The sequence below is a fragment of the Rhipicephalus microplus genome, chromosome 4 (assembly GCF_043290135.1).
Source record: "Rhipicephalus microplus isolate Deutch F79 chromosome 4, USDA_Rmic, whole genome shotgun sequence".
NCBI lineage: Eukaryota > Metazoa > Arthropoda > Arachnida > Ixodida > Ixodidae > Rhipicephalus > Rhipicephalus microplus.
In genome coordinates, this window is record NC_134703.1 from 68,761,907 (window position 1) to 68,833,995 (window position 72,089).

Here is a 72,089-nt window from a genome sequence, read left to right on the forward strand (position 1 = left end):
TTTTTATCAGAGATACCTCAAAGGATGATACCACCTTTGCTCTGATAATCTTACACTAAGCACATTTAGCCACGAATGCTATTAGCCTGATAACACTGAAGTCTCTACACAAGGTCTCTGTGTTCTTTGATACTTTATTCTGTGCACACTCTGACCACTTGCGCACTCACTTTCTCTCCGGTCTGTAAGTTACTGCAATGTTCTACTTTTTACAACACTTCAAGATTGGCGGCCACCACACTACCGTGTAGAGCCGCTAACAGTTTTACGCCTAAGTAATTCAATTATTAGGAGAAATAAATACCGTGACTTTGTGTACCACTCTTATTTCTGCTACCGGCCGGCATTTGCTGCATCGTGCAGCTGCGTACCTTCGTTAGGGAGGTTAAAAATTCCGCAAGCCTAATGTGCCGCAGAGAGCACAAGACCGGGTTGATTGGTTGATCATGTAACTTCGCCTTGTAGTGGGTGTTGCCAGGATTATGATGTTGATGATGAGGATGACGACACAGTTGCTGACAGTCTGACGCAGCGTGTGGCTTGATTGTGCGTCAGCCTCTACTACTAAAAAAGTAAGCACGTGTTGTCAATGCAGTTATGCAGAGAAAAAAAGCGTACGCAAGCCTACACTTAAACGTTTGATTGGTTTGCGTATGGGCTAGTTGGTGATATTGCATGTCGAATGGTTGCAGCTAAATTTTGTGTGCATGTTTTAATTTAGTGTAACCACTCGATATGAAATTAAACCTTCTTCGCCAACTTATTGCAGCACGCCCCAGGTCGGGCTGACCACTCGACCTGGAACACTGGATTAACGTACTTTTCCGCCATTCAGTGTTGCAATTGATCCAGGAACCAAATTTGCATGCGAATTTTTGATATCCTAAGTACTAGGCCGTAGGATAGCCTTCCAAAAGCAAAAAAGAATTATACACTGTCTTCGTAGATAGTTTTAAACTCTTACTCAAGCTGCTATCTTTTTTTGGTAAGGATAAACCTCTGGAAATTCCAGCAATAATTAGTAAATTGTCGTTTTGGTGCTTTCGCTCTTTTTTTCCCATACCCTTCGCAGGTCGCGGGTTCGATTCCCGGCTGCGGCGGCTGCATTTCCGATGGAGGCGGAAAAGTTGTAGGCCCGTGTACTCAGATTTGGGTGCACGTTAAAGAACCCCAGGTGGTCAAAATTTCCGGAGCCCTCCACTACGGCGTCTCTCATAATCAAATGGTGGTTTTGGGACGTTAAACCCCACAAATCAATGAATTTTTTCCCATACCCTTAGTGTAGAGTAGCAAACCGAAGGTTTGAACGCTGCCTAAACTTTACGCCCTTTTCTCATTCTTATAGATCTCTCTTGCTATAGCGTGACCACTTTATGTACAACAGCCCAATCTTTCTTTTTTTTTTTTTTTGCATAAACGCGCGAGCATCGACCACCGAGACTGTAAGCGCCGGTTCCGGGTGCCCTGGTGTCCGGTTCCGAGAACAGCCTAGAAGAAGATAGCTGCACAGAACTGTTCATCGCAAGCGTGAATGTATTCTCGTTCATTTTGCCACTGAGGCCCATCAAACTCCGCTTATCGACTGAATGGTCGACGCTCACGTGTTCAGGTTACATAAAAAAAGAGCGGCTGTACCCGCACGTTTACCACTGAAGCGAAAAGGTGCCCATCATTACAGCGCACCCTGACAAATCCGCTAAATTCGTCATATACTCCTTCACTGCCTACAGTTTCTGTTATTGATTGGTGCACCTCGTTTCTTGGCTATGCCGCAGAAATGTCTGCAGTTTAACATCTACTGGCAGGTGGCAAAGCTCCCTACATATCCTCCATTAACAGTTGTGCAGTTTCAGTGTTTTTACATCTTCACGAGGCTAAATGTTTTGTTGCCGTTCCAGTCCTGTGACTCATGTTCCGCGCTGCTAACCTCGACAAATAGAGTGATTATTGCCCCCACCACAATGCAGGCTCTGGGCAAGAACTTGCCTAAACGCATCTGATGTCGTCGTCTATGCGGATATTCATAGCAAAGGGCAAGTTCCATTTCTCACCCCTGTCGGAAACTGCTTTTCCTCGCCTGCTAACTTTGGTTGATTTACAGTACTTTTTTTTCGTTGCTGCTACTCATTGTTCAATTTTTTTCATTCGCCGCTTTTTCGCTATGGCCGGTGGCGTATTTGTTTCTTCAGCAGCCGAGGATATATTACAAGCCACATTCCCTATGGATGAACGTATATTTTAGTATCATTTTACAACTTCGACTCAATATGCACTTTGTCAAGCTAACATATCGGTGTAGAATGTACGCTTTTCTGCCTTTAATTTTTTGTTCTTTTCTAGAAAAATCTGGCAGGCTGTTTGTACATAGCTTGGAAAATCGATGAACCCAGCCTACAAAGTTGAGTACACAAGACGAAAAGTATAAACGACCGCACAAGTTGAGAACTAGCAAACTGTCTCAGCGTGTGTGGTCGTAAATGCTTCTCTTCTTAAGTACGTTGCCTTTGAAGGCTGTGTTTGTCAATTTTACTAGTTTCTAATTCATTGTAGCTTACGCAAACCCTAGATAATGTATGTCTTCGGGCTGATTCAATGTAGTTTACATACAATAAACTTGCCTTTATTGAATCTGTTGCTACCTGTACGCACGCCATAAAGTGACAGTGTTCCTGGGAAGCTATTCAATCAAGCTCGTATAGCGTTCCTTTTTAGCAACGTTCAAACTGATGGAGCTTGTTTTTAATTGATCAGAGTGGTGAGCCGAAGTAAACGTTTCGAAGCGGGATTCCTTTCTAATTGTCCTTTTAATTCTTTCTATGCGAGCCACGTTATTTACAAGGGATAACATAGAGATCAAATGGGTAGACGTTCGAGTATGCTGCAGACGACTGAGAAGTCCTGAATTATATTTCCTCGACACAGCGGGTACTTACGCAATGCCTCACAATTTTTATTGTAAATATCATTGGATCACCTCACGTAGTTGTTTTCTCCTGGACATGGCTGATATGAGCCTAATGCAGGAGAGTGGTCTAGTAGGGCAAGAATTTTTCAATTTTTTGCGTGGTAACAGTATTTGCATGCTGCTGCATTGTTTGCATTGGCGCCTTCGTTTCTTGGTCTTTTTTGATCGTGATAAATACGATAATTTTCTTTCGACATGGCTCCTACTCAGATGGGGACATTGGCCAAGAATTGTCCGCAGGAAAATTTAAATAAAAAGTAGAATAACGGGAACGATCAAACAGAGAATAAATTAGTTTTGTTTCTCTCTCTCACTATCACAGCACCAAAGGAAAAAAATCATGACATTGCTTATTACTTTGAAATTGTAAAAATATTACGAGCATACTTGCCCTAATATATAGTAATAGAAGATGGAGACGGCTACTCTGAGTAGAACAGTTCTCTGTATTTTTTTTATACTAATGTAACCTGTTTCTTGTTTGTATTTTCTTTCCGACGAAAATTGTGGTATGTGCAAGTCATTTCAAAGAAGGAAGGAAGGAAGGAAAATAATTTTATTCTGGTCGTGTAGAACGCGACTGAGTCAAGCAACTGGCTCAATCCCACGTAGGGACCAGCAAGCAGAGCCTGCTGGCCTCCTCGCGGTCCCGCTGAACAGCCATGAGCTGATCAGTGAGAGATGGGCTGCGTAGAAGCATCTCCCACTCCTCCAGTGTGAAGCCTCAGTCCGTGTTTTGGCACATGCTGAGGATATGCTGTAATGGGGCTGTTCCACCACATGACGAGTACAGGGCGTTCGGAAAAACGTTAGGGTATATGTCATGGGGAAACGCAGGACTTAGATAAGATTTGGTCTGGAGTAGCCGAAGGGTGACTGCTTGGGGTCTGTTGAGTTTAGGGTGTGGAGGAGGGTAGACCCTTCGCGCAAGACAGAAGAATTTAGTCACTTCGTTATGCAAGTACGGTGCGTCATTTCAAGTTCGTAAACTGAAAAATAGATAAGCGACTAATTCAGGTGATGTGCTCACTCTGTGCCGTATGAAGGTGCATCATTTCTGATGAAATGAGACTTATTCTTCTGTGTGCATATGCATCTGTGTAACTACAGATAACCCGACGGAAGTCGTAAGTTCATGCGCCTGAGTTCGACTTCTCGAAAAACTCTAGCTTTTATTTAAAATTTTTTTTCGGGAGCATTTGGAGCCGGGGTTGTTCGCAAATATCGTTTGCAGTCAACGCGTAACGTGTCAAAAAGGAACGTGAAATGTGTACTGGCGTACCCCCCTACATGGCGGAAGAACCGCATTAAGAAATATTCTTTTTGTTAGTTTTTTTTCTTTTGCTGCGCTGATATCTTTTCAATCGTGCTCGCGCGCATTCCTTTGCACGTTGCCATTTTGGAACAATAATCGCTGTAATGGCGAGTCGGAATGTTGGAACTGGTGGGCAAGCTATGCGCAACGAGAATTTTGAGAGAAGCGAGTATCAGCGAAAGAATGTTGGTAGCATGGTCTATCCGGACGAACGAGCCGCTGAGTGCAGAATATCCGCAGTGACTTCGCGTAATATTAACAGCGTTTCTTGCCTCGGCGGATATCGCGCAGTGTTTCCTGTAAAGCATGCCATGAGGTTGTGGTGTTGTGTCACTAACAGGAATTTTGTGTGTTTTGAAGGAATGCGAGACTAAAGAGGCGGTTGTAAAATACGTCGCCTTATGTGCTTGTCTACATTTGCCCGGGAGCGTAGCAAAACATTCACATACTGTAAAACAAAACAGTCTGCGAAGGCTCATAACAACAATAGCGGAAAGCTAAAGTGCATGCTTTACAATCGTAACAGTTAGGCATCAAGTTTAATCACAATTTTTAAGACATGTGCTGTCAAACGTGCACGTGTCTTTAAATTTCCCAAACTCAAAAAATGTTAACGCAGACATAATGGGAATGAAAGTAATAAATAGACTAAAGGTTTGTTATACTTTGTGACACAAAACCTTATGAAATCGAGAGTCACTGAAGTCAAGGAAAGAATTGGGGAACTATTAAATTCTCTGTTTTTTTAGCTGCACTCTAGTAATATACCGTAACCGAAAATAAGCTAATGTACATTAATGGTTTTTTACATTTGCATCATAATTAGTAATGTTATACAGCTAAAAAACAACTAGAAATAACGCCACCTTACACATATTTTGGCTGTATTATATATTGCTTTGTTAGGTTATGTACACAGACAGGTTAGCTTCTGTGTAAGCTCCAGTCTTATGCCTATATAAAGGTGTGTGCTAATTAAACTACATACCCACCACCTCACTGAATTATCACTGAATTATTATCAGTCCATGTGCTATAACTTTTTGTGGCGAATATGCCTATTTACGAAATTTAAAGAAATACCAAAAAGCAGAAAAGTTTAAAAAGATATGGCGCATTTCATGGACTAAAGCAAATCTACGACTAAAATAGTCTGTTGTAGTCATAGGTCGCTAAGCTCGCTAACGAGTCGGCCCACCCGACTCCCTCAGACTCAGATCAAGCCGTGAGTCTGAGTGAGTCCGATCGAGGGATGTTTTGGTGAGTTTGAGTCTGAGTCCGAGTCTGAGTGTGAGTCTGAGTCTGAGTCCGAGTGTCGGAGTTCGAGGGAGTCTCGTTGAGGAAAGTTTTCGTTAGTGTGAGACCGAGTGAGTCCCATGGGAAAAATGTATTTCTAGAGTGAGCCTGAGTGAGCTACACATTTTTTGCCAGCCTGTGGTATACTGATCACTCAATCTCAGCATCACTATCAGCCTCATGTCCGTTCATGCTTTTACTGATGCCTACTCGTACATAAATCTACGCACTATTCATACGCTACATCAACGTTTATTGATATGAGGCTCGAGCTACATGTAGGAGGAAGGGAGATGCCGTGACCTCCCTTCGCTAACTCTTTCTCATGAAGTTGGTGAATACAGTGTTTGGAACACGTGCTTTATAGTGAACCACATGCATGTGCATAAATTAGCTCTAAGTGCAATACAACTTCTTGCATATTCGGTCTATATACGTAACAGGGTGATTTAACTTTCGGTGCAAAGTTGTATGACGTGTTCTCTTACCCGTACAGAAGCGTGAGATCTCGTCACATTGTTTACTAAGCGCAGGTTTTCAATATGTCTGCGCAGAAAGCGAAAAAGTAACGATGGAATCCTCTGCTTGACTTTGAGCTGAAATGCAATTTCTTGAATATCATGTTTTCAATCTGCGGAACTTTGTTTCAGTTAATGGATTGTTTTTCTCACAACGCGTGAATAATGTTCAAGTACAGGCGCATAATATTCAAATGCGCAGTCATAACATTGCCTACACCATTGCGCAGTGTGTATCGCTTCGTGCCGCTGTGTGCCAATAAATAAACATTATGCGTTTTTTTGGCGCTCCGTCCATTAGTAACAGAAAGCACAAGAGCGGACGACGACTTAGCCAACCATGATTGATTGATTGATTGATATGTGGGGTTTAACGTCCCAAAACCAACTTAGCCAACCAGTACGACCACTGTAAAAGGGGCAACATTTTTGTGGTCCCCCGCAGGCAATGAACAACGCTTTATCTAAATTGAATCAACGTTTATCTTTCATTTCATCCGAGCCACTGCCTCTCGAAACTGGGCATTTTACGCACGAACACAGCAAGTGCGCAACTATAATATACGACTTCGAGTGAACAGCAGGGGCGCCACAGGCTCTGTAATCTTTATGTTGCGTTTTAGAGTGTTTAGAGAAATTTATTCTCACAGACAGTGAACATCAATTACAATCCAACAGAACATTGCGACAGAACACAACATCCACAGACACACCAAAAGTTGTTACAAAAAGATATGTGTACATATGTAAACGGAATACAACATACACAACTTACCTAACTAAACAGGAATTGTTACAAAAATGTCTACATATGCACAATACATGGTAAACGAAGAACACACAAATGAAATGTAGACATCAATATGTCAGATATTTACATAGTATTTACAAGGTATTTGTATGGGTACTAAACAAAGATTAACCTACCATTACCAGGAAGGCCTGAAAACAAGCCTTACACGTCTCTCACAGATGAACACAAAACGGCAGGACCAGTGTCGAAGGAATTCCTCCTCACCCAGAAAGAAGAGTTCCTCCGACAACACAGATATCATTTCTTTGTACAGTCACTCCAAAATCGGGAAGAGAACACGGCGGCGACGACCTGCTGCAACAGCTTCAAACGGTTACGCCAAAGAGAGTAGGCACCAGCAACAATGAGAAGGCAGGCAAAGCGGCCTCGAGAACAACGTCCAGAAGAAACAAAGCGGTTTACTCCGAGGCCCACGAAATTCTGCATGCACAGCCCTCCAGAAAACACGAGCAACGACACATTGCCTTAACACATGCTGATTTGTTTCCCGTAGGGAGCAGTTCGGACATGTTGATGACTGGACCATTCTCCACCTTTCTAGGCGGTCAAGGGTAAAAAGAGTGCCCCACCCAAGCCGCCACATGAAGTCCCAGAGGTGGCCAGGTAGAAATGATGCCGTCAGCGTGCTCCAAGACACAAAACTAGAGTGAGTGCGGCGTGCTGGAGGAACTAACAAGAGCAACAACGCGGCTGTTGTGTCAACGATAGAATTGTCTAACACATCTAAATCCGGGCAAGTCGACTGGATATAACGAAAAAACGCGACAGCTGTTGCATAATACGAAGGAAGCACTAATGACTGTGGGCCCTGATTAAGGCGCACATTAGGCAATAAATACCGAAGGTGAGTGCCTAGAAAATAATATGCCAGAGTTCGCGCGGGGAATTCCTCTCCTTGTACGAGGCGCAACAGGAAGCGCAGGGCCAATAGCCGGCAGCGTATTGATACCGAAGGAAAAGCAAAACCTCCCTGGGAACGCTGCTGTCCTAACGCCGCCCGAGAAACCACCTCAGTGCCGCCAGACCAAAAGAAGGAACACAAGGCAGACTGAAATGACCTCACGATGCGTAAAGGCGGCTGTTCCACGTGAGAAAGGTACCAAATGCGACCGCAGAACACAGTCTGCGCAAGATACCTCCGCTCAAGAATCGGGAAGTCGAATTCCCGGGCGCTCTCAACTTCTTGTTTTACTTCATCGAGGGCGTTTGACCAAACGGAGTTACAAATGCCGTAGTGGTTGTATAGAATTCCTAAAATGCGAAGAGACGCAGCCGGCTGAAAAGAGATTTGGACCTAAGTGTGGAGTTGGGATAGCCTATGAACAAATACCGGGATTTAGAGAGGTTTAGCGCGGCACCTGAAATGTCCCCATACTGGGAGAATAAACGCAGGCTATGAGAAAGACCATCTTCATCTGAAAGGTACAGGGTTATGTCGTCAGCAAAAGTTGTGACTTTTACGGTACTGCTGCCGGGAAGCGCAAGACCCCGGACATGCGAATCTGCTTCTAGAGCGCACAAAAATGGCTCAAGGCTGAGGACAAATAGAACAGGAGACAAGGGGCATCCTTGACGAACCCCACGTGTAATAGAAAAGGCAGCACTCTCCCAACCATCTAGAACTAGTGTGCTTTTTATACCAGAGTAGGTATGTCTAATTAATTCAACCAAAGTACCGGGAAAACCAAGGGCTGTGAGCACTTTAAAGATATTCGTGTGCTTTAGTCGGTCAAATGCTTTCTCTTGGTCTAAAGACACAAGGAGACCACGCGCAGATCGCCACAGAGAATAGGCTATGATATCCCGGGTGGTAAAGGACAAACTGTGTATTTCCCGTCCAGGCATAGATGAAGCCTGGTGATGACCCACCAGGGTGTTCAACAGAGCCTTCAAACGTTGAACGATCACCATCGCGAATATCTTATAGTCAACGTTAAGAAGCGTGATAGGTCTCCAATCTTCAGGATTAACAGAGGAAGCATCACCTTTTGGAATCAGCACAATGCGTCCATCTCGAAAACTTGATGGAAAGACACCATCCTTGAAACATCGCCGGATAACCGCGGTTAATGCAGTACCAAGCTCATTCCAAAATGATAAGTAAAATTCAACTGGAAAACCGTCTGGCCCAGGGGCTGTTCCCCGTTTCATAGATTGTAGTGCTGCCTTTACCTCTTCAACTGATGGAGGGACGTGCAGAGAATCAGCAGCTTGTCGAGGAACGCGAGGCAAACCTCTAAGCATAGGCGGTATTATATCACAGTTTGTCCGCATGGCCGAACATGACAACTCTTCAAAATGCGCCAGAAAGAGAGATCGATCACGCTTAGGAAGCGGCTGTGTAGGTGGTGTCTGCATGGTCGTAAAAACAGGTGATTGTGACTGCCCAAAACACGATTGCCTCGCATAGCGTAACACCTCGGAGTGGGCACAAGGGTTGGGCCCACAACGCCATGCAGCCGCCGCCAGAGACGAGGTGGCAATCAAACGCTGGAAGCGTTCACGTAATTCATGTTGCCAAGCTCACATCAAGGGAGACGGCGTTTCAGCGCGAAATGCGATGCGTAACTTCGCTGCAGTATCGGCCAGCTCCTCAGAAACGCGACGACGACGGGAACGCCCTTCAACTGAGCCGTGCAGGCGCCACTGCGTTTTAAGCGCATCCCAGTCAAATGAATCAGACGCAGCGAGTGACACGCGTAATGCACAGGACAAATTTGAGCGAGAGCGCGCGTCCTGGAGGACGCGAACATCAAGACGCCATGGTTTCTCCGAAAAAGAAAATGGAATTTTTAGTTCTAATAGAATCGGACGATGGTCAGAGATGTACACAGGCGAAGGTGGGATGGGCGGAACACGTAAGTCGGAGACAAACGTCTCTAAAGCATGTGGAATATAAGCCCGGTCGAGTCTGCTGGAGGAGTGTCCGCGGCGCCATGTCCAAACAAAAGTATTCCTGTGTATGGCATTATGCGCATCCAGCAATGAAAAATGCTGGACAAGGCGTCGCAGCTCACATGAATTCCTAGCAGACCAACCCCAGCCAGGACCTTGTACATCGCATCGCGTATTTAGCACACAGTTAAAGTCTCCAGTTAGAATTACATGATGACCGTCTTGGAAAAAAAGATCTAAATTTCGAAAAAAATCATGAGACTGTCCGGTTTGTGCAGGTGCATACACACATAGTATCCTCATTCGAAAAGAAAAGTAGGTACAATCTAGAGCAATAATTCTACCGACGCCGTCATAAACAACGTGGTGACTCGATGGCCCGCGACCTTGAGGTAGTTGGGCACCGGTGACGAAGCCTTCATTTCCATGCGGACGTATCGCGTCCCAGTGGTCACGGTTGGGCGCGATCCCATGAGTCCTCTGGTAATGTGCAGCACCTTCCCGTAGGGAGAGAGTGCTTGTGCAAGGACTTCGCTGGGTACGCAGCAAGGCAGGAACAGGACGGTCACTTGGGTCACTTGGGGTCCCAGGGGTACGATGGCGATGCGCTCTCCTCGGATGATAAGGTGCGACGCGTCTACGATTTGGGCCAGTGCGGCCTCACTGTTGACGGTAACTTGGTAGTTCTGGCCTCCAAAGTGCTGAACCTACTTCGATTCCTACTTCGATTCCTACTTCGAACCTACTTCGATTCCTACTATTGAAGACGTCGCGTCAACGACGTCTTCGGGACTAGTCCCCTCGGGGACGACTACGTCGAAGGCTGGCGCCTTCTTCGGGGGCTGGCTTGCCATGACGGGCGTCCGCCAGCCCAGCGACGCCCTGAGACGCTAACGACGACAACGCTACCAGGCAGCCTGGCAGCGTCTAAAGCTTTTTAGGGGCGAAGCTCCTTTTGGCGTGGCTTGTGCGTACGCATACGCATGTAACGCCAGGGCGTTAGTGGAATTGTGACTAAGATAAGCATGGTCAGCCGTAGCATACGGGGCATTTACGCATGAACACAGCCAGTGCGCAACTATAATATACGACTTCGAGTGGACAGCAGGGGCGCCGCAGGCTCTGTAATCTTTATGTTGTGTTTTAGAGTAACCCTATTGTTGCTTTGCTCACTTTCCGTGCGATGATTTGTCGGTCACATGGTACCCGCAACTTGTAGATTTTCTCGACTCTGGCCTTGTGACTCTAGTTGCAGTACATTGAGAAGAAAGCCGCTCGTGTAATTTCTGCGTCCTCACTCTTTATCCTCAAAGCAATCTGTAGATCTTTGCAGTGTAAATTTTCTTTTTTTTAAGAACTCCTCTTTGCTCCTGCTAAATACAGCTAGTTTTACGTTTCAAGCACCAACGCACTTAGCCTGAAATTGTCTCAAATACACAGTGATCCTAATCATGTAAACAAATAAAATAATAATAAATTACGTCTTCAATGTGCGAAAACCACAAAAATGAGACGCACGAAGCAGAACTAATGCACTCACTTAAGAGACAGATAAATTGCGTGTTTATTATTATATCAAATATATGTGTTCTGTCATGTTCACTTCACTTCACTTCACTTTATTACCTTAAAGACCCCGGTTTTGGGGTATTACATAAGGGGTGGGTTAACAAATGGAGGTTACAGAGAGTGATCTGGCAAACAATATGTATTTATGTCTTGCGCAAACGTTGATGAACACGTGATGGCTGCAATTTCACGGGGAAGGCTATTCCAGTCCACTGCTGTGCGAAGAAAAAATGAGGCAGCAAAAGTAGTAGTGCGAGCGGGTGCGCGTGCGATTGAATAAGGATGGGTTGTGTGGTGAGATATGCGCGTTGGTGGGATGATGTAAGGTGCTCGGTTGAGGAAACTGTGAAACAACTTGTGAATCAAACAAAGGCTGGAGATGCGGTGACGCTTAGAAAGATTAGCAACATCAATGTCACATTTTAGGGATGATATGTGATTTGGTTATACGAAGAACCTTTTTTCTCTAGCGATCACATAAAAAGGGAGTGTGCCCCTATTATTTGCCGGGATTTCAGAACGCGTAAAACTCGATCCGTAAAAAATAAACAATTTCTGTACATAAACACGCAATCAGCAAGAACAATCATTAGTGAACTCCATGACAGTAGGCGTGATAGTGGTGGATAATTGATGAAAAAGTGTACGTTGAGAGAAATTTTAGGAATTTTAGGTGACTGAAGACATCTGAATCCGCGAAGTGACTGCAATAGGTCTAACGCGTAAACCCACTTTGTCATTTGACTGTGCTATTTTGAATATCTCTCTTTATCCTCTTTCCGACCACTACACCTGTCTTTATTGTTTAGCAAACCGGTTACCTGTAGCCTGTTTACATCTTTGCCACCTGTTTTTATTATCTCTTTATCTCTCTCACTCTCTTTACCCGCAATATTGTAATACATTATTTTGCAGTTGCAATAGGTTGAAAAATTTACACACTGAAGCCATCGTTTACTATCCTACATATATCAAACGTAACACTAACAGGTGTTTCAATCGAGACCAAGAAAAATTATTTTCAAAGACATCGCCTATATACCAGCAATACACCGAGCACCGTTCGTATGAAAGAGAGCATGGCATAAACTTATATTTCTGGGTGGGGTTCTGCTGCACTGTGAAGACACGTTTTAGTTTCAAAGCGTTGAATCTCTTCCGACGCACTCCAATGGCCTCCTACGGGAATATCCGCTACGTTATTGTTGATGCGTCCACAAGAGATACGACCCGCGTGTGAACTCATGCGGTCTTTCAGCCAATTTGGTTAAAAAACAAGAGAAAACGGCAAAACTTACAATAGAATTGAACGAAAGACTGCGCTGATCTGGCTATGCAGCAAGTCCTTGAAGTAACGTCACTGAGATAAAAATGATACTAGGAAACAGTGAGAAGGAAAAATCGGAAGAATTTGGACGCGTTGGAATCGGACAGACGATGACCCTTTCAACTCGTGTATAGGCCAGTTTCCTATAACCACCCCGCTAAGCATTTGTTTGTTTGTTTGTGTGTGTGTGTGTGTGTGTATGTGTGTGTGTGTGTGCGTGTGCGTGCGTGCGTGCGTGCGCGCGCGCTTGTTCAGGTAATGCTCTGAATACCTCAACAGCGTCATCATCAAACTTATACACTTCCAACCAAACAATGCAGTGGTATATGAAGAGCTTGTATATTTTCAGAGCATACATCTGCACTGATGAACAGAAAAATCACGTGAAATAGTCGCCATTAGGTCATCAAAGGTGGTGTGCTGGACCCTCGCTCAGGAAAAGCATTTAGAAATCAGAATAAAAAATAACAATTTAAAAGAAGTATGAGTGGCCAGGACAAGGCAGCTGAGGTTGACGTTGAGATGCGTCCGCTCTTGAAAATGTGTGGGCCGAAACTGTTATTCCTTCACAAGGCAAAATTCGTTTACCGCATTTCAGAAAAGAGAGCATCTGCAGCTGAACATATATTGCTCGTAACGATCATCAAAGAGGGGAGATGAGATTGTCGTTCCGCATCTTGACGCGTTATGTTCAAGACCTCTATTAATAACAGTCGCACTATCAATCTGCCCAGGGTTGTATGTTCAAATCCATGCATTTCACAAGAGAGCAAGGTAGGCCTAAGATAGCTCTTCAAGATAAGCAAGTCATTAACACCAAATTGGCTTTGTCGAGAACATTGTCATATACGCAGTGCACAACGTGAATCATGTTCGTAACTACTGCTATATATTGTGTGAAATGGGGCTGAAAACACCGTCAGCGAGTAAATACTGCAACGAACGTTGAGGCGCGCAGATAGCTATATATTTATTGAAATTAAGTTATTATTGGCTGATAGCATAGGTTAAACAATCGGGAACTTACAAATCATGCAGACACATTAGGCTAGGTTCCGCGGCCACCAGCTGACCTATATTTTCGTGCATGTTTGTGTGTTCACAACTCTTTTTTGATTTTGTACACTTCTTTCCCGATTCGGCTGATGCCGTCATACCCACTTCTTATTTCCAACCGTCACTGTCATATTGATCATATTTACATAACCTTTAGTGGTGAAAACGTTAAAGCGCATATAAATTACCAGACTGTTTACATGAGTAAACAGTCTGGGACCAAAGCTGACTTGCCTACGCCAGAACTATATCATTTGCCGTGTACTTATGCATTTGAGCTCGAACACAATTGGCATCGTATGCTATCGCAACCAGCTTACAGCTCTCGTCACTAAATGAAGTTCTCGCCTTGCGCAAACATGTTTGTTCCTTTTAGAAAAATTTGGACATGCACAAGGAATACCTGTTGTTTAGCTATCAGTCACATACCTCATGTGAGATCGATTCACTTCTTTTCTCACTGCTTCCAGGCATCTACTTTAGACCAAGGTGCCGGAACGCACAAAACGTTTTTAAGCAAGAATTTGTAAATACATAGTTCAAGGCTTTCTTAATCTTTGAAGTAATATTAACTTAGTTGCACTAGCGAAGAATAGAAATTGTGAATTTGGCCTTTCAAAATACGTGACTGACTGCAATCCAGTACAACCACACCAACTGCACCGAAAATCACCCAAATCGCCATGTCACGTCTCAATACAACGTACTGAACGCCTCACCTGCAAGGTATGTATAAATTCGCGACTGACGCCTTTGAGTGCAGCTACAGCCCCGATGAATCGTTTAGGTTTTTCGATTTATCTTTCAAAACCACATTTAGTTAAACACATCAACGCATCTTATGCGTGCTAATTGAAATCACGTGTAGATGACTCCTATGAAGGAGTCTGTTTTTGAATACCATCTACCTAGCAGGAATGTGTCATTTCATTAGGAACCAATGTCCCAGTCTTTTATTTTGCTCTTGTCAAGCAATCATTGTCATTACGTCCACGTAAACAGAACACATCTGCTCGTTACTGGCGGGGATTAGGTGAGTTATCTTTTCCCGGCTGCCAGAATTATCTCACAAAGACCTGTGTTACTATTTTGTCCGGCTTCTTCGGAATGTTTGCCTCTGTCAGTACTCATGGTCTTCTATTTTCTCTTACACTTGCTTGGATGGCGTCAATCCTAATGTAAGGGATTAGCTTTCTTTTCCGCCTCCAAATCCCTGTTGGAACGTACCGCCTGATACTGACTTCGCTCACACCAGACCCGTCATCCATTTTGGCTCAAGCTTTAGCTCCATAACAGATGCGTAGGACCGACAATTTGTCAATGATGAGCGATGATTGGTCCCTGCCTGGCAATGCTGTTTTCCTAGCCACCGCTTCACCGATAAATAAACAAATCGCCATCGCTCGCTTTTATCTCAGCACGCAGGAGCACGTCCGAAGACAGAGACATAGTACGAGACATAGCCACCAGGGCGATCATTCGGCGTTATGTTGGGTTACATAACAACGTCAAAACTACCCAACGAATTGAGCTGCAGTTTTGCGAAAGTGATGACATCAATGAGCGTGATGTCATTGCTTTCATGCGGACTTGTGAATACTTTCCAGCATACTGTCAAAAGTGTTGGTATGCAAACGTTACAAATAGACGTTCCGTCTGTTAATGGTACACGTCATTATCTCAAATTCATCCCTAATAATAGTAAAGGCTAGGGCTTTACGTCCCAAACCACTATATGATTATCAAAAACGCCGTAGTGAAAGGCTCCGGAAATTTCGACCATCTCATGTCCTTTGCCGTGCGTAGAGTTTGCACAGTAGACGTGCTTCTGCCATTGCACCTGCATTGAAATTCGGCCACCGCGGTCATATTTGAGCCCGCGACCTTGAGGACAACAGCCGAGAACACTAGGCACTACTTCACCATGGAGCATCATCATAGATCACCACCATGAATTACCACCTTGGACCATGAAGATGAAATGATTCTTCACCTTGGAGTAATTAAAGTGCTTTTTTTTGGTGTGGCATACATTTTGATACCAAGAATGCTTTTCAGCAACTCGTTTGCTTCGCTCTCATTCAGTGGTAAAACAGGACTGGATATCTTGTCGGACTAATTGATCACTAATTCTGTGTGCTCGTTGGCCAGACCTGTACGCTTGTTCATTTGTGTTCAATGAAGGGCCTGCTGGGTCATTTTGTTAAATCTTTTTCTTTTACTATTGTGCTCGCTTTTCATGGTTACGCAATACGATGACGAAAACACTCATCTTATCAGCCTTGACTTTTGTATAACAACTCTTACTTATAAGTAAAAGTTGCACTGCAACTGCTGCAATCACAAGATATATACCCGACAACGCATTATTAACAAATCATCAGATGACACCCAGGAGAAAGTCATTTATGGTCACCTAAATTTTATTGATTTAACGAAAATGCACCTGGTGTGTAACATCAAGCGTATTGACGCCTCTAACTCAATATTGCAACTTTTAACTGTTCATACATTAAAGATAAGGCAGCAAGTTTGGTGGGCAGATGAGAATAAGAAGTCTGAGGCGATAATGCGGTCGTGTGGAAAGCGTGGGCTCAATTGGGTAGATTGGAGAAACACGGGAGAGCACACTATCCTGCAGCAGTGGGCGTGGTCAGATTCCTGTCGTGGAAAATTATGCGCAAAAACAAAGGTGTGTATAACATTTCTGTTGTTTCGTGCTAAACGGTGGCCTCACCTGCATACATAGTTGAACTCACTACGAATTGACTCACTGAGACTCACTCAGACTCAGATTGCACCGTCAGTCTACGTCCGAGTGAGCCCGAGCGAGTGATATTTCGCTGAGTATGCGTTCGAAGAAGTCCTGTTCAAGAAAATATTCGTGAGTGTGAGTACCAGCGAGTTTGGCTCCTCAAACTTCTGACGAGTGATAGTCCGAGAGAGTCCAAAGAGCAAAATATATTTTTTGAGTGAGTCTGAGTGGGTTCCAAAATATTTCGCCAACCTCTGCTTGTGAATGCACGGAACTGTGCGATATTAAGTCTCTAGATCCTCTGTATATGTTCAGAAGCCACCAACAAGGTTCTCTGAAAGCCTAAACGAAGTGAATGAGTAATTTAGGTTGGGACCGTGAACCCTAATATTTTCTGAGGTAAACGATTCTTGGTTTTGCACTTGTTTACGCGACAATGTGAGCTCATCGGAGTCTGTTCTTTGCCCATCGACCGGACTTGGGCAGGAATAGTCTCGAATGAAAGTGCATTGGCACCCACTCAACCTTCGAAGTGGCGGCCGATGAGAGCTATTCATCTTCGCTGCCCACTCAGAGCTAGAAGCCTGGCGATGAGAGCGGTGCTGATTGCAGTGTAAGGGAACGTCCTTCAATCATGGGTAGGCAGTGCTTCGTATATGCAGGCAGACAAAAAGTAATGAGTAAGTGCATTATTTTTTGTTAAGGAACTGCTGCAATCTCCACAAAGGTCCCGTTCGTGCTTTTTCTGCGTACGTTTTCGCTTTACCGAAGTACTGCGAATCACTTAAAGGTGTGGTGCCACCAAATGTGTGGCTTGCACGTTTTTTGCTGCAAGCATTTCTTTTAACTCCAGAAAGGATGAACATGCACGAGATTCATTTATTCTGACTAAATAATTTATTATCGCCTAGTTTATGTACACAAATCTCGGTTTTGGTTTCTCGGCGCCGAGTTGGGCAGTGACATAGAAGTGTAACATGCTTAGTCAAATGACCACACAAAGCTGTGACGCACTTCGTGCTGAGTATTATCTGCTCTAGAATATACGTTCCGCACAAACACCAGCAAAACAAACGCGGTGACAGTTTCCATGGCTAGTAGCAGCAGCCTCGAGTGATGTAGCAACCGATTCTTGGCCCGCACGTACTTTGCGGAGAAGGTGGTGGTCTGGAGGTCACTCACATTACTAAAGATTTAGTGTGACACCACTTCCACTTTCGTTGCCCTTCCTATAGAGCTAAGTCAGTGTTGGCGTGCTATCAATGGCTCTTGAGAGGGAGAATGAGCATTATGGTACACTTGGGAAAAATTTAACATATATTTTAAATGTTCGCTATCTATGATTATTTGTGTGGAGTGTCCCTGCATACAGAGGAAACCCAGAGCCAGCTTCTTATAGCCTCGAACTTCGATGGCCCCCCCGCCTTTAACTAGAAGTGGCTGTAATTTCTCACTAATATTTTTTTCCGGATTCCAAAGGCAACTAACATTTCAAAGCGGTTGAACGTAACAAATTCAACAACACTTTTTACAGATGCTGCCAAAACACGGCGTAAACTCTCCGTAGGAAGATTTTTCACAAGTGGAACTTCAACTTAACGTCGACAGTCTCTCTCGCTGCTTCCTAGAAGTTCGAGGAAATAATACAGTTTTTGCCTCACCTCATAGTACTGAAACACCACAACAACGACTCTGAATTATGAAGATGTCCAAGCTTCTACCACAACAATAAATTTGCCCGCCGCCATGGTTTAGCGGTGTTTGCGCTCGACTGCTTACCCGAAGATCACGGGATTGAATATCTATCGTGACGGCAGCATTTTCGGTGAAGGCGTTAATGTGGAAGGACCACGCTCTTACGCTTGGCTGGGCGTTAAAGAATTCAAAGTGGGCGAAACTTCCGGAACCCTCCACTACGGCGTCCCTCGCAATCCCATCAGGGCTAAGGGATATCAAAATCCAACAAGTATCATTATTGCTATTTAATGTATAGTGGGTACACATATACACTTTACATTCACACGTCACACGTCAAATCACACGTCAGTGCGGTTTTATAAGCACTTCCCTTGAATTTGCAGCACTCGCTTCTGTCCTTCAAGTTGTTAGACCACTTCACTGCGGCAAGAAATGCGTGGTCTGACTGCCCTTCATCTTGTCAGTGCGATTTAGCTACATCTGACAAAGCAACAGGACATCATCTGAAAACGCCCCGCCGCGGTGGTCTAGTGACTAAGGTACTCGGCTGCTGACCCGCAGGTCGCGGGATCGAATCCCAGCTGCGGCGGCTGCATTTCCAATGGAGGCGCGTGCTGTAGGCCCGTGTGCTCAGATTTGGGTGCACGTTAAAGAACCCCAGGTGGTCAAAATTTCCTGAGCCCTCCCCTACGGCGTCTCTCATAATCATATGGTGGTTTTGGGACGTTAAACACCACATATCATCATCGACATCGTCTGAAAAAAAAGGTGTACGCAAGTAGCCAGCTTTGAAGCAGACATGTCGCAAGCAATCTTAGAGCCGTCCTTTGTGCATAGTCCGTAATGTATCTCTCTGCACTCGCGCGTTGGTATGATCACTTGTTGTTCTGGCGCCACACTCTTGATGTGCCTTCACGGAACGTACCAAAATAAGGGCGACAGATGTAATGTTGTTTACGAGAAAATCACGACCAAGCTCCTTTTAAAGCTAGCGAATTCTTTGTGCTCTAGGGTGCCGGTACAGCGAGAGCAAAGTTTACGGCCATTGAAGGACCTTCATTTTCTTTCATGGAAACGAGTAAACTACAGAAGTTGTGAAAGCAGAACACACGCCGTGCAGCTCACTTTTTTTCTATCAATTCAATCTTTTTTTATATAAAGTGTGAGAAAACCAAGCTTATAAAAAAAGACTAAACGAAAGTAAATCGGAGGTGGTCCATGATTTAACTTTAACTGCAACACTTGCAGCAATTTTAACGAATAACTATGAGTCACTGTTCCACGCACACATACACTATAGTGGTAAATGTTGACTCTGGATGGCGGTGGTACAGCATAACTATATAAGACTGCGCAAAAAACTCAAATGAACACATTTAAAGGAGAGAGAATAAAAATAGAAGGAAAGACAGGGACGTCTGGTCCATCGTTTTTGGATGTACAACAAACTCTACAAGAAGGATTGGATTATATAGACCGTTTTCTAAAAAAAAGAGGTATGGCACTGAGTCTGGCTAAAACAGCCATACTTCCGTTTACATTGCAAAGACCTGGAAATTTCCAGATTATTCTGCAAAATCAGCCTATTCAAATGGTTAAAACTCAAAAATTCTTGGGAGCATTTTTAGACCGGAGACTAACATGGTCGCCTCATGTCCAGTCCCTTGAACAAAAAGTGAATCAGGCCATTCGAATCCTCCGGCAACTCTGCGGGCCCAAATGGGGTGGTACTACAGAGTCGTTATTAGCCCTACATGTTGCCTGGATACGCCCCATCGTAACTTACTCACTGCCTCTGCTGCACGGACTCCCAGCCTCCACCGAAAGGAGAGTTCACTTGTTATTGGCAAGGAGCTTGAGGGTATGTCTGGGTTTACCACGGTCAACTTCCAGTGATTTAGTGTATGCGGAGGCTCGAGAGCCACCTTTGGCAGTACTGCGAACTAAAGAAACATCTCGAAATTTATTTAGAATTTTCACGCAACATGAAAGTCATTTTTTATCTGGTGCACTAACACAAAGAACGGCAACAAGACTAAAGGATACTATATCATCATTTCAAGCAGTAGTACCAGAATTTAAACAATGGAAACCTTCAAAACCACCTTGTACGCTACCACTTCTCAACGTTATCCGTGAAATAGACGGCACAGAGAAGAAAGCAGACATGGCACCTCTAGTAGCGGCACGGTTGGCACTTCATCAGCTTCATGTAGTGCATAATGAAAACACGAAGATATATACAGACGGATCATGCACTGAAGAAGCGTCAACCTGTGTGGTCTTTATACCCGAAATTCAGAAAATGAAGATGTACAAATTATCGCACAAATCTTCATCGACGACAGCAGAATTGGTAGCTATCTTTAAAGCAGTTAAGCTTATCTGCGAGAATCCTGAGCCACGAAAATGGGTGATATGCACTGATAGCAAACCAGCTCTTCAGCTAATCGGAAGTGTGAGATCACCTTACAAAAATGGTGAAATAGCACAATGTATTGCAGAAACTGTGGAACGTGCCTCATCACAGGGTCACAACATCGCATTCCAATGAATACCCAGCCACATTGGAATAAAGAGAAATGAAGAGGCTGATAGCCTCGCGAAGAAAGCATCGAAGGAAGGACGGGATTGCGCAATCTCTATGTCTGGGGCGGATATTCGACATTTTATATCACAAGGAGCTAACCACTGTTCCATGGAGAAGTGGTTTGAGAGCCCTAAATCAAAGGAAACGGTACTTCATGAAATTGATCCACACAGAAAAGTTTCCATAGCTACAGACCTCCCACGACCCCTAGAGACATTAATCCACCGACTTCGATTGGAAGTAGCATACACAAACAGCTTCCTGCACAAGATACATCGATCCAACTCCCCGAAATGCGATTGTGGTCATGCAGAAGAAAATGTTCACCATAATTTTTTGGAGTGCGTTAAATACGCGAATGAAAAAGAAAAATTAAAGAACAAACTAGCAAGTTTGAACAGATGGCCCCTCACAATAAAGAAACTACTTGGACCATGGCCTGAGATGCATCTCCAGAAGAAGGCAATAATCTTCCTGACAGACTTTTTAGTGGAGACCGGACTGGACAAGCGCCTATGACAGACAGCCAGAGATGGGTATATACAAAATGTGGTCACGTATATAGTGACAGTAGAATAGTAAAGTGTGCGTGTAAATAGTTTATGACTGTGTGAACTGCGCTAAGAAAACTGTGTATTGGCATGATATTTGAACTGGTTTCAGTGTGCTATTATGTTTTTTTTTCTTTTCCGTATTGTTAACGTTTGGGTACCGTTCTGTATTATTATTTTATTTTTCGCCTAAGAACTTTGTGATATGGAGTAGCCGAGGCAATGGGCACCTCAACCTCTCCACAGCAAAACAGTTAAAGCCGAACAGAACAGAACAGAAAGACAGGGAGGTCAACCAGGGCTAAGCGCGGTAGGCTATCCTGCACAAAGGAAAAGGGGGAGGGAGTAGGAAAGCTATAGATGGCGAGGAAAAAAGTCACTGTTTCAGCCAATGTAAGACTTCTGCGTTTGATATTACAAACGGCGAATCAGTCCGGTATCTTTCAAAAAACAAAACTGCGCTTTTCTTACCTTCGGAACTGTGACGGAACACCTGATGTTTTCAGGATCGTCTAGATAGTGAAAGCGCTTCCATACAGGTGATATAGAGCAGCACGTAGGGGACTCTTTTCGAGTAAATAAGTCAGGTAGTAATGCAAATGGTGCTCAACAAGCTTTGTTGACGGCACAGTCGTTGGTCTCGGCGTTGTCGGGCATGTGAATTGTAAATGGAAGATGTTCGTTAATACTACACCCGCACACAGGCTGTACAACGCTGTATATATAAATGAGTCGACAGAGTACAATCGATCAAGTCACACACAACAGGTCGCTCTGTCGTTTGTGAATCATTCCTTTGCGAACTGTCCATTTGTACTATCCAACTGGAGCTGCACCATAGTCGAGAAATGATCCCCCCCCCCTTTTTTTTTTTTACTGGCATAATTTCACCGAGAAATAGGTTTCAGAATACGTTTGACAGTATCGAATTCTGAGAAAAGTAGGCGTGCGCTAAAAGGAAATACGAGGGCAAAACACATGTCTATATCTCCGTTGCCTCGTGCATGTTACCTTCTAATATAATTTTTTCTTATTTAGGTGATTTTGATTGTTCATGGTAGTAGCCGTTCTTCTCCTTCCGAAGCTTTGAAGCTAGCCTCATTCTGCTCTTCCATGCACGTTATTGAGCACAGCGGCGTCGTAGCTTGCCACTGTTTTGGCGTCAGTATTCTTTATACAGATCCACATTTTCCAAATTGATTCTCTTTCAACCTTTAAAAACGAGGGGCGAGGAGAAGGAGGGTTCCTGCCTAGTCATTCTGAAAACTTTCACAGCATGCACAAAACGTGGCAACATTTTGTTCATTATTATTTATTGACGCAACACCGCGCTTCTCGCTGGTGCGGCGCTAAAAATTCCCCCACGCGCTGACGCCACGTTTCACCAGCAATGGCTGCTAACTTCGAAGCATGCTCACCGAGCGTAACACACCAACGCCAGAGTATACATCCCATTATTACGCGTCCTGCTTTAATCTATCCATGCACTACGCTCCGTTTGGTGATAAGAGCACTGATGGATGATAGGCGTAGGCTTTTCCCTCGGTGCGTTTCTTACGAACGTTCTGTGTAGAGGGCGTATGGTGACACGTGATGCGAGCGTAATTGCTCCCAGCTGGCGACTTAATATGTAGGTCTTAGCGTGGAGCAGCCACCACGTGCTGTCACAGCCAGAAAGATACATAGATTGCGAAGTTGAGAAGGGAGCTATCCAGGATGTTTGGAGGGGCGAGAGAGAAGTTTCCACTTTCATATTGCACTGAACGAAAAAGGCAAACTGGACAGAATGGCGTTGTACAGAGAGCTCAACGGTGCCCAATTTTAATGTTTTTTAAAGAAGTGTACGAAGATGCTTTTTACATTCTACGAAATATTTTGTTACTTTGCCTATACTGTATTGCAGAATGTGTGTCATGAAAGATACAAGTGAACTGCAAGCGACTTCTTTACCGTAAACGTTTGGTGCTGTTACCATGCAACAACAAGCTTGAATAATGTGGCCAGCATCTACTTCGCATACATTTATTGCAAAATTGAAAATCAGTTAAGAAAGTCTATGCTGCAAAACTAAAGAAGTGTTCATGCTTGGCTAGCTAAGAAAAATTTCAAGCTGATTAAAAAATTGCTGTGGTAGCAGGATTTCACAACTGCAGACCAACATAATAACAAGAAAAAATGAAGTTTATAAAAACGTAACAACGATCAGTGATGCCTATGGCTTACAGCCTAGTTACTGCGATAGATGCATTCTGCTTCCTTTACGACAGCCCTTTTGAATTCAACTGCATTTTTATTTTCCTCCTAGATGGCTGCTTTTACATATTGTAGCAATGCAAATGTAGAGAAATGTTATTTACTAAAAAATTAGGGCAAAATAATCAATGCAAAGTGGTAAATGCGCGAGCACATCACCTAAATTATACAGCAGAAACGCATACAAAAAAGAGAATAGTGGGACATTAACAGCCCAATCAAGTCCGCAACTTATGAGCCAGTGAATTCCAAAGCGAAGGATTATTGCTCTAAGCTGGCTTGGTTAAGAATAACTCATGCAATTTACTTCGCGTCAAATCTACAGTGTGACTACGAGGCATACCGCATAGCTTAAAGCATAACTTCAACCTACTTTTTTTTTATAGCAGTGCCTGAGAGTAGGTGCACAGGAGTTATTGAGTTTTACGACTACCTAAATACGGCTGCCGTGTATGGAATTCTGTTTTTGACGTCATAAGCCATAGCTTGCGATGTCTTAGGCTCAATCAGTCCTTGTCTTTTCACACAAATATCAAAGAAACGCGTAACATTAATCAACCTCGAACCCCAGGTACGTTCGGACGACTGTATTGCTATGACATTCACTTCCTATTGGATGCGTAAGTCCGCAGCATTGGAAGTCCGTCATTAATTTATCATCCATCGTTCGTGTTATAGTAGACCAATAAGGGGACAGCGGACGCTGAAAACTCGTTAGCTTCACACACATTTCAAATATGCATCTGTAATTTTTTTATAATAAATTGCGACAATCAATTTAGAGTGCTGCAGAGCCCTGTGACAACACGCATCACGTTTGGCTGCACGAAATAGATTGATCTGCATACGTTTGGCTGGTTCTTGGATAGCACCACGCTTCTAACTTCGAGTGCTCTCAGGTGGTCTCACGTTGACATCGAAGCGTAACGAACGTTTTATCACGTGATTACGGAGCCTCGTCTGTTTGCTACAGATGTGCATCCGCTCCAACCTTCGATTCTTTGGCGACTGGCTACAAGTGCGGAGGTGCCCAGCTGAAGGCACCATGGGCTAGTACAAATAGGCGCTCGTTTCAGCAATCCATCTCTGGTGTGCCAAACTCGGGACAGAAAAAGATTACTGATACGTGTTAGTGGTCACAGCTTCTTAAGGTCATGGAACTCAACGAGGGGACGTTCTGTGGTAGCTTTTTTTCCTCCATTCTCGCATCGTTTTTTAGTAGGCATTGCTTGACTGAAACTGGTATAGTACAGTGATAGGAGCGCCGAGAACATCTCCCATTTTTGTCACGAGTAGTAATTTGAAATACAATCAAAATCTGGGAAGCTCGTCCGATTCCTGAAGCTGTGCACAATTATAAGTTGCCTAAAATGGGCCACTTTGTAGAAAGACAGTAATCTTTGTGTCATACAGTTTCTATTCCCACCAGCAGCTTCGGTTACAGGCACTTTGGGCAAGTGTTCCAAGTTTGAAAACAATAAGGTAGCACTGAAGCCTGTAACGTTTGCAGTGCTCGCCCTCTTTCTACGTCGGGGCTTTCTGATAACATTGCCCGATTGCTGTTATCTTGCTGTTTTCTTTTCTTTCGTGCCAACCTGCGATTGGCTGCGTAGCGCTTAAAAACGCGCCGCAAGGTGAATAAACTGGGATTGTCTTCCTGGCACTGCTTGAGTCGTCTCTTTCCTGGGCCGGCTGTCGTCCAGCCGCCGAATACGTAACAGCTGGTGGCAGCGGTGGCGGCGGTATGAAGCGCACGTCGAAGGCGGCCTTGGCGTCCGGTTTGGTGAGAGCACGGCTTGCTTGACTTCATTGGGAGCATTAGCAGCATTTACTTGGTAGTCGAGGTTCTTTTGTATTTGTTGTTGACTTTGCTAAATAGTAGTACATATCAGGGTAGCACTTGTTAACTGCAGTCATGATCCTCACGTCGTTAACGAAACCCAACCTAGTGCTGCTAGCTGAAGAGCTCGGTATCCCTGTACAGAAGTCTATGCGGAAGCCTGCAATTATCGAAGCGATATCCAAATGCGGAGCAAACGACGACGAAGTCGAGGAGTGTTGGAGGGCAGTCTCGGAAAAGCTCAAAGAACGAGAAGTAGAACTGAAGTTAAAAGAGATGCAACTGCATAACCTTGAACGCAATGACAGTTTCGATATGCGAGGATACATGCAACCTTTCAAGGCTGGCAGTGACATCACTTTGTATCTCGTCAACTTTGAGAGGACGTGTACAAGAGCTGCACTTGCAAAAGAGACTTGGTCGCAACGCCTGTTGACATTACTTCCAAATGAGGCAGCCGATGTAATCGCGAGAATGCCAGATGAAGATGCTCATGATTACGAAAAAGTGAAACTTCATTTGAGGCGAAGGTACAGCTTGTCAACAGAAGCCTTGAGGATGAAGTTCCGTAACACGAGGCGTGGCCAAGGGGAGTCATTTTCAGAATTCGCCTACAAATCCATGAGCTTGTTAGAGGAATGGCTTAAGAGTGCCAACGCATACGAGGACAAGCAACGTCTGATTGAACTGTTTGCGCTCGAGCAGTTTTATGCGTCCATTCCGGACCAAATGCGGCTGTGGATTCAGGACAAGCCAAACGTAGAGACTTTGCAAACGGCAGCCAGCTTGGCGGACGAGTACCGTTCCCGTAGAATGGAAAGTTCGGAAGAACAAAGAAAGAAGCCGTCAGGAGCGTTCAAGAAATTTCAGAAAGGAACGAAAGAAACTAACCAAGGGAAACCAGGCGACAGTGTTCCAGCCCAAGGGCATGCAGCCAACGCGAGTGAACCCAAAAGTTCCAAGTTCGAAGAAAAACAACCGCTGGTCTGCTTTAATGCCAACCTTCGCGGGCGTGTTCCAGCCAGACGACGCGCAATGCCATTTCCATTTCCTTCTGCGGTGGCTACTTCAACGACCAGTGCCACCATGCACCTCAGGGTCTTCGCCCACGCCGTGCACAAAGACAATATGACCGTGCGAAACGTGTCAGTGCTGTGCTTGGAGACCTGCCCAGGTGTTGGCTACCTGTTACCACCTCCAGCCGTTCATGAAGCGTCATCCTCTTGAACGCCTTCCGCTAGGGGTAGCTTTGGCCGAGTTGTAACGTTTGCAGTGCTCGCCCTCTTTCTACGTCGGGGCTTTCTGATAACATTGCCCGATTGCTGTTATCTTGCTGTTTTCTTTTCTTTCGTGCCAACCTGCGATTGGCTGCGTAGCGCTTAAAAACGCGCCGCAAGGTGAATAAACTGGGATTGTCTTCCTGGCACTGCTTGAGTCGTCTCTTTCCTGGGCCGGCTGTCGTCCAGCCGCCGAATACGTAACAAGCCTTATTTCATTACAAAAAAAGAGAAAAAGAAATCGGCAGATCCCACGTACAGTGGGAATCGATGATATGCAAAGCACAATTAAGACAGGTTGATATGTCCCTTTAAATCATCCCAACATTACGAGGTGGAGGTAAATAGTGCAGTACATGACTTCCGTGTCATGATTATCATGTTTGGATGTCTCGTTTACCTTCGTAATCTATCCACGTCACGTGATACCAAATTTAGTATATGTGGAGCTAGCGAAACAGCCCCGAGCACGCTACGAGCGTGGTATGTTGTCATGTTCTACATGACACGCGTGTCAGGATTATCAGGTTTGCACCAGTCATATATTTCGTCATCTATTGACTTCACGTAACCGAATTTGGTATATGTGGGGCTAGCAATAGGGCCGCAAGGACATAATGAAGGGCCCAGTATACTCCAAGGTAGCGTTGACGTGCGCGCACGCAGGGCACAGGGAAGCTAAGTTAGCGAAACGCGAGCACTCTATAGTCTGACGCCAGGCGCGACCGGTGGGACCAGCGTCCATCGGCGCAGCCCGATAGTCACCGACGCAAAATTCACGCCGATGCTTTACCCAGACAACACTGCGTCTCTCTTGTTTTCGTGACGGAGGGATACCGGACGCGCTGAAACGCGCCGCTCATGCTTCAAAGCAACGCAGCGCGGCGCACGCCTGCGAGTATATGCGACACCACCTAGACTATTCAGAAGGCCCGTTCATACCCCTCTCTCCAGACGGCATACGTCACGCTAGTTGTCCGATGTTATGACCTGCACAGCAAGGAGGTGGCTTGCAAGGGACGCTCATCGGCGTAACGGTCAAACGCTGTCCGCGTCCTGCAGGAACGCGGGAGTCGTCTGTGTGCGCCGCAGGAAATGCACATCAGCATCACTGGGACACACAGTCGGCGTCTAGCGCGTGCACGGACGGCTATAAAAGGAGCGTGTCTCTCTCTGGACTTCACTGGCCCGCTCGTCTCGAGTGCGCTCTGGGCCCTTGTGATAGAAAGGCGCGTCTGTACGCTCTCGTTGCAATGTACTTCTCTTGCAAATAATTAAATCAAACGCATCTTCTACTTGTTCGTGAGACGCGTCGCAAGAGTCGTCCTTCGCCGGATCCTGGGTGGTAGCCTCAACCCCTCCCCGGACATATCACCGACTGTCCAGTGGCCGAGGACGCGTCGCTCAGGTGGTGGTGTTGGTCACCCCGCGCACTTTTTTACACCGAACGGCGGACAAGCCACGACAGGTTTGCCTTTCATCGCTACCTGCTTCTCTGGTTAGACTGCGTTAGGCTTGGTGCTGCATCGCACTGCTCTGAGTCTTCGTCCGTTCCCACGTGTCCTATTTTATTGGTGTTGTATTTGTGAGTATGTGATTACACATCGATCAGTGCGACATGGGACGTTGTTGTGTTCCCGGGTGCCGCGGCAATAATGACAGTGGTCCCAAAGTGCGTGTTTTCGCATTCCCCAAGGATGAAGCTCGGAAGAAGTCTTGGATAAAAGCCATTCCGCGAAAGGATTTCACACCAAGCATACACTCCAAGGTGAGAAACTGCTGAAGTTTGTTGTCTTACCGGCTCTACCGCATTACTGGCGTTCTGGCTCTGTTACTATTGAACAGAGCGAGTATCGTGAGTGGTGATGGTAGTTTTGTCGCGCTTCAGGTAGGGCAGTGCGGTAAAATAGAACAGAAATACTCAGGCTCGTGTCAAAGTTCCCATTAGCCCGTTTCGTATGAAAGTAATGAAGTCACTGTTATGCTTGGCGCAGGTCTGTGAACTCCACTTCCTCGAGGCTGACTTCATCACAAAGCTGTCACATTTCGACGCAGCGTCGGGACGGACATTGACAGTCGACAGCGAGAGGGTGCGCCTAGTGTCAGATGCTATACCATCGGTGTTTCCAAACTGTCCGTCCTACCTGAGCACGAATCGCAATCGTCGAGAATCTCCTGTCTCGAAACGAGCTCGAATGGAAGACGAGGCCTTGAGCAAAGCAATTAAGGACTCAATATGCGCAAAAAAAAGCAAAGAGGACAGAAATGCTGTGTCCTCTTTCGAACACTTAGGAGGCAAGCTTTCTGCTGTATGCAGTAATGATTTCTGGACCATCAAGGCCAACAATCGTTGTGTGATGTTTCTCCGCATCGAAGATAATCCTTCACCGCACGTGAGGTTTTCCGTCACTGTGCTTGCTGATCTCTCACTTGCTGTCTCAGCAGGTATGATCAAGCTGGTTTCATTACCTTGCGGAGCCGCAATTCCAGACGCAGTGCGCGACATCCGGACGTTGTCCTCACTGCTCCAGCAGCTGGAAAACCACATGACTGAGACGCCTGAAGTTGCAAGTCCGTCGAAAACAGCGTCAGTGTTGCAGCATATCGGCTCCTTATTGAATGAACTGTCCCAAGACAGTGACACTACCGAAGAACACAGTGCTTTGTTTCGTTTGCTGAATGAGCAAATAGCTCTCGCACTCGCTGCCCCCATTCGTCGATACAGTGCTGAAACATTAGTGTTTTCTAGCATCCTGCACTCCATATCTCCGCGCGCCTATAACTTTGCCAGATCAGCCACCGACGGTGATTTTCCCCATCCTTCAACCCTGCGCCACGTTTGTTCCAAGTATGGAGGCGATCCACTGAAGGAGTAAAACGATGCGAACTTCCCCTCCTACATTCGAGACAGAGTGAAGTGCATGCAGCCGCACGAAAAGACGGTGACGCTAATGATTGATGAAATTTATATCAAGCCATACTTCGATTATAAAGGGGGCAGCATAGTTGGATCTGCAGCCAATTCTCAAGAGGCAGCCACAACCGCTCATGTTTTCATGATTCAGTCGCTCTTGTCATCAAACAAAGATCTGCTTCACATTCTTCCTGTTGCTGAAATGACCGCCGAAATTCTACATGAGTTCTGCAAGAAAGTAATTTTAGAAGTGGAATCTATGGGCCTCAGGGTCATTGCTGTGATTACCGACAACAATTCCCTTAACCGGAAAATGATCTCGTTTTTCTCAGAGAAACGGGAAGTAAGCATTGTATATCCTCATTCAGGCGACAACAATCGGCCTCTGTTTTATGTCGTAGACCCTGTGCACATACTGAAATGCATCGGGAACAACTGGATGAATAAAAAAAAAACGAAGGAATATGCTTTTACTTTCCTGAAGTGAGCCTGTCAGGAATATTGCCCGACAGGCCGCCCAGAATGAAAGCAGCATCATTTGAAGCCGTACGGCAGCTGTATGCACTGGAGCAGACATCGCTTCTCAAGCTTGGCTACAAGCTAAATTCCAAGGCAATCAATCCAACACCTATGGAGAGACAAAATGTAAAGTTGGTGTTAAATGTCATTAATCTGTTTGTATCAAACGCACTTGAGACGCGTGGCGATGCCCTTGAAACCACATGTGCCAGTTCAACAGCTCTCTTCATAAACATCATATCGACGTGGTGGAAAATCGTCAACGTGAAGACCCCTTCGAAAGGTCACCGACTGAACGACACCCTTCAAAATTCAGCGAATTCTGCGGTGGATCAACAGCTGGTTTTCCTTAGTGGCATGATAGACTGGCTGGATGCTTGAAGCAGCGTCAACATGAGCCGTGGCTGCTTGACAAGAGAAACACATTCTGCGTTGAGACTCACTTGCTACTCCCTTGTTGAGCTGTCGCGGTACTGTTTAGAAGAACTGAAGTTCAAGTATGTCTTGCTGGAAAAATTTCAAACTGACACTCTTGAAGATCGCTTTGGTCGCTACCGTCAGCTTGCTGGTGCACAATATCATGTTTCCGTGAAGCAGCTTCTGGAGTCTGAAAAGAAAATTCGTCTGTAAAAGCTGCTGATGCTTCCGCAGCCAGACATCAGCAGCGAAAGTGACACAGAAGTATCGCAACATAACTTCTCTGTTCACATCTCAAATGCTGAAATTTCCAACCCAAAGCATGACATGGAGGTCGTTGCTTATATCGCTGGATATTGTGCTCATTCAGCTCTGAAGAAGCTGTCATGCGCATTTTGCAGCAGCGTGCTCGTCCTGGAGAGCAGGAACATACATGTGGAAGGTAACACAATGATTGACAACTTGTCAAGAGGAAGCTTAAAGTTTCCGCAGCCATGTACTGTGCACATGGTGCTGGTGACAACGCTTGTTGTCGAAAAGCTCACCAAGAGAGAAAATGCAAAGGCGCTCCTGGCGTCGAACAACCAACGTGGCATTGTAAGCTCAATTACCACATCACTGCTAGGAGATGTTGAGCTAGAGACTTGTGAAAATGGCCATACTTCTGAGACTATCGTGCGGCATGTAGTGCGTGTTGCAACAAATGTCGCTCTGAACAACTTTTGTAGACTTCGAAATCACACCATCAAAAGCACCGCACAAAAAAGGCAGCTGAGAGAAAAATCAAAACCTTGAACAAGAAATGACGTAGGATGATTTTAGCCTTTCGTCCTAATAAAACCACTTCTACAAATGCATTTCTGACTATTACAGTTTGATCACTAAAGTGTAAAGGCAGGCGTAAACAAATGCAGACCGCGCAGGAACAAAAAAAGAACAAAAAAAAGAAACACCGGCTTTCAATAAGTGCCCACAGCAGATATAGCGAGAACGAGTGGCGACGACGGCCGGGGTGCAGGTGGGCAACTAGTGTGACGTCACGCTCTCCCTGGAGGGGCCTTGTCAATAGTCTAGGTGGTGTTGGTATATGGCGGAGTCGGCGCCTGGCGTGGGAACGCCGGCGTGACGCGACGAAATGAACGGCGGCGAGCACTCGCACCGCGTGACGTCAGAACGTATTGGCGCCTTGACTGTGGCATGTATTCATGTTCTCACATCACACTCATCTCATGATTATAATGTTTGCACCAGTCACATACCTTCGTCATTCATTGACGTCATCTAATACCAAATTTGGCATATGTGAAGCTAGCGAAACGGCCGGGAGCGCTTTGTGTGTGGCACGTAGTCACGCTGTTACTTAACACACATGTTGTGATTATCATGTTTAGATATGTCATTTACCTACGTCGTCCATTCGCGTCGCTTAATACCAAATTTAGCGTATGTGAAGCTAACCAAACGGCCGCGAGCGCATCATGAGTGTGGCATGTATTAATATTGTTACATGACATGCATGTCATGATTATCATGTTTGCACCAGTATCATACCTTTGTATCCATTCACGTTCCATCATACCAAATTTAGTATAGGTGAAGCTAGCGAAATTGCCGCCAGCTCATCGTGAGCAAGGCATGTAGTCATGTTGTTACTTGACACACATCTAATGTTCATGTTTTCACCAGTCGCATGCCTTTGTCATAATTTCACGTATTGTAATACCAAATTTGGTATATGTGACGCTAGCGAAACGGCCGCGAGCGCATCATGAGCGTGGCATGTACTCATGTTGTTAAATGACACGCATATCGTGATTTTGATGTTGGGGTCTGTCGCTTGTGTGCACCATGTTATGATGTTATAACTTACCAGTTTTGCAACATACCATGTGAACGAAACCACCGCAAGAGCTGTAGGACCATGAAATCTAAATCATGAGACTCATTACATAATTTAATGATTTTCATGTCTTGACTAGTTAAATATGTTCTTCACACAGTCATATTATTATGCCATACCAAGTTTGGTATCGATACCATTATCGAAACGGCCAGGAGAGCTAAAAGTCACAGGCGGCTAGATAGATAGATAGATAGATAGATAGATAGATAGATAGATAGATAGATAGATAGATAGATAGATAGATAGATAGATAGATAGATAGATAGATAGATAGATAGATAGATAGATAGATAGATAGATAGATAGATAGATAGATAGATAGATAGATAGATAGATAGATAGATAGATAGATAGATAGATAGATAGATAGATAGATAGATAGATAGATAGATAGATAGATAGATAGATAGATAGATAGATAGATAGATAGATAGATAGATAGATAGATAGATAGATAGATAGATAGATAGATAGATAGATAGATAGATAGATAGATAGATAGATAGATAGATAGATAGATAGATAGATAGATAGATAGATAGATAGATAGATAGATAGATAGATAGATAGATAGATAGATAGATAGATAGATAGATAGATAGATAGATAGATAGATAGATAGATAGATAGATAGATAGATAGATAGATAGATAGATAGATAGATAGATAGATAGATAGATAGATAGATAGATAGATAGATAGATAGATAGATAGATAGATAGATAGATAGATAGATAGATAGATAGATAGATAGATAGAAAGTTTGCAGATCCCACGTATCTGCAAGTCAACTTTATGTGAAGCATGCGGAGGGAAGGTGGCCGTGTTGCATTTTTCCTATCGACCGAAACGTCATGCAATGACGCTATATATATGTGCAAATGTTGCATGCAGAGACATATGTTGAAGAGTTGCAGATGTTTATTTACCAGTTATGCACTTGCTCAGCGATGTCAGCCGGACATGTGTTTTAACAACACCAGAAGCTTACATAAAGCGCTGATGCTCGTGATGATGCTGGCCCTTGACACTGCTAGATAAATCGATTTCAGCGCATGGCACCTCAACACAGTTCATGTTAACCCGACGTGACGGCTGTATGAAAACAGTACATACGTAATGTTTATAAAATGAGGTAGGCAGCACTGCAACCACTAGTGACGTTCCAAAAGGATTAGCATCTACTTGAAAAGTAGTTCCGAGACCTGGCGTAGCTTTATTGAAGAATGTTTGACTGGCACGCAGAATGCTTGGGTTCGATTCCTGCTGGGACTCTGACATTCATTATTTGCATTTGTCAAGTGGCCGACGCTGCTTATGTCAGGTTTTTCTTAACACTGACATTTATTCTATGCCTTCGTTGGGTCACTCTACCGATGTCGGGTATTGCTTAACGCTCTCGCGTTAAAATTGCTCATGTGTGTTCTCGCCGTTTCTGGGTAGATACTAAGTGTCAATCACCTGTGGCACATACCCGCTTACCAGAGGCACATACCCGCCTGTGAGTATGTACCACTGTCTGGCGGGAAGATGTTGATGACGTACGCGACGGGATTGCGACATTATTCATGTCTTGACCAGCACGTTCTATTCGTCAAACCATCTTACCCTCCCATGCTTATTTCGGTTCACGCCAAGTTAAGGGGGTGACCACAAGAGCACCCAAATGTAAGCGGCTAGATAGATAGATAGATAGATAGATAGATAGATAGATAGATAGATAGATAGATAGATAGATAGATAGATAGATAGATAGATAGATATGCTCAAAGTCGCCGACATTCGCTAAGAAATGCTTCGCATTTAAAAGACAACCAATGAAATTGAGGTGAACAATTGAGACAAACCAGTTTTTCCCCTTAGAATTCGTAACGAATCGCGCAGCGTGCGAAAGCAGTTTCCGCTAAAGTGGAATATACCATCTCCATGCAAGAACAATATTCGCAGTTTTCTAATTAAATTTGCAGAACTCAGTGATACGTAAACACTGCCGCAATATACTGTTCTTACTGTAAAAAATGCCTCAATCACCATGGTAACAACACTGAGCGACTAAGTTGTTGGAACTGTGAAGCATGGGAAAAACAAAAATTAACGAAGGGTAGGGTGCCAAAGATTGTGCCAAGATGCTTCGCAATCGAGCGGGGGCATTTCCTCAGTACGACGTTTCCGTGCAGAGTTCCGTGAGCTCCAGCTCATTCAGGCTTGAACTAAAGGGAAAATCGATTTTACTGCGAGGAATGAAGGTCTACTGGTGCCAGGAAGGCTGGGAAAAGGGCGAGTATCCCCACAGGGTCAGCTATTGCTGAAGTAACTGTCCACTTCTATTTTTTAGCTGGCCTGTACGTGTAGGATCGCTTATCGCGCGCAGACCCTAAACGACGTTTCGGGTCGGCCTTCTTTCGTGCGTGACAGCCATACGGTGTTGTGCACAAGGCGTGCTCTGATGGATGGTTTCCGAATGGATTCGCACTAAGATTCCATGATTGCTGCTTCTCTTTCGGAATATTGCCTGTCGCGTCTGCCGCTCGCTGCAATGGTACGTGATTCAGAAATACAAGACGAAAACGAAGAGTGTTACAAGACTACGGTACTCTTGAATTATGTGAAGTTTCTCTGTCTAGAGATATTGTACCATAAAATTCATTGCTGTGTTCCAACATAGCATAACGCAGCCCAATCAGCAAAACTCCCTGTCTCTCTTGATATATGGCGTATAACGTCCCAAAACCACCATATGATTATGAGAGACGCCGTAGTGGAGGGCTCCGGAAATTTTGACTCCTGGAGTTCTTTACCATGGACACCCAAATATGAGTACACGGGCCTACAGCATATGCCACCGCGGCAGGGCCCCCTGTCTGTCCTCTCTGAATATATATATATATATATATATATATATATATATATATATATATATATATATATATATATATATAATTATATATATATATATATATATATATATATATATATATATATATATATATATATATATATATATATATACGTGTGTGTTTGTGTGTATGCATAAGGACAGCTGTGTGGGTTATTAACGTCTTGAGTGAATGTCATCCAATGAATGTATCGTCGGCAAGGCTGTCCTGTTTCTCAATGTGATTGAGGACTAAACGCTACATAAAACTTGACAGGGGAACTCAACTGCCGAAGTAGTGTTGTTTTGTTGTGTGGGCCACCATAAAGATGTCCACGTAAATGTGGCGGCAATCTCCTATTCCGTAAGAATTACACAGCAGCAAAATACATCAAACCTTTGGTTAAGAAATCAACCTTGAGCCGACTTTTCAGCACCAACTATCGCGAAACGGTTGACAACAGAAAGGCCCAGGTCTGTGCAACCATGGTCTTCGTTGTGTCCTTCTGTCGAAGCTAATGGCAGGCTAAGCGTGTAAGGAACAATGCCATCATTCTTCGAAAAAGGTTGTCGAAGCACTGGCGAGTCTACTAATTACGGGGACTTGTCCACCTTCGCAACTTCAGTGTTCCCCGTGTTCTTTCAAGGCACTATTCAGATTAGGCCTCTACTGTGACACACTGTTAATCCTCCTTTCGAATCACGGTGGGCTTAGTGTTAGCTTTTCTTGGCAGTTGCTTACTTCCACAGAACTTGTTAACTGACGTCAGATAACCTAAAACGCAAGTGCTGGAAGTCACATTTCTTTTTTTTTCTCTCTTTGACAGGCACTGCAGAAGACTGCCTTTCCCGGTAACCGACCGAATTTGAACAAGAATACCCAATTCTTTGTTACATCTCATTTACTTCCCCGCATAAGTCACAGATTCTTTTATTTAATTTTATTCCAGTTAGCGTCTTTAAAGTGGCTTAAAAAGCAGCCTATTCATTGGTCCGATATACGGAGCATGGAGCCCGCTCTCAAATAGCTGGCCAGCAACCTGGTGTTACACATTTAAAAACATGTCTTGTCACCGACCTTTCGTAATAAAAATTGGACAAATTTTCATTACTCCTAAACTTGTTCATCAGAGCAGCCTCCTGACTTTTCGCAGTGAAGGCAAAAAGTCTTTCCCACGTTTCACCCACTCAACCTGGTCTTGTGCTTGCTGCGGCCTCGTTTGACTGGCTACCTTTATTTGCGGGAAGATAAAAATTTATAAAATGAATAAAAATTGGGCAACTCATTTTTATTCATGAAGTAGTTGATGTCGTTTTCTTGTTCTCATCGCATACATCACATCCTCCGGTGGTTAATTTAAAAAGTGGTGGAATTTCTACTTTTAATAAGGCAAAAGACTCCGACGTCCCATCAAATGAGAAATGTACCGATCGGTATAAGCAGTAACGGTGGCGTCCACGTGAACTATGAAAAAGGTGAAGTGGTCGAAGATGCCAGCAGGATGACTCCGTGATCAAGTCGTCATCAGGAATTCATTATAGACTTCATTATTTGTCATCAAAACTTCATTAAGAAGCCACGCTACGAGAACATTTGCAATGTCGACTAACATGGCGTTATATGATGCCGTCGTCATACTAAATCTTCGAATTGTCAAAGGTGGGCTGGTCTTGCAGAAGTCTATGCAAAATCTTGTTCGGCTCTGAAAGCGATCGGTGAGGAGAGGAGGTGCGATGATCAATACATAAATTTAGAAAAAAAACACGATAAATTTCAACCTAGGGTGAACACTACACAGATGTAGAAAGAACTCTGCAGTCTTTTCATTTCGGTCCTCGCTTAGCAAATGGATGTGATTACTTTAACGAAGGCACGGTGCGCAACAGACAATGCGAAGGATCACGTTTTCTAAGGTCATCGTGTACATATAGAGGCTCGATATATAAACAGAAAAAGTTTCGCTGGTACCAAGTATGGCATCTAATTGTGTCCCAGGCTCTCAACCAACTGCTCACATAGCCCACTTAGTTATCAGAGCGAGATGAGGGAGGTTGCGAACTTGACATTGATATACGGCATCCGTGTCGGCCAATGTGTTCCGTTATTCCGGTCATGGCCGAGAATCCGTTTTTTTCTTATTGTTCCCGGCTAAAGAATGTCGCAAGCTTCTTATGGCAAACGATGAAAGGTATCACCCCACGTGTGCCCACTCAGAGCACGGCGTCGACTCTCGTTACAACCAATGGGCTCCTGACGTTGCGTCACTTAGCTTCGTATTGTTATTTGATTTACAGGGAAACAAACTCTTTATACATTCTTGTTGCATACCCTGATAATAAACAGCGAGTCGAACAAAACTGCCCAATAAATACTAGATGTAAAGAATCTAATGAAAAGAATTACAAAATCGACCTTTTGTTTGTACGCAGTGTGATGCCTAATTGAAACCATGGTCAGCCCTCTCCTGCGAAGCAATTTGCGGGCCATTGATGCCGAAAAGTAGAAAAAGAAAGACACCGGCCCTTAGGTGACGTCACTGCATTAAAGAAACATGCTTGCTTTGTTGTCGTTGTTTCTGCCAGAGTTGGAGCATGTCATTCTAATTATTCTTCATCATACATGCTTTCCGCATTTTCTACTTCATCTTATCACGATACATTGTTCGGTGATGACTTCGTAGGGAGCAGCAGTTCTCTCTTGAGTCAAGCGGCGAAAATTGCGAGCTGCTGACTTAAGATGCAATGAAACGTGCTCTTCCGAATTGCCATCGCTGCCCCCCGTGGCTCTGTACAGGTAGCCCTTTATGAAAGCACCTAAAGTACGTTAGCCTCCCTTTCGACTAACCACTTCCATTCGGTAGCATTTTACAACCTCCTTGTAACACTTGAAGGCGGGATGATTTACGCGGGTCAAATACTTTGCATGTGTCCTCATGTAGCATTGCTTGCAAACATAAAATGGGTGACTGAATGCAGTCATCGTAGATAAAGGTGATCCCGCTGAGTATCTGCAGCCTGATCAGCTGGCATTTTTTATATCACTTTTTAAAGTTTTTCCACTTGTACTGTTGCATGTTGTAAGGTGCCCCGAGGCAGAAGAACGCAACGAACAATGCTGCACAGGTACCGAGGTACAAGATTGAGTAAACCTGATCAGAAAATTGAAAGAGGTGGCGAAGCACAGTGGTATTTTGTCCTAAAAGAGTATATATGTGACGCAGCTTGGAAAAAAAAAACTTGTTCATGTATTCTGCGTCCTTTATTGCTTTTTTTTCATTTCATTGTTATTCATTTTACAATATTTCTCTTCTCTTTCTTGCCTCTTTTTTTATTAACATGAAAACTTTTTATGTAAGGTCAACCACGGCTCCACTAACGTATTTGTAACTGTCCTGTCATGACTGTTTGCTTCGTCACACATATGATGCTGTAAAATATACACTATCAGACAGCAAAGCAAGAAAAAAAAACCAAGATGAAACGATCCTGTCGCGTGCCGTCGAAGCAGCAACCTCTCGATTCGCAACGCGTGGCGCTAACCACAATGCCACAGAAAGTAGGTTGTCGAAGACGTTAACTTCAAGCCATTTATATGCACCATACACTGTTTGGAGGTCTTCAGGACTCCAAAACTTTAGCGCGTTTACGTTATCAGTATCAAGAAGGCGCGACGGGCTCGCGTTGAGCGCGCTCTAAAGATCCTGGCCTCCAAGGAGCGTGGTTTCTCCGGCGCGCGTGCTTGTCAGACTCGTAATTTGGGATAGGAAGAAAGTCACTTCGCTCGCTGCCGCACTAGCCGTGCTTATGAAAGGAGCGTGCTGCTCACACACAACGAAGTAAGAATTGTGGCAGTTGTTCATGCTGATTCTGTGTATACTTGTGCGTTGGCTTCTTGCGTCTTTCTTTCTGTTTGAAACGCACGCTTTGATTCTCTAGCTGTGACACTTGTCAGTCCGCGCTAATTCTGTGTGTTCTATTTTCGTGCGTGCTTTCTGCTTGAGGTGTGCGCTGTTCAAGTTTCGAGCTGCTGGTCGTTCTTCACGCAACTTTGAAATTTATTGCGGTTGCTGAAACAATGCACAACAAACGTTCCACTAGCTCTGTAAAGACACGTTTCTCTTTCGTGTTCTACTTATTCCTAGATAAGGGAATCGGCGACGTTTTTGTACCATTGTTGTTTGCCGGACTGTTATCAAATTTTGACACAACATTTTCCAATTCTTCTGGATTACCATCTGCTTATTCTCGAACACCCACCGAGGGTTTCGGTCGATCCACACCTCATTGCAGATAAGTTCGTGAGGCGTGCGCCAGCGCTGTCTCGCGTAATGAATTGAGAGAAGAAGAGAAAGAGGAAAGAGCATGCGATGAAACACTTTTGCCGAGGTGTTCCCGCCTACGTGTTTCAAGGATCCACAATCAATCATTTTTTTTCACGTAGAACAAGTGGTTTTCTTTTGCTGTATTTAGAGTTGTTGGCTGGCAGACTTGTTCAATCAGTATTCGGATGGAGCGTTGTAACAGAAAGAAACGGCGGCGCAATTAGTGCATACTTCTTGCGTGCCCCAACTTGCTTGCATCCTTCCACTACCACTCCCTGTATTCTGTTTCTCTTTGAAAGAGTGAGAGATATGGAGATAAAAACATAAATTAGTTGTGCCTGGTGAGAACCGTTTTTCGTGCAATTGATGAAATGCTGAAGCCTCGAATCCACACACACGCATCGACTCTTCTTTGCTGTTTGACTTTATTGCTTCATTTCTACGTGTACGTACAGTCAATACTTAGATCATGGATGCCGTCTAAGCTGCTTGCAAAACTTCAAGAGAACAAGCTCCAACTTTTCGAGCCTTATATATTGCTTGTGAACAATCGTCTTTTATTTTAAGAATATTAGGAGTGCTTTTTTTTCTCGCTCAATAGCTGCGTGCTGCGTGCGTCGGCATTCCGTTAATTCACTGGATATCTTATTGCGACAGCAAATGTATGGACATTCTTAACAGTTTTTGGTGGTCATTGTCGCCTTTATGGGCCGTAGAAAATTCAAACTGATTTTATCACCCAGCGCATCGTACATTCTGCCTGCGGGAAGTAGGGCACGAGTTGGGGCGACGAACGCGGCTGAAGCAAAGATCAAACGACCTCACCCATCTCTGTCGCCTCGCATGCGATGAAATTCTCACGCTCGTTAGAACAGCCATCGAATAATGGAGCAAGAAAAAAATAGCCTGCCCGTCTTTATTGAGCTTGAAAAGACGCGAATGAAGGAAGGGGAGAGGGGTTACTTCAAGTGGTAACGGTGTACTTTGATTTTGGTCGCCATTGCGCAAACGCCCTATCTCGCTAGCCATAAGCGGGCGATTTGTATACATTTCTACGTGCCGCGCTTTCATAGCGAAAAAGGTGGCAGAAGTGTCACTGGAGCGGCTGTACTAACTTACACCGGCGTTTTGTAGAGTTTCGTGAGATCGGAACCTTTGTGGATTCGCGTAACATTGCAATTTGTTGTTATCACATTCATTGCTTCACTCTTGTCATGGAAGTGGTACATTTAAAAAAAAACGAAGCCGTTTAGGTAATTGTTCATTGTCTGGTGAACCAAAAACACGATTGGGAAGGGCCACAGTAATTGGAATGTCCCACTGCCGACTGAAAATGAAATCAAATTACTCCGCGAGGGGAAACTCCGTCGCGAGTAAAAAAAAAACTGTCATAATGAGGAGTGCCCTAACATGGCCCGCGTCCTCTTTTTGTTCTCTTCTACATCTACTGCTGGGCTTTGCGAACATATGGTTTGATTAGCCCGGATATAGATGCAATAACTGGGATGGCCGAGAGAATCAGCTCAATGAGAGAGGAAGAAAGATAGCAAGTGAAAGAGAAGCAGATGTAAGGAATGTAGTGTTCATGTGGCTTGAGTAACGAAGGCAGTGTACATTCGACTTGACCAAGGGAAAAGAGAAGGGCGATGACGATATAGATAAATGTAATAAAAATATAAGTCTAGGCAGACCAGACATACAAAATATTGTAAAAGAGAGAAAGAAATATAAAGAAACAGACACAATAAATACATAGAAAAAGAGAGAGTAAAATAAAGACAAGAGTAAGGCAGTGAGAGATAGAGAGAGAGAAAGAGAAAGGAAAAATGTTAGAAAAAGTATGAAAGAAAAAAACATTTGACGGTGAGACGAAGAAAAAGAGGAAGAAACAGGGATAACAAGTCAACAGAAAAATGAAGAGAAGTGACAAATGAGAAATAAAATCAAAGAGAACAAAAGCAACGAAGGCCCCCACAGCTCCGCCTTTGTTTAAGCCTAGGCAATACTAATGCAAAACTGCCTTAATTATTTTTTTTTGAATAATTCCATAAGCTAACACCACTGTGAGTAAGAGAATGACGTATAGGCTCTGGAGACCTATTTCTTTACTATTACGCTGAATTTAATTTTCACTGTCATATACATAGACAAAACGGAGTTGGTCCCGACGGCGATTGTTTTCTTCTTTCCGTTAATAATTGAGAGGTAGCATTGGAATCGTAACCCTATTCACGCATTTTGTCTACTAAAACCTATAGCTGTTCGTGGATTCATGGATTACTTCTGCAATTTTTTTCTCGAGAATTGCTTCACTGTCGCACTCGATTTCGACTGCATTTGTTCTAATGTTTAAATGCAATTACCGTTTAGTTAGTGCGATGTCAGACAGGAAGGCATACAAAATAGTAGGTGAAAACTCCCCTCGTGAGGACTCGACTTTGAAATGAACCCTGGAACTTAGTTTTCTCCGCACCAAACACATTCAGCGTAATCTGGCTGTTTTCTTCCTTTTTCATTCCAGTACCTCTTTCAATAACTTTCAAAAATAAGTTTTTTTTTATTTGAGCACTTTGAAAGATTTATTTGTCCTACGCTTGTTTGTATTTCTTAAAGATCATTAAGTATGTAGACGGTATTCGCGCGAGCTGCACTTGACACATTACATTCCTGATTGCGAATTCCTGATTGCAAAAAAAAAAAAGGATGAACAATGGTTGATTGTTCTAAAGGCTCACAATTCTTCGACTACCTCGGAGTTTTCTGTCGTCGCTCAGGACTATACTATCAAATCCGAAAGTGCTTAGAGCTATAGTAAGGCTAGTCTAGTCCTTATTCGGAGGATTACAAGAAGACACACACTAGTTATAGGGGGACGAGTACAATGTGCTTACCATACGATGCGTGACATCCAACACGAAATAAGTTCAGTCTCCTTAAAGAAACACTGCATCCTGCCTTATAAAATTTTTACTTTCGCGATCTCTCCAGTAATGTTTTTTAGGGACGAAGCTCCTTACGCTTTGGCTCAGTTTCTCTTCCATATTGCGTTGTAGTAACCATCCCTTACTTCTCACAATGTTAGCTATGATGCTGTGCTTCTGCTGTACCTAAAGTGGTTACTAGATGGCGTGCCGGCACTTGGTTTAGTTTGATAGACATTTGATAAGATTGCGGACAGACAGGCAGAAGGACATACATACATACATACATACATACATACATACATACATACATACATACATACATACATACATACATACATACATACATACATACATACATACATACATACATACATACATACATACATACATACATACATACATACATACATACATACATACATAGAGACAGACAGACAGACAGACAGATGGACGGATGGATGGACGGACGGACGGCCGGATGGACGATTCACAGTTTACCGATAAAACCCTCCGAAGCTTCACCACACTCATCATCCTTAACTCCGTGGGTATGCTGTGATTTTTTGTCATGCCTTTCTCTCCAATGCTTCCGCCATCCCTAGCCTCATGGTCAGGCCTCCGAATGCAACATGCTGTTTCTCATTTTGGTATTCGCAAGGTTTGTTACTGGCTAATAATGGCCGCAGAGCAGTGCACTGAAGCCTGTTTCCTGATAGATGCTCTAGTATATGGCTTATACACCAGCACTTTATCACGTAGATTCTCGGGCAACAATATAACAGAGGCAGGCACAACAAGAAAGAAAGAAAAACACGTTGCTAGATTCTTGTGCAGCAATAAAATGTTTTATAGAAAACTACGGTCATACGCATTTTACAGAACGTGCTGTGAAAAGAGCCAGAGCAATGATATCCATCACATGTTTTCTATTGTATAAAAAGAAAGAAAGGGAATGACATTGGCCAGCTTGCTATAGTTCAGAAAAAAAAAATGGCGAGAGATTAGCTGATGCAACTGTACGAGGAGAACGAAAGCACACGATACATGCCACTCCAGCTTATAACTCTCTCTCTGGATTTCGTGCCGACCGGTTGTGCCCCCGCGATCTCCGACGACAGCGCTGCTCTGGCCGACTGGGCTTCCCCTACGCCATCTCCTGCCGCCGACATGAGCTTTCGCTGAGTGGTGCCCCATCCTCTGACTCCTGCGACCGTGTATATCTTTTCTATCTCCTCTTTACTTTCGTCATTCGCTGTCCCTGCGCCTCGCTCTCTCCTTCCTCTCCCTATCTGTTAACCTTTTATTCCTACCCTTTTTAATATCTCCTTACTCCCATCCCTCGTGAGCTACTGTTGAGGTGTCGCACTCTGATGCAGACACTTACGGGGCTCACTTTTCTCTTCTGTTCTATTTAAGAACCACGTGTTCTTCTTTTCTTTTGGCTTACAAGTGATACATTCGATGCTGACAACCCCACAGACATAAAGATCAGGCACTTCGTGCGTGGCGTTTTGGCGCAGAAATATGTTGCCCGCGATCACAATGTGCTCATGGTGCTGCAATAACTCTACATAATGTGATAATCATGACATGGCACAAGTCAAAACACTACCGGCTTATCTAGTAGGTGGCTGGATGTGGCAGCCTTCACTGACGTCAATCTAGTTCACGGACTTAATAAAATCGGACATTCAGTACGTGCTGCTATGTGACTATCACTTTAATAGCAAGAGAATACGCGTGTAATGAGGGAAGTGCAGATTTAAACCCCACCTGATATTATGTTATAACTTTCTGAATGTCTTCGGTACTTCATTTCATTACCCACCAAAGTCCAGTAAACACAAGTCAATAAGCATTCTGGAGATCCCTTGTCTATTAACCTACGTGGATGTACTTACAGCACAAAGACGCAAGATGACGGTGACAATAGATAAATGACGATACAAAAGTGATCAATATGTTAGGAAGGCTAGATAACGACTCCACCTTGTGAAAGCTAAGATTGGAAAATTCATTGTACTAATCCGTTACTTGCATCCATTTAGCTTTCGCAAGAGTTCTTTGGTTTTGCTTTAGCTTCATAATGCAATTTTCGCCCAACACAAGCACAAGTCTGAATAATTCTACGCTGAACGCCCGAATGGTGTATGCGAATGAGGAATTCTGCGAAGCGCCATCATAGTATCGATTTGCTTTATATATGAGTCTGGAATAAATTCACTCCGGTGAAGTCACAAAATATTTAATTTTGCGTCTTCCAAATGGTCAACCGCTCGGGTTAGGGTACATGTGAAGGACGCGCAGACCAGTTATTAGAGAGCCATTTGCAGTCGAAGTATGACGTCAGCAAACTATCCCCTTCCGTGCGGTTTTCTCCTACTCGATTTACTCAATAAATAGTTCGCACATGCTAAGAGAAAAAAAGTGATATGGTCATCCCATATTTAAAGAACGCTATACCAGCGTGAAATGAAGAACATCGGAACTGTGGAAAACCCCGTGACCATTGTATGGCCTGGCGACAGTTCTCGATGTGGTAGAGCCTTACGCGGTGGGGCTACAGACATCTCACTGCGATTCGACGACTTATGCTGCTGTAAATCCTGGGACGGCTTTATGCTCTCCGCTAGTAAAGTACCACGTACTCTAAACTATTAAACAATTTCACGACGAGAGTCTTTGTTTAGGTACTTCAGCGCGTAAATTCTGTTCTGTCTATGTTTGTGTCTGTCTCCTGATTTGGTCACAAGAGCGAGAGTTTAACCCCTTGTTGAGCGATCACTCGTCTTGATTTCCTAGTTGCGTATACACTAGTGGACATACTCAATCAAAAAGAAATTATTTCGCATATTTGGGAGCAACATGAGTGTTAAGTAGTGTGTTAGTTTATATTGAAATGTATAGATACCTAATTATAAAGTGTGCAGTGCTTATCACGCTGCGCTAACAACGTGTCTATATAAACGAAAAAAAAAACGGGTTTTTGTTACATTCCACCTAAGCTACACGGTGCTGCTACCTAACAGTGGCTTTACATTCTAGAAAAACTCTGTTTCGTCAAATTACTGCTACATGGCATCCATATCTCAACCAGCCCCTACTCCCGAAATATCTCGCGCAGAACGCCAAATGAAAACTTTATTATTTCTCTCTAGACAGAAGACTATCGTCTCTCGATGAACTTTGCCAGTGAAACACGCAGATACACCACCATTTTCTTCTAAAGGCGAAACCTTACTTGGAAGACTTCACTGCTGTAATTGTTGCTGTCTTGTTGTGTAAATGAACTTACAGAGTTAAATAATGCCAATCAATCGACGCATCAATCATTATGAATACAATGTGGCCATTCCTGACATCGTGCTTGCCTTCTGCACTGGGTTATTTAGTTTTCCTTGCACAGAAGAATGTGCTACAACATAATTAAAGAGCCAGACATTTGATTCCGGAATAAAAAAGCTGCTGCATGTCGACATCAGGAGATGGGATAGAAAAAAAAAATAGAGAGAACCCACGTACCTGGGAATAAACTTTAAGCGAAGCACGCGGAGGGAAGGTGACCATGTTGCATTTTAGGGGCGAAGCTTTTTATAGCGGCACCCGTTCATCCCCCGTAGTATGTAACAAGTATAACATTTTGACCTCCAAGGTGGTGCCGGTGAGAGACTTCTCCTGTGCGTTGTTGAACAATAAAAAATAGTGCTCAATGTACATGTCAATGGCTGCTAATGGGGAATGAGAGACAGCAGCATTCGGCTTTTAGTTAACGCGCAGGCTGCGATCACCAATAGCAGCCATTGGCATGTACATTGAGCACTATCTGACAAGAAAGTGTTGCTACGTTATACTCGCTGGGTGTAACCTCCTTAGCTTTAGAAAGGTTTAGCGAGCGTTTAGCCGCAGTGCCATGAATACAATGAACTTGTATATACCATGAATGAACTCTAGGTGGTTAAAAATGGGAAGTAGATATGAAGCGCAAGCCGTAAGAAAGTAAAAGTCGAATTCTCCGCCTCTCATTTCCCATTAGCAGCCATTGGCATGTACATTGAGCACTATCTGACTGAAAATGTTTGCTACGTCATACTCATACTCGCTGGGCGTAACCTCCTTGGTTTTCGAAAGGTTTAGCGAGCGTTCCGCCGCAGTGCCATGAATACAGTGAACTAGTATATACCATGAACTCGAGGTGGTTAAAGGTGGGAAGTGGACCCGAAGCGCAAGCCGTAAGAAAGTGTGCGTGTGCCATCTCTCGTTTAGTCCTTGGAATGTCCGCTGGATGGCGGTGCTTCTATATGTGGAATATATGATGAAAAGATGCGAGATGGTGGTACTTGGAGTGTTGAATAGATGGATGAACGAACACATAGACAGATGCATGAATGGACGCATGAACGGACGCAGGGGCGGCTGCATGGACGAACGCAGGGACGGACCCACGAACAGACGCACGCACGGACGGGCTGATGGACGCATGGACGGTCACACTGACGGACGCATAGACGGACGGAAGCAAGAACGAATGGACGGACGAATTCTTCGTCCCACTCTCCATCAATTCAAAATGGGCATGCGGGGAACCCCGCGAGGAGCTGTCCTGTCTCCGCTGCTATTCAACATTGCCATGATGAAGCTCCCGCAAGCATTGGCAGTAGTGGAAGGAATATATCATGCAATATACGCCGATGATATAACAATCTGGACGAATCGAGGCAGTTTAGGAGAAATTGAAGACCGCCTGCAGCAGGCCGCCTCCATTGTGGAGGACTATGCGGCCCAGTGTGGGTTGCAGTGCGCTCCAACCAAATCTGAATTCCTGCATATCAGAGAAAACATTAAAGATAGGACGACCCTGAACTTGATGGTATCAGGATCAACAATCCGAGAGGTTTCAGAACTACGAATCCTTGGCCTTCTGATTCACAACAGAACAAAAAACAGCACCACGCTAAACAAGCTACGGAAAATTGGAGAACAGATAGGGCACATGATTCGCCGAGTGTCAAACAAGCGCGGGGGGGCTACGAGGAAGGGACGCGATTCGGCTCGCCAATGCTTTTGTAACTAGCAGGATTCTATATTCAATACCGTACTTACGAATGACTAAACACGAAGAGAACAGAGTCGATGCTATTCTTAGGAAAGTAATTAAGCGCGCACTTGATTTACCCATCAGCACTTCAAATCAGAAACTCTCTGCATTGGGAGTCTTTAACTCTATACAAGAGCTTCAAGAAGCCCACCTCACAAATCAATATACGCGTCTTACGCAGACGCCCCCCGGGCGGCGCCTACTGGACCGCCTCTTGATCCGACACGAATGCGAAATCGAAAACGCGGAGCGTATTACTGAACTTTGGAGAACAAAACTCTGGGTGTCCCCGCTTCCCCGCAATATGACCAGGGAGGCGCACCAGGGTAGAAGGCAAGCACGCGCTGAGGCACTCGAACAACGGCTTGGCTCCCGTAATGGGGTCTATTACGTCAATGTGGCCGGGCCGTCACCTAGGGGATACTACACGGCGGCGGTAATACATCAAGGAAAAGGACCGCAGGTGGAAGGCCTCACTTTCAAAGCCACAAGCTTAAGTAAGGCGGATGAGGTGGCCATTGCACTGGCAGTATCCCATCCAAACTCAAAACAAATAGTTACAGACTCTTGAAGAGCCTGCGAGAGCTATCTTGCAGGATAAATCTCTCCATTGGCTAATAGACTTTTAAAATTCAGCATCAGGAACCGCGATCCTACCCCAAAACGTCTTATATGGACTCCGGGACATCAGGGTCTACAGGGTAACGAGGCTGCACATGCAGCGGCCCGCGTGCTTACTTCCCGGGAAACTCCCCGTTCCCCTGATAGACCTCAACGTCCCACACCTTTAACACGGTTTCGAGAAATCAAAGAATACTACATTGAGCAACGCCGCTTGTATCCCGCACCAGCGAAGGGACTCTCGAAAACGGAGGAGCGCATCCTGCGGCGCCTACAGACAAATACGCTGCTCTGTCCAGCCATACTAAAATATTACGACCCTAAAATAAGTGGGCAGTGCCAGTACTGTGGGGAAGTAGCCAACACTTACCATATGGTCTGGGCCTGCCAAATGAACCCAAAATTAACCCCCTTTCCCAACCCCACCAAAGAGGACTGGGAGACGACCCTACTCAATAGCTCCACACTAGAGGAACAGCGAACTCTAGTGCAGCGGGCTCGGGTGGCGGCCTCGACTAATGACGTCCCGGACTAGGGATGTCAACCAGCCCGGTTGGGATAAGGGCTATCTGGCACAGCCAGCATCAATAAAGGTTTCTTCCTCCTCCTTTCCATCACTCACTCCGTGGATATGCTGCCGTTTTTTTTTTCTTTGAGTGACACGTCATGGAATGACGCTAAATATATGTACAAATGTTGCACGCAGAGACATATGTTGAAGAGTTGCAGATGTTTATGTAACCAGTTCTTCATTTACACAACGATGACAGGTGGAAGTGTGTTTTAGCAACGCCAGAAGCTGATATGAAGCGCTGATTCTCGCGAAGATGCTGGCTCTTGACACTACTGCATAAATAAATTTCAGCAGATGACACCTCACCACAATTGACAGTAACCCGACGGGACGGCTGTATGAAAGGCGTACATAGGTAATGTTTATAAAATTGGGTAGGCAGCACTGCAACCACTGTTGACGTCTCACGAAGATTTGCGTCTATTTGAAAAGTAGAGCCGAAACCTGGCGTAGCTCTGCGGTAGAATGCTTCACTGCCACGCGGAACGCTTGGGTTCGATTCCAGCTGGCACCCGGACATTTATTATTTGCATTCGTCGGGTATCCAACGCTGCCTATGTTAGGTTTTTCTTAACACTAACATTTATTCTATGCCTTCTTTGGGACGACGCTACCGTTGTCGCGTATTGCTCAACGCTCATGCGTTAAAATTGTCCATGTGTGTTCTCGTCATACCTGGGTAAATACTAAGTGTCAATCACCTGTGGCACATACCCGCTTACTAGCGGCGCATACCTGCCAGTGAGTATGTGCCACTGTCTGACGGGAAATGTTTGACGACGTAAGTGACGAGATCGTGACATTATTCATGTCTAGGCCATAGTCGTCATATTCGTCATATTCGTCATATTGACCATATTCGTCATATTCGTCAAACCATCTTACCCTAATATGCTAATTTCGGTTCACGCCAAGTTAGGGGGCGGGTGACCACGAGAGCATCCATACGTAAGCGGCTAGATAGATGGATACGTTCAAAGTCACTGAAGTTCGTTAAGAAATGCTTCACATTTAAAAATTGGCAGATCTTAACGTACAGTGGGAACCGATGATATCCGAAGCATGAGCGAGGAATTATGATATGTCAGTTTAAGATCAGCACAAGGTTACTAAGCTGAGGTAAATTATGCTTTACATGACTTCCATGTCATCGTTATCATATTTGCACGTCTCATTTACTTTCGTCATCTATTCACGCCCCTTGATGCCAAACTTGGTATATGTGGAGCTAGTGAAACGGCCACGGGCGCGCTTTGATTGTAACAAGTAGTCATCGTTTTACATGACCCACGTATCATGATTATATCGTTTGGACCTGTCAATTAAATTCATCGTCGATTCACGTCACTTAATACAAAATTTAGTGTTGGTGGAGCTAGTAAAACGGCCGCGAACACGCTATGAGCGTAGCTTGTAGTCATCGTTTACATGATACGCATAATATGACTATCATGTTTGGTCTTGTCATTTACTTTCGTCGTCTATTCACGTCACGTGATATCAAATTTGGTAAACGTGGACCTTGTGAAACGGCCGCGAGTGCATCATGAGCGTGGCATGTTGTCATGTTCTCACATGGCACGCGTGTAATGGTTATCATGCTCGCATCAGTCATATACCTTGTCATCCATTGACGTCACGTAACACCAAATTTTCGTATATATGGGCTAGCGAAACGGCAGCGAGCGCATCACGAAGCGACCAATTTATTCCGACGTAACGTTGACGAGCGCGCATGCTGGGCGCAGCGACGCTGCGCTAGCTATACGGACGCGATGCGCGACCGACGTGACCAGCGTCCGTCGGCGCTACCCGGTTCTACCCAGCTCTACCCAGAAAGCACTGCGTCTGCCTCTCTTCGTGATGGAGGGACGCCGGGCGCGCTCAAACGCGCATGCGTCAAAGCAGTGCAGCGCGGCGCGCGCCCGCAAGTATATGGCAGGCAGATCGGCGCCTTGTGTGGCCTAGCCGGCGTGACGCAACGAAACGAACGCCGGCGCGCACGCGCACCGGGTCACGTTTAAGTGTATTGGCACTTTTAATGTGGCATGTATTCATGTTGTAACATGACACGCACCTCATGATTATTATGTTTGCACCGGTCACACACCTTCGTCATTCATTGACGGCACGTAATACCAAATTTTCGTATATATGGGCTAGCGAAGCGGCAGCGAGCGCATCATGAGTGTGGTATGTGTTAATATTGTTACATGACATGCATGCCATGATTATCATGCTTGCACCAGGCACACACATTTTTCATCCATTCACCCCCCGTTATACCAAATTTAGTATATGTGAAGCTAGCGAAATGTCCGCGAGCGCATCATGAGCGCTGCACGTAGTCATGTTTTTACATCACACGCATTCCTTGGTTATCATGTTTGCATCAGTCACATACCTTCGTCATTCATTCACGTCCCGTAATACCAAGTTTGGTCTATGCGAAGCTAGCGAAATGGCCACAAACGCACCATGAGCGTGGCGTGTAGTCGTGATTAGTCATAACATAAAATCATGATGTGCATGTCATATTTTCCATGTTACGGTCTGTTAGTTATGTTAGCTATGCAGTCATGTCATACAATGCCTGTTTAGTAACATGTCATGTGAATGAAACCACCGCAAGAGCAGCAAGACCATGAAATGTAAATGATCACATTCATGACATACGTGTAATGATTTTCATGTTATGACTAGTCTCTTATGCTCATCATACAGCAATGTTATGGCATAGCAAGTTTGGTGTTGATACTATTATCGAAACGGCCAGGAGAGCTAAAAGTCGTAAGCGGCCAGATAGATAGATACATAGATAGATAGATAGATAGATAGATAGATAGATAGATAGATAGATAGATAGATAGATAGATAGATAGATAGATAGATAGATAGATGCGCTCATAGCCGCCGAAGTTCGCCAAGAAACGCTTTGCATTTTAAAAATGTAGTTTAACTCTTCAAAGGTTATTGGCTTAAGAGTATAGACAGATAGCTGTTGCCCAGTGTTCTACCACCCAACTGCCTTGTTGGCGATTCCACGCATGAATCTTTAAAGGGTTGCAGCGCGCGCTCCAAATCGCATAAAAGTGATTTACTGGCTCATAACGGGTCTGCACAGTCTCGGGCGCTATCCAAGTCAGCCGCTGTTCTAGACAAGCGAAAGCGTCCCAACATTTGAAATTTTATGGACCGGCGGAATAGAAAAAAACAAAAAAAGAGAACTGCGCCTCACCATAGCTGCCAGCATGGCAATAAAGAGACCCGCGCAATTGGCATGACGTGCTCCGAAACAGAGCAGCGCAAAGTGGTTCCCTCCCTTTTTCTGTGCACGTCGAAAGCGACAAAGCTGTGCGCGGACGTTGGGAAGAGGAGAGCAGCCGACAACAATATATATGCGAGAGGCTTGACGCCCGCCATTGGAAAGTCCAGGCTCCGGGTTCTGTTCGCATAAACTGGTTGTTTTCCATAGGAATGCGCTCTCCTCGCAACGATGGTGATTTCAGCACTTCGTTTGTTTGTTTGTTTTTTAGTGTTATGGCTTCGCTGTAGCAGCAGGGTACAGCGGAGCCATATGGGCAAGATAATGCTGCGCGTGTGAGCTCATTCGTTGCTTCACGTTTATTTCAGGCGACGGCTGCACACTCGCACTATGATTTTGTTTTGAAGTATCGTTTACAACAGCCTGTCGACTAATATTCGATTTTTGCTAAAAAATCAATGTTGATTATAAAGGTCCGGTAAAAACTCACAGGCTTCCTGTGCATTTGTCTAAGCCCACTCTAAATGGCAATGCTTCTTCCTTTAGAGCGGAGCTGTTACAATGCAAAATTATCACGCACTTTCTTGGCCCCCTCTTGAACGCCAACGTGGCCTGCTTAACTCCTAGCTTGGGATGAAAAATCGCTGATAGATGAGAGATCGAGTACAGAGAGGGAGAGAAAGCAAGAGAGCAAAAATGAAACGCTTGACGAAAAAAAAACATTTTCGCCGAGATTCAGACATGCGTCCCCATGATCCGAAGGCAAGTGACTCTACCACTCAGCTATCCAGGAACGCTAACAGAACATAGCCTTTACCTTGCATACCAATGTGGGTGATAGAGGTGATAGGGTAAAAGTCTAGCCTAGCTAGGATCAGCAAGAAGTCTCCCAGTTCTGCTGAGATCCAGCCTTACTTGTTCGACTTTGTGTAAGCTGCGCTAATTGAAACATTGACACAGTGACTTATTTTTCTGGCTACTTGCTTCAGCAAATGCGTAAGTGAAAGGTATGAAAAAAAAACCATCAAAATCTATATACACATAAACAAAAATTAGTGTCAGATAGTAGTGTCAGAAAAAGTAGGGCCCATATAGGAGATCTCAAATCCATTTTTATTGAGCTATTTATCTGATTAAGATATGATGGTTTGTTTATACAAAATGGTTTATGATACTGACATGGACGGATCCTGTTATTTTTGAGCAAGCAACCAAGACGTCTAAAGTTTCTTGATTACCTTTTGGTGTTGCAAGCACAATAAATAAATAAATAAATAAATAAATAAATAAATAACTTAAATAAGTGTTTCTATTGGGTGATCACAATTACTAGCCAGCGTCCGCGATAACTTATATGAAACAGTAGCAGAAGACTATGCTGAGTTAGCGCCTGTAGGATCTATTTTACGGAGTAACACACTCGCGCTGAAGCTTAAAGGGCCCTGCGCACAAATTGACCGTGCCGTGTTTATTGCTTCTGCTGAAAGTGCTAGTTATGTCAATATTGCTGTGAGAGTCGCATCTCGAAAAACAAAGTTTTTATAAATGTATCTTAACGGAGAAACTACAATACTTTTGGAGTATAGTTGGCACATAGGGGCTGTTTTTGGGATCGTGATTTACGTTTTGTCATGCGGTAGTTACACCGTTGGCTGGACGTTTTACTCGCTTTGACGTGACAAGTTGCATGTACTATTCATATGGTCGCAGCTACGCCTCGTCATTCTCCCTAAAAATTTATTATAAGATCAATACTTGTACTTTCTAGCATAGAGAAGGCTTTCTGTCCTTGAATATGAAATTTTGAAAACAACGGTAAAGCAAATCTAGGTGTGGTGCACAGCTGTAACAAAGAGGTGAGGCGAGTATCACAGTACATTTTCGTACTAGCCACGTGGGGATTAGATCCCGCCTTCGATGTCAGTTGGAGAGTGAATTTCGAAAGAAAACGTTTCTTCTCAACGTCTTCGGGAGTTTCGAAGTTTAGGACTAGTAAATTCTGTTACCGTACATCAGTTTCGATAGTACTTGTTACGTTCATCCCAGTATTCACCACTACGCACGCTCCAGCGCTGCATATTGCTGACGAAAAAACTTCGTGTGACTCCTTTCAACAGTGCGAAATATTTTTCCGGCGTGATCGTGTTGTTTCCTCGACTGATATAACTAATTTTTTCCCTCATCGATGCATGAATGTGCCCACGTGGCTCGCTCAGCAGTTATGTTTTATGTATGTGCATGTGTACGGAAAAGAAGTGCTACAATCTAGTAATCAGTAATTGAGAATATTTTGTTAAAGACAAATATGTAGGGCATATTACGTGCCCTTCAGACTTCAACTATTCGTAGCCTATGCTAACTCTTCGGCCCTCTTTTGCAGCTGTTTATTTCAGAATGCACGATATGCGATCCCATTGTGAAATGCAATATTTTTTACACACGCGTTTACTATGTTAGTGTATTGGTACCAAATTTATACCAAAATACTATTTTCATGCGAGGGCGTCACTTGGTTGTCGTGTTAAGCTTAGCGACGTGTGGAATTTCTCTGTGTTATGCGTGAGATTTATTATTCAATGCTTTCCTAGGCATGATGATATTCAATATTTGTCTAACTTAAAAGAAGAAGAATAAAAAAACGTTCAAAAGCAACGACAGGAAGAAACGACTATTCGTGCTTTGCCTATTTGCATTCTCGCGGAAGGGAGGTGCAATCGAGTAAGTGTGATACAGAGCCGCACGACAGAGGCGTAAGCGGGAGATTGTAGGGCTCGCAAAGAGCGTCTGCAGGGTTGATAGTCGACGCACAATGCTTGAGCAGCTTTGATGCTTCGAAAAATCCGGAAGTGGGCAGATATGATATGGAATGCCATGAAGCGATGAGACTGGGTTCTTAGAAAATTTGTACCAAAAACTTTGAGTGACGAGCTATTGAAACTGTAAAAAATTCGAGGGAGGTGTTGACATTACTAAGAATAAACAAAAAATACTTTTATTCTTGGCGAATTTCCGAGAGCGAAAAATTCGGGAAGTCATACTGTCAAGCATAAAGTCATTAACGCTGAGAAAGAAAAGTGACTGGTATAATTAAGGTTAACTAATTATTTAGTTGTGTAGCTTATGGGCATTATTGCCTGTTTCTTTCTGTTCCTGCTTCTTTTTTCTCTCTTCCTTTCCCTTTCTTTGCACAAACAAGTTACTCGCGCGGTACTTCGACGATGAGCTTCGCTTTATATATACGCGGGCATATGAAATAGGTAATGACGCTCATAGTTTCGGCATAAATATTGTTTACCACCTTGTTGGGAGCAAGAAACTCTAACCATGTTTTAGAGAACATAAAAAAAACACGACTGAAGAATAATACTTTCCGTCCATTCATCTGTCTGTCCATACTTCCATGCGTCCGTGTGTCCATGAGTCCGTCTTTCCATCGGTCCATCCTTTATACTAGTCGGCGATATTTACGTAGACATTCAGGATTTTAACACCTAGCTTCACTCCATCACCGGCTTCGTGAATTTGCAGTAATTTTTCCTATGAAAGCGACGAGGGTACGAGATATGCGGCGAGATTAAACCATAAACATAAGCGATTTCACGAGTAAAAAAGTTACCCTAGTTTTTATGGTAATACATATATTTGTTCAATATTTATTAATGTTAATACTTGTATCTAAGCCGCATAATAAGTGGACCAGTGTAACATAGCTGCTCATTTGATTGGTGGTGAGGCCTTCGCCCTGTATTAGGCGTAGTAAGGATGATGTTGATGATGATAATGATGATGATGATGATGATGATGACGACGACGACGAATGAGTTCACGGGCAACAGAAGTTAGCCGCTTTTGAGACAATGTTAAGTAGCTATCTGGTTTTGTTCTTAGTTGCGCATGTTTTCGCTGTCTAGAACGATTTGGCGATTTTAGAATTTTCCCTTCATTCCTGAGTGACATTTTCATTACAGATAAAATATTTTTTAAACTGAGAAGATTATGTTTCTGCCTGTTTTGGTCTTTTTTGTGTTGAGTATTTGTTTCTTTGTTCAGTAGCATCTCACATAACTGGACAACATCACCAAATTTTTACAATAAACCGTCACTTGCAGTTCGCTTCCATTTTAGGAGCATACAATGAACAACACATTGTTTACAAGGTTACACCTGCGTTGTTACAATAAAAATAAATGGATCGAATACATGCCATTTTGCACAGGGCCATTCAATCTAGTTTGCCTTCATTGAGTGTATTATGGAAGTGAAAAGTTCACTTTTGGAACTCAGGACTTAATGAACGCCTCTCCTTTCAGCGCTTTTATCCCAGCATTGAAGCGGCTGCTCAACGCTACGTTCTACCAATTAAGGTGTCAGCTGATAATAATGCTCGCATAACGTTCCACTGCACGCACTCTGCACGGAATGACCATAAAAATTTGAAAGCACCTAATATGTCAGTGCTGTTCTCACCAAACGGAGCGTAGTGCACACATTCATTAAAGCTGAGCGCGTAATGCGGACTCCAGCGTCAGCTTGTAGCGCTCGGTAACTGTGCTTCTAAGTTGACAGCTGTTGCTTGCGAGTCGTGGAGGTGGCATGCGGCGTAGATTTAAAACATCGTAGCGTAGGGAAGCGCTGTCTTGTGCCAATAAATAATAATTGAGACGACACTAACACTATACGCGTGTGCTCTAAAGTTTGTAAATTTCACTAGGCAGCAACCCTCCACCTCTCAGCTCATCTTTTTTTATATATGGGAGCAGGGGCTACTTTGGAAAACGTGGATGTCTATCAGCGTAGAACAGTGGCCAGGCGCCACGCCTCTATACACAATTACGTACATGAAAGCTAGCCTCAAAGATTTGGAACTTAGAGAATGGTCGCTACAATAAACCCTTAAAATTACCTCAATGGGAGGAATATAGTAATTGGTAACATGCAAAAGGTAACAAAATATCTAAATATATTTTGTCTCTCGGGCTAAATCTTTTCGGTCTGATCATTCAAAGTTCCTTGTAGTGTGAGGCTTCTTTATCCAGAGAGGCGGAATTTTAACACAAATTCTGAAAACTATTTTGCCGTTCAGTTATATCAGATAAAAAAAGCACCAAATCTAGTCTATTGTAGAGCTGTAGTTATAAAGTAACTCAACAATATACACACAAAAAATTTACACACACAGAACACCCTGTTGTGTGTGAATCTTTCCTGTGAGTGTACTCGAATTTTATCGTTATTCTATCTACAGTTATGTCACACCAACATGCCCAGTCTTCAACCTTAGAGACTATTATGCACGTGTACGTGAACTTATAGGAGGCAGCGACGATTAATAACAAGTAGTGCGTTCCTTCATGATCTATTTATTAAGTTTCATTTCATATATGGCCATGTCAATTTGCTTCCTGGACGAAAGTGCATTCGCCATTTAACCATATTCAAGGGCCTGAACTGCTAGGGGTTTCATAAGGCCGTGGCAATGCTAGGTGTTTAGTGGTCTCCGCTTTTCTACGCGAAGGCCTTCAGTGCACCAAGATGTGCTGCCTATCTGTAGTGAAACAGACTTCTTCCCCCGAGTGATGTACTAACTGAGCTATATCAGGGACACATGACGTCAATAGGCATCAAAATTTGCTATTAAAGAATGAGCATTCACGACCTGTTCAAATTGCGATGTTACGTATTGGCTACACTGAATGTTCCTTCAATAGAGAGACACGTCTCAGACAGCCATTGTTTATTACCTGGAAAGATCACGAGTAGCCCCCCAAATTTTTTGCACAAAAAAGATCATATAATTTGAAGCTGGGTGAAGGACCACACAGTACAGCGAGTTATGGATTTCGCGCGTGTGTTGTGTTAGCCCAACGTTTTGCTTTTTCTTGCCGGAGCTGGCTAGCGGACGACATAAAGCTGTCGTAGACAAGGTTTAGAGTGCGTCGTAGAGAGAAAACTGTTATCATCAAGAACCAGCATGGGCTCAGTAACCGTCAAAGCACTGAGTACAGATTTATTTATTTATTTTTTATTTATTAGAATACCCTCAGGGCCCGTAGGGCATTACAGAGGGGGTGGGTACAACATATATAACACACAAGAAAAAAAGACAAAATAAAGAAACAAGTAACAGATGCGCAAATCAGGAAGGCAACATAAGTCAACTAAAAATGTATCAGAATTTAAGCACATACAAGACAAAGATAGATAATGGAAACTGCGTATAGTTACAAGCATTTCTGAGAAATTGCAGTCTTGAATAACAAAGGGTCTGTTATTGATACAATGGAAGAGGGAAGGTGCTTCCAATCGGCGGCTGTTTTTGGTAAGAAGGCTGCTGAAAAGAATTTGGTGCGGCAAAACGGAATGGCAACCTTATGCTGATGATCAATGCGCGATGAGTGGTATGACGGTTGTGAAATGAGGTCTCGCTTCATTGATGGATTGTGAAAAAATATCTTATGAAAAAAATGCACTCGCGCCAGTTTTCTCCGGACAGTTAAATTGGGTAGGTCAAGGTTAGATTTCATTTCTGATATGCTAGCAGTACGGGAATAATTAGAACAAATGAACCGAACTGAGCGGTTCTGAACAGATTCTAACGCGTTAATTAAATTTTGCTGCACGGGATCCCATATAGCGGACGCGTACTCAAGCTTTGGGCGAATTAGTGATCGGTATAATAGAATTTTGAGGGACAGCGGAGCGCGAGAAAAGTTGCAGCGTAAGTATCCTAGCGTTCGGTTAGCGTTATTACAGATGTAGGTAACATGCGTGTGCCAAGATAGATTGTTAGTAATGTAAACGCCGAGGTACTTATATGAAGAGACATGCTGGAGGGGAAAGGCGTTAATTCTGTAGGTACAGGGGGGAGAAATAGATCGCCGGGTTATTGACATGCATTTAGATTTGTTAGAGTTGAGAGTCATAAGCCATTTATTGCACCAGGTTGAGACAGTGTCAAGGTCTGACTGTAGAAATTGGTTATCATATTCATTGTTTATTTCGCGGTAAATTACACAATCATCTGCAAATAACCTTATAGCGGAGTTAATGCTGTCTGGGAGATCATTAATATATATAAGAAAAAGTAAAGGGCCTAATACGGAACCTTGGGGTACGCCGGATGTTACTTTAGAAAGAGGTGAGTTATAGCCATTAGTTGTTACAAACTGAGTGCGATTAGTCAGAAAGCATTCAATCCATTTAAGAATGTTCGGGTCAATGTTTAAGGCACTAATTTTCAGGAGGAGTAATTGGTGAGGTACTTTATCGAAAGCTTTTTGAAAGTCAAGAAAAATGCAATGCACAAGTGAGCCGCGATCTAAAGCCGATGCTATGTCATTAGTAAAATAAAGAAGTTGGGTTTCACATGAGTAACTTTTTCGGAATCCGTGCTGGTAGGGAGTAAAAAAAGAATTTGATTCTAGGAATGAGACAAGGTTGGAGTAAATTATATGTTCTAACATTTTACAAGGAACACTGGTTAGGGAAATTGGTCTGTAATTGAGAGGAGACTGTGTGTTACCAGATTTGTGCAGAGGGACCACCTTCCCCACCTTCCAGTCAAGCGGCAAAGTGGAGGTCTGAATAGATTGCGAAAAGATTAAGGACAAGTAAATTGATGGATACAATGCAGTGTTTTTTAGAAACTTTGAGTTGATTTCATCTACGCCACAAGAAGAGGATAACTTAAGCTTGTGAATTAAATTTTGCACTCCAACGGCATCAACGGTAACAGGATACATGGGTAAAAAATCACGACTAGGCATTTGCGGCAACGCACAAGCAGAACAACTTGAAAAAGAAGTAACAAAAAAATCATTTAATGCTATGCAACACTCTTCACAGCGAACTGGCTGCCCGTCTGAGTTCGTAAGCGAAATGTTTTTCTTTTCCCTAGGTTTAACAGTTTTCCAAAACTTAGAAGGGTTGGTTACAAGAATTGAGGGAAGGGTACTATTAAGAAAAACGCGCTTGGCTTCCTTGATAGCTGCTCTGTATTCGGTTGCTCTGTATTCGAGTTCACTGTTGATTGAGTCATAATCGCCGCGTGAGTAGTCTCTTATTGTTTTCCAATTGTTTGACCGACGCCTTACAGAACCTGTTAGATTGAAGTGCACGAAACAATGGTCACTTATGCCTGGGATATATGAAATAGAATGGACAAGGTCAGGTACAGTGGTGAGAATCAGATCAAGAACATTTGATGACTTGGGGCCCATTCTTGTTGGTTGCGTTACGAGTTGGGTAAGGTTAAAGTCATCGCACAGTTCCACGAAATGTAAACTGTCGGCTGAAAGTGAGCTTAATGAACAGGAAGGAAGTGACCAGTTTATTTTCGGGTAGTTAAAATCGCCTAGAATAAAAACAGGTGTATGCGGGTGCCTTTTGACAATATCATTCAAAGCATCATGCAGTTGCTCGCAAAACACTGGCGTCGCACTCGGAGGGCGGTAACAGCCACAAAATATGACATTTTGATAGTTGACATGGAGGGAAACACAGACAAATTCTAAAGGTGATGCTATTACTATGTGGCTAGAAACTATATAATCAGCTACGGCTATAAGTACACCACCTCCTGGCGATTCTTCTCTATCACATCTGTAAATGGTATAATTATTTTCACAATCGAACAGCTCTACGCTTGCAATGTTAGGGGTAAGCCAGGTTTCCGTTAACACTACAACATCGGCGACGCAGTCATCAAAAATTGAAGATAATGCATCCCGTTTGTTAAGAACACTTCGTACGTTAGAATATAAAACTGAGTAGTTACGATAAGTAACCATTGATGCTGAAACGTGCACCCGTTGTTTTATTACCACCTATACATGACATAGAGAAAGAGGGATAGAAAAACTTCGAAAAAAGTATAAAGAAAAAAGAGAGCATGCATTGTCACGTATAGAATAGCGTAGCAAGAGATGTGAAGGCACAGGTGAAAGGTTAAAAGCCTAGCCAAGCGAGGACGGGCTAAGTACCCGCGAACTCTGCTGCGACCTAGCCTTGGCTAAATTGTGCAAGCTGTACTGCGTTTTCAACGGTTAACTTTCTAGGGTTACGCGTACTTTCTCTACTTTTTTACTTCGCACTATAGAAACCGGACGGGCTTGCCCAACAGCCTATTACTGACCGGACGGGCTTGCCCAACAGCCTATTACTGACCTCTAGCTAGTGTGTAACAGTGGTATAAAAAACCATACGAATTCGATATTTTATCACAGGAAAATGCAGTGGAGATGAAACGTCAGCCAACTAAATCTTGCAGGTAAATTCTTGTTACGTTCTGCTGTGCGAGAACACAATGAAGTGAACTGTAGTTATGAAGAAAGGCCTCACAATTCCGCAACTCGAGGACAGCCCTCTTTGAGAGCCGTTCATTTCTAGCGAAGTAATTACCTACGAGAGCAATCCTTTGTTTAAAAATTATTATGAAAGGAAGAGGCCAGACATTGTCATCATTAGACACCTGCTGCCACACAGATTCAAGTAAGCATCTCGATGGAAAATGTAAAGCACTACTTATTGGCTTGTGCACATTCTCTACCTTTATTTATTGTAGAAGAAATTCTTTCCGTCCTGAGGGTACGCATGAAGGCAGTGAAAAGACCAATGCAGAGTCGTTATAATGTGGAGAACAAGCACTATTCGAATAGTGATAGTTTGCTCCTGTTTTTGTGAAATCAAAGCTAAAATCAATGAAACACTCCTACATTCCGGGCGTTGATCTATCTATCTATCTATCTATCTATCTATCTATCTATCTATCTATCTATCTATCTATCTATCTATCTATCTATCTATCTATCTATCTATCTATCTATCTATCTATCTATCTATCTATCTATCTATCTATCTATCTGTCTGTCTGTCTGTCTGTCTGTCTGTCTGTCTATCTATCTATCTATCTATCTATCTATCTATCTATCTATCTATCTATCTATCTATCTATCTATCTATCTATCTATCTATCTATCTATCTATCTATCTATCTATCTATCTATCTATCTGTCTGTCTGTCTGTCTGTCTGTCTGTCTGTCTGTCTGTCTGTCTGTCTGTCTGTCTGTCTGTCTGTCTGTCTGTCTGTCTGTCTGTCTGTCTGTCTGTCTATCTATCTATCTATCTATCTATCTATCTATCTATCTATCTATCTATCTATCTATCTATCTATCTATCTATCTATCTATCTATCTATCTATCTATCTATCTATCTATCTATCTATCTATCTATCTATCTATCTATCTATCTATCTATCTATCTATCTATCTATCTATCTATCTATCTATCTATCTATCTGTCTGTCTGTCTGTCTGTCTGTCTGTCTGTCTGTCTGTCTGTCTGTCTGTCTGTCTGTCTGTCTGTCTGTCTGTCTGTCTGTCTGTCTGTCTGTCTGTCTGTCTGTCTGTCTGTCTGTCTGTCTATCTATCTATCTATCTATCTATCTATCTATCTATCTATCTATCTATCTATCTATCTATCTATCTATCTATCTATCTATCTATCTATCTATCTATCTATCTATCTATCTATCTGTCTGTCTGTCTGTCTGTCTGTCTGTCTGTCTGTCTGTCTGTCTGTCTGTCTGTCTGTCTGTCTGTCTGTCTGTCTGTCTGTCTGTCTGTCTATCTGTCTATCTGTCTATCTATCTATCTATCTATCTATCTATCTATCTATCTATCTATCTATCTATCTATCTATCTATCTATCTATCTGTCTATCTGTCTGTCTGTAATATAGCCGCTTACGTTTGAGGGCTCTCGTGGTCACCCCCTTGGCGTGAACCAAAATCAGCATTGGAGATAAGATGAATTGACGAATATGACGCGCTGGTAAAGATATGAATAATGACACAATCCCGTCGCGTGCGTCGTCAAACACTTCCCACCAGACAGTGGTACATACCCACGGGCGCGTATGTGCCGCTGGTATACGGGTATGTGCCACAGGTGATTGACACTTATAGTATCTACGCAAGAAGAGGAGAACACACATGGGCAATTTTAATGCCTGAGCGTTAAACAATAGGCCCGCCGTGGTGGTCTAGTGGCTAAGGTACTTGGCTGCTGACTCGCAGGTCGCGGGACCGAATCCCGGGTGTGGCGGCTGCATTTCTGATGGAGGCGAAAATGTTGTAGGCCCGTGTGCTCAGATTTGGGCGCACGTTAAAGAACCCCAGGTAGTCGAAATTTCCGGTGTCCTCCACTACGGCGTCTCTCATAACCATATGGTGGTTTTGGGACGTTGAACCCCACATATATATTAGCGTTAAGCAATACCCGACATCGATAGCGTCGACCGGACGAATACAAAGAATTAATGTCAGGGCTAAGAAAAGTCTGACGTAGGCAGCGTTGACCCCCGGACGAACGAAAATAATAAATTTCAGTGTTCCAGCCAGAATCTAACCCAAGCATTATGCGTGGCAGTCAAGCATTGAACCACAGAAATACGCCAGGTCTCGGCACTACTTTTCAAAGAGACACTAACCTTAGTGAGACGTCAATAGTGGTTGCAGTGCTGCCTACCCAACTTTATAAACATTACATATGTGCTCCTTTCATACAGCTGTCACGTCGAGTTAATGTCAATTGTGGTGAGGTGCCATGCGCTGAACTTCAATTAAGGAGCAGTGTCAAGGGCCAGCATCTTGGCAAGCATCAGTGCTTCATCTCAGCTTCTGGTGTTGCTAATACGCATGGTTCAGTTGACATCGTTGCGCAAGTGCAAACTGATTATATAGACATCTGCAAATCTTCAACATATGTCTTTGCATGCAACATTTTTACATATATTTAGCGTCGCTCAATAGAACAATTTTGTGACGCGGTCACCTTTCCACCGCATGCTTCGAATAACGTCGATTCCCAGGTACGTGGGATCTGCCGAATTCTTTATTTCTGTGTTTCTTTTTTCTGCCTAGGGTGAAGAGTATTCTGAAACAGAGATCAGAAAAAAAAAAGAAATGGGAGTGGTTGAATACACTGTGTACGTCTGTAGCAAGCAAAGCGACTCTCGTCTAACGGGTGAACTTACAAAGCGAAGCTGATGAAAGTGCAGCGACAGCGGAAACGTTAGTCGACCTGATTATTTATTTCTCAAAGAAAGGAAGCGTTCAAGGGACAATAGAAGTAATCAGTGACAGGATACGTGGTCCTAGAAGCAACTGAAACAGGCGTGTTCTTGTTTCCTTCAGCACCAACTTGTATAGAATGTGGGCCCGTTTAGGTGCGAGCTGACAATGCTTATAAAGGAAGAACCACCGAAGAGGCATGTCATTGTCAAACAACTGGGTCCTCAGAGGTTGTCTGTCAGATGAAGCACCGTCTGGAGAAACTTTCATGTTTTTATTTTACTGTTTTTCTTTCGATTTGTCATTTTGTTACAAGAACTTCTAGCTTGTATAAGGTAGAAGAAGATAGAATTTGATAATATGTTGAAAATGGCCTTTACATATTGTAGACGTATTTTCGGGATGCTTTAAATACCTCAAAAGAGGATGTGACTGTACCAAATGAATTTTTTTAGTTGCCCACGTTAGCTGTACCAGTAATAATAACAGTATTTCAGGACTGACTTTCCATTACCCATGTACCACTGCCTCTGCGTGGTGACTTCACGCTAAAAAATATTGCCTTATGAAGCAATGAAACTCTATTTAGCAATCACTGGATTGAAGACAGGTGTTCTAGCTCAGTTATAACTATTTAAACAGCGCGATACGAGTTACTTCTAGCAAGTTGTTTGTTCACACTTCACTAAGTTAAAGGCAATAGGACATCTTCATTGTGCATGGCCCCCAAACATTGCCTTTTATCTAGTATGTTGCCTCTAAAACGTGGTATGTTACGCCTACGATTTTTCAGTTAATGTCGTGGCTGTTCAATTGAATAGCCTGCCCTGTCAAATGGTTTCTTTTTTAGCACAATAGAGTGTCAGAATTCATTGCTGTTCTTGGAGCCCGTATGTATGCTTCTACATTAGCACAAATGCCAATTTACTTCAAAGCAGTGCGGAGCCTAGCCCCGTAAGCCCTCTCTCAATGCTGCTGGTCCATTAACTTCAGCCGTTTTCACATCACCTCATTTATGCCGTTCTAGTTTTAAGACCTTTGGTTTGGGCATTCTTTCTTTTTAACTTGAAGCGGCCCCTCCATTGAAGCACAACTCGCGTAAATGATCGGCTACACTCTGGGGTTCCTAATGGACTTCACTTGAGCGAACACACTTTCACACCACGACTGCAGCGTGTGAAGTTCGAAGCATCAGCGGAAAGCAATCGCCTTTCACTGCGGCCCATCAGAAGAAAAAATTAACGCCGTAAATGGGTGTCCTTAAGCACAAATTTTATTCAATAAACTACGATCAATCATGGCGTGATGAACAAAAAGCAAGGAAGTCGAACTTGTTGAGACCAGAAGGTTCCGGTATATAAAAACCTCTTGCACATATTCAGCGAATTCGGCTATTTACGATAGAATAGCATGGACTGCTGTAATTCCCAAGCAGACGAATACTTAGGATGACACGTTTAGTTAGAGGGAAGTGCGTAAGCGCAATGGTGAGTAGAATGGTTCATTCTTCAATAATCAATCAGTCAACTACTACACGAGAGCGTTGCATCACATCTTCTAGAAATGTATGATGAATGTGTTTAATTTTTAATTGCGTAAGCACATCTACGACAACTCAAACACAATGTCGTGTGGTCCGTCAAGACGCTTGCAAAACATAAAAAAAACTGCAGGACCATGAAACCATGATGCCACCCGAAGACAACCTTCTAAGTATACATTGTACTAAAACTAGTGCACTACACTTCTAGAAAAGGCTAGATCGTAGCGAAAAATAAAACACTCTGCACATACGCATGATTTAGACTGCTCCTAAAGAATGTTCCACTTAAATTTTTATAGTGAGATAAGCACAGCCTGACAATTCAGTTTTCATTCAAATACCTTCGGTCGCGGATATACAAAAGACTCCTTAAACATAAATCTGGCGTGAAATTGATGGTACTGGTTCAAGCTAGTAGTTATACTGAATACGCATAGGAGCAAATGAACACTCTAGATAATTGTTAACTAACGTTGAGGACTTTTCAGAAAGTTGAAATGTATGAGTTACCTTAAAGAGCCCCGCCGCAGTGGTCTAGGGGCTAAAGTACTCGTCTGCTGACTCGCAGGCCGCGGGATCAAATCCCGGCAGCAGCGGCTGCATTTTTGATGGAAGCGAAAATGCTGTTGGCCCGTCTGCTCAGATTTGGGTGCACGTTAAATAACCCCAGATGGTCGAAATTTCTGGAGCCCTCCACTAGGAAGGAGGAAGGAAAATGGAAGGAAAAGAACGCCAGGGAGCCTATAGGCAACTGGTTTGCTACCCTGCGCATGGGAGGGGAGATGGGGGGATTAAAGATAGAGAAGAGAGAGGGAAGAGAGATGGAAAAGAGGGAAGAGAGGCGTGTGCTGCCGAACACAACACGTTCGGCAGCACACGCGCGCACACTCACTCATAGTCCTGCAGTCTTGTCTTTCGCGGTGTGTGACATTGCTGTTACAGCCGCTTGTTCAAGTCCGTGTCGCGTAGGAATTTCAACAGAGCTTTTGTCGACTTCTCTTGCAATGTCTTCTCTCGGGAACTTGAAAGAATAGTGTCCACAGACATTTGACTGCTGTAGATGCGCGCAAGAACGGACGCCAATGACTGTCTCTGGATGTCATACAACGGACAGTAGTACAGGATGTGGTGCAGCGTCTCTTCGCAACGACAGGCATCGCAGAGAAGGTTGTCGGCCATTCCTATGGCAAATGAATAAGATTTAGTAAATGCCGCTCCTAGCCCTAAGCGATGAAGAAGGGTGGCTTCTCTTTGGTCGACCCCAGTGGGCATGTGGAGAGCCATCAAAGAGGACAGGTGGTGTTGACGATTCGTCTCGTTGCTTGGTGGGCACCATAGTGAAAACGTGATTTCACGCGCAAGTCGTCGAAGATTACTGGCAACCTCGGTCCACGAACGTGGTATGGCTTTTCTCGTGTTCTTTCAAGAGCTTCCCGCGCGGCAGTATCGGCATGTTCGTTCCCTATGACGCTGCAGTGACGTGGCAGCCACTGAAACGTCACATGAGTCTATTTCTCGTGTGAAGTGGGGAGAAAGCATCGAATTTTGAAAACAAGCTGTTCGTATGGCCCGCGACGCAGTGCTGAGAGCACAGATTGTAGGGCAGCCCTTGAGTCACTCAAAATCTACCATTGTTGTGGAGGTTCCCAATTGACCACACAAAGTGCAGCGTGCAAAGCAGCTAGTTCCGCTGCTGTAGGTGCCGTGAGTGCTCAGCCCTAAAGCTGATGGTAACACCTCTTGCTGGGACAACTACTGCACCTGACGAACACTGGTGGTTCGTGGAGCCATCGGTATGCTGTCTGAATATTTCTCGTGCAAAAGAAGAAGAGACAGTTGTTTCAGCATGGGCGATGAAAGCTCAGATTTTCTCCAGATCCCTGGTACACTAAGATGCACTGTAGGTAGAATAAGACCCTAAGGGGGTATCGATGGTTGAGATGCAGGAGTGAAGCCCATGAGAAGTTTCTTGTTGTACTTCACAATCATTTGAGCGAACGATGCTTGGCACTTCCCTGAAGGCAACAGTGTAAGGTGATGCCAGGTTGCAGGTGCAAAGTGTCTGAAGTGCGTTCTCAGGACTTCTACAGCAATGCGAGTTTGTATCAGATAGTCACCAGCAATTGCAATTGTTGCCTCTGTTGACGTACATCTGGGCAGACCAAGGCACACTCTCAGTGCTTGGGCTTGTACGGCTTGTAGAACACGAACATTGGTCTTGCAAGTATAGCTCAGTACGGGCAAAAAACCGGAAAACAGGGCTCTTTAGAGTTCCATCATTGCGTCTACTGACATCCGCCAAGTCTTTCCTGCCAGGAAACTGAACAATTGGAAAACAGCGGTCAGCGCTTGCTCATATAGACCAAATGTGGACTCCAACAGAGGGCCCAATGAATAATGATGCCCAGAAACCGGTGGGTTCTGGCGTAAGAAATGGGTCGCCCGCAGATTGAGATGACATAAGGGGTCATTGCTTTGCGATGGAAGGCCACCACCGCGCATTCTTCTGGTGATATGCTGAGACCTTGTTTTAGCACCACGGCGTCTCTCATAATAACATGGTGGTTTTAGGACATTAAACTCCACATGCACAGCGTGCCGCACGCTTAAACAAGAAAGTAACGATAAGGTGAGCTTGTCTTCTGATATCACGTTATTTATGGCAGCCATAAGGTGCAGGCTTAGCGATTTTGCTGATATGCCATCTCAGTTGGAAGGCGTTAGGGTATCCATTAACCTCATGCCTGCAAAGTATTATGAAATTCCTAAACTACAGGCGAAACAAGAATGTGAAATCCGAGACATACAAGAGAGAGTAACGAAGCTTGAAGACGACCGTGAGAAGTCAATCCTTTATTTTCGAAAAAATAACAGTTGACGATCTTGAGTGGAGAAGCAGAAAGTTAAACCTAAAGGTTCGCGGTATTCCACTAACACAGACTGAAAACTTGCTTCAAAAGTTGAATGCCGTGGCTATTCTGTTAACATTTCGTGCCTAACACTAAATGATGTTGAAAAAGTTCATCGGCCTCCGCACAAAAGTGCACACACACCAGGAATTATCGTGCCCTTTGCAAGGCAGTCTACTTGAGACATGTGGCTAAGCAAGTGAAAAGACCTTGGGCCGCTTAAATATAATATCCAAGTTGTAGAAAACATAACCAAAAAGAGTCGCGATCTCTTACGCCAAGTCGGGGGATAAACAGTTAACAACGGTTTTCGATTTTCATGGCATGCAAATGGAAAGGTTCTCGTCCGTCGTACTGAACATGATCGAGGGATAGTCGTCTGGTATTTAGCGGACCTTGACATGCTGCTCGAAAACTGCGACAAGAAGTGAAACTGCCCATCTTTCTCTTTGTTTGCCTTTTGCTTAACTAATAAGTTATGAACTCTTTACTTTCTGAAGCTATAAGTTTATCAGAGTTGAAGAAAATTCTCGCAAATAATAAGCCGTGCTCGAACTGTATCCACTTCAATCTTCAATCGGGTCGTAATCAGCGGAAGCAACTTGACTGTTTTTTTGGCGATTATCCAGGGTTGTTAATTGTGATTATATTCTCTGAGACATTTTTTTTCGTAGCATGACGTTTAGACTCTTTCCACGTATAAGTCGTATTACACGAATCGATCCGATGAGCGTGGTGGCGGTGTGTCTATAATGCTATCAAATGACTAGGGCTCGGAAATGCTTTCGGACTTTTGTAATGTAAATCCCAGTTATGAAGTTCTCACCGTTATTTACCGTGCCCAGGTATTCTATGTATGCTATTGCCCTTTCACTAATGATTGCTCTCAGTTTTTCTTTATCTTTAGAATCGTTCTTTGAGTTTCTTATTGTGAACTGGTACCATGTGGTTTTAAGGGGAGGTTGTAACACAAATATATTGAATGTAAATAGCACAACACAATAATTTATGGCTCTTTTGAATATATATTTATATTGAAATGTTATAACCACACCTACAACATTGACAAACACATCGATGACTCTCATAGACCTGTATATAACTTATTTACAACAACGATAGTTACGCTGTGGCACTATTATCGGGCCATCAGCGATCCTATGCCCATATTTGTTTCTACTAATCATACCACGAAGCTACCTTCGTCCGTCCCCCCCTCCCCCCAACAATAACTTCCCGATAGATCTAATAATGCTGAAACATTGTGTCTTTTTAGACAAGAGCTACTGCAAACGAACTTGCATGTCCTGCTAGAAGAATGTAATCCAGACACCGCATATAAGATATTTTAAGTATAATTCTAAAAGCCTACCATTTTTCATTTTCCTTAAAAAATGCCGATGTTCAAAAAATGCAAGAAACTTTGAATGACAAAAAATCACTCAGCCAAAGAAAAAAACATTGATTTTTTCAGGCTTTCATCAAAACTAAAAACCCTGAGGCTCTTAATGTGTTTAAGATTTTTAGGAACTATGTTACCAAGCAGCTCTGGAGGGTTAAAAATGAATACCTACTACGCCAGCTTATTATGATGGCGGAACATTCTGTTAACACTTCACTCTAAATACAATGCTCGGTAAATCACAGGAACAAATAAATAAAATATTACAGAACAGCATAGAAACGATGGGTCGTGATTTGGCAAACAGTGTCAATGACTTCTTTTTTAATCTTGGTCCTTCTTTAGATAGTAATTCAGATATTACTTATACGAACTCTCACAAAGAACATACAATATTTCTTACACCGCTGTCTGACAATCAAGTTATCTCGTCTTAGGCAACATTAGGCAACAGTAAACCCACCGATGTGTTAGGCATTCAAGTACAACCAGTGAAATATGTAATAGATATTTTAGCACCATTTATAAGACACATATTTAACCAAAGTTTGTCATTAGAAATATTTGCACGTGACATGCAAATTGCTAAAGAACAGCGATATTGAGAAAAAGGGGATAAAAAGGAATTAGCAACTACACGCCAATATCCGTATTACCAGTGTTTTTTAAAGGTTCCTAAAAAATAATTTTTGAGCGCTTGTCACCTTTCGTAGACTGCCACAATCTTACGCATCCAGTGCAGTTTGATTTCTGTAAGAATAAGTCCACCGAGCTTGCCCTCCTTGAACAGCCAGAATTTATATTAGAGAAATTTGAATGCCAGGAAATTCTGCTGGGTATGTTTGTGATTTTTCAAAGGCATTGGACCTTCTTACCCATAGCATTTTGTTGAAAAAGTAAGAAACTTATGGCATTAGAGGCATAGCCTATTCATTTATTCATTAATTTCGTCAGATTTGAAACACGGAAGTCAATCAGTTATTGTTGCGGGAGAAAAATCAGATGAAAAAACGGTCGGTTGTGGTGTTCCCCAGGGAAGAGTCCTAGGACAATTTTTATTTGTACTTTATATTAACAGAATTCCTACAATCGATGATGCAGCCAAATTCATTATATACGCAGATGACACCATTTTATTTTTTTCAGGCAACTCAGAAACACACATAAATAATAAAAGTAATGAAGTGCTATCAAAAATAAGTTACTGTACGGCTCGAAACCACTTAAAAATTAACATTGGCAAAGCTAAGGCTCTGGTGTTTTGGCCGCGGAACAAGAATGTTTAACTAGCACCATTAACGGTAAATAATGCAGAAATTGAGTTCGTACCACCAATAAAACTTTACGCGTGCATATAAAAGGCGTGCGATCTGCCTAATTTTCAGTTTGACTATTAGCAGGACTCTCCCACAGTTGAGTACGAAGTACTCGAAATCGATGAACATTTTTTCTAAACACAGGAGATGACCACATAAATTACCTAATTAGCAAACTATCTAGTGCAGTAGGTGTGATGCACCATGTTTCTTCTGAATGCCCTATAAGCATCAACATGTTCTTATATAATGCTCTGTTCGTACCAATACTTAGTTGTGGATTGCTAGTTTTGGGTACTACAACAGAAACAAACATTGACAAGCTCGCAGTTTTACAAAAACACGTCATTCGATTAGCATGCAAGGTTTCATACCTCTCACACAGCAGAGACCTCTCTGTATGACACAACATTGTCCCGGTAAAGTTAATGTTTAACTGTAATCTATGTTGACAGTATAATTCTAGCTTAATAAAAAAAAACACCAGTACTCTACAAACGCTAGCAGGATTACAGGCTATCCTATACTAAAGTATAATGCACGCAAACCTTAAGAACTGCAAATAAAGAAATTTTGCACTAACTATGGTGAACAAATGCTTCAGTTCACGCTTCCAGCTTCATTAAATAGAATCAGTAAAGAACAGCTTTTTAACATTCCGAAAACCCCATTTAAAAAGGTAGAATTTCCACCACAGTA

General features: G+C 43.6%; 1 protein-coding gene and 1 long non-coding RNA gene across 2 annotated transcripts; both read left to right on the forward strand.

Annotated features, from left to right (window-relative positions):
• Positions 1-25,103: 25,103 nt before the first annotated feature.
• LOC142814303 (uncharacterized) lies at positions 25,104-36,466 on the forward strand. Its single transcript, XR_012894912.1, has 2 exons — positions 25,104-25,385; positions 36,175-36,466. It is a non-coding gene; the product is annotated as an uncharacterized LOC142814303 (long non-coding RNA).
• Positions 28,281-34,781, forward strand: LOC142813972 (THAP domain-containing protein 2-like). Its single transcript, XM_075891937.1, has 3 exons — positions 28,281-28,487; positions 28,714-28,938; positions 34,650-34,781. The coding sequence occupies exons 1-3, from the start codon at positions 28,338-28,340 to the stop codon at positions 34,779-34,781; spliced, it is 507 nt and encodes a 168-aa protein (XP_075748052.1). The 5' UTR covers positions 28,281-28,337.
• Positions 36,467-72,089: the final 35,623 nt, after the last annotated feature.

What these genes read in the sequence shown, in the direction of transcription:
- LOC142813972 (XM_075891937.1), top strand. Translation starts at nt 28,338, where the DNA reads ATGGGACGTTGTTGTGTTCCCGGGTGCCGCGGCAATAATGACAGTGGT. An exon ending in CACCAAGCATACACTCCAAG is followed by an intron (nt 28,488 to 28,713) that starts GTGAGAAACTGC and finishes TGCTTGGCGCAG; the next exon opens with GTCTGTGAACTCCACTTCCT. An exon ending in AAGACGAGGCCTTGAGCAAA is followed by an intron (nt 28,939 to 34,649) that starts GCAATTAAGGAC and finishes GTTTCCGTGCAG; the next exon opens with AGTTCCGTGAGCTCCAGCTC.